Source organism: Engraulis encrasicolus, unplaced genomic scaffold, assembly GCF_034702125.1.
Source record: "Engraulis encrasicolus isolate BLACKSEA-1 unplaced genomic scaffold, IST_EnEncr_1.0 scaffold_69_np1212, whole genome shotgun sequence".
NCBI lineage: Eukaryota > Metazoa > Chordata > Actinopteri > Clupeiformes > Engraulidae > Engraulis > Engraulis encrasicolus.
The window spans coordinates 241,764-313,852 of NW_026946027.1; the positions used below are offsets into that span (position 1 = coordinate 241,764).

A 72,089-nucleotide genomic window follows, 5' to 3' on the forward strand; every position below is an offset into this window, starting at 1 on the left:
TAATTGTGACTGACATTACACTGCACTACACCAGAGACGGTTTATAGAAGGAGACGAAACACTTTAGAATGCGGCCATAGAAATGAACAGGGGCAAATTGTAACGCCAAAATGGCGCGTGCCTGCACATCTCCCGCCTATCTGGCAACAAGAACCAATTGCTTGCTAAGCTGTGCTGTGCTGTGATTGATCCAATCATCTCGCCGCATCGATGCATGCGCAAACTAAAGCTTTTACAACTGCTCATTCCTCGTCGGTTGGGGTGCCTGTGCATGCGCAGCTCAATATTAGCTGAATGAGAAACTGTGTTTTACAGTGTCACTTTCATGAATACGGCCATTCAGTCAGCCATTATAATCTGGTTTTCATTGTGATTTTAACCATATGAGTTGTCTATCGCTCAGTTGTCCCACTCCTGTTTTTTCTTCCATCCACTCTTATGTACCCATGGTCTCACTACAGTAATCTGAACTAGCAGCCCAGAGGCGTCGCCAATATGGCTGCTGATTGTTTCTTCTCCTCCTATAACACTTGTGGAAGAGGAAGAGATGTGCAATTGTTTGTTGGGAAAGGATGCTCTCTGCCAAAAGAACAGTCTCCACGACTTTCTTAAAGGACAATAGAGAGCTCTTTTCTCATATAGATCAGGCTGCTTGTTTGTTGAGGTATAACAAATGATACCTGTTTACTCAGGTTATACGTATTAAAGCATATGTTGTCAGATATATATGTTATATATTATCTTAAGGTCAAGTGTACTTTATTGTCAAAAATCTATGTCAAAGGGTTGGCACAGAAGTTTGACATTGTCAAATATTTTTCTTACTAGTAGTATTATCGTGTTAGGACCCTCCTTAAGTTTTATCAAAAGAGTGTTGTCAGGAGTGAAAAACAATGTGTATCAGGGCTTGTTTAGAAATATTTCCAAAGTCTCGTACGTGAGTATAGTGTGTGACAGCTATCATGAACACGATCAGTGAAATCTCCCTCGTGTAGTCTGACAGTCTTCCGGATTTAGCATGTTGATGGCAACATCGTATTTATGTTGCCTTTTGACACCAAACGATCAACCCCGTCATCCCTAGAGTTTATTTTTAACATCCTCCATAGAATGCGGGGGTTCGCTAATTGCGTGCTTTCACCCACACCTTATTTGAGACTGGACACCATTTGTTATGCCCTATGCTTGAGAACCATGGCCTGAAATACTAACAAGAAAGACTATTATGTTTCTGGGTGACTTGCAAACTCTGAGTACCGTATTAGCCCTAATGTAAGACAACCACATTTCAAAATGTTACTAATACACTAATGTGTGCAAAAACAAAGGCTTTTGTTTTTGACTTTTAAAGAGAACTCATTTCACAGTACACACAGTTTTCCTTGAACACTTCATAGAAGTCCATAAGACTGGGAAAGGGAGAGCACAGAGATCCTCTGCCTCACTTTACTTACTTACTTACTTACTTGTGTGTGTGTGTGTGTGTGTGTGTGTGTGTGTGTGTGTGTGTGTGTGTGTGTGTGTGTGTGTGTGTGTGTGTGTGTGTGTGTGTGTGTGTGTGGTATCCAAACAGAAGCCAATCTCTTTATTACCTCTGGCACAGATTCTCATTGAATGGCTTGTTGATTATTTGTATGAACTAAAAACCTGCCTTATATTAGTGCCTGTATGGGCACTCCTCCTCAGCGCACAATTGTCTTGTTTGTTTGTTTTTTTGTCCAAAGTATGTTCCACAAATGATTGAGGAAAATATATGATTTCCAAAGTGGTCCAATACATAATATATAACTAATGAAGCTGGGCAAAAAAACGTAAACATTTTTCTTGCAGTGCCATAATGATATTTTTATTTTATTTTATTGTCAAATTTAATACAGTTTGCCTTTTTATACTGTGCAGTGAATCTCTGATGATTGATCCTGATCCTAAGTCATTGTTCATCTCTCTCCCATAAGCCAATCAAACTCCATTCAAAACTGGACACAAAGCAGATGACTATCTGCATTGTAATTCTATGTGTAGAATGTACCAAAGCTCTGCTGTGGTTGCTTAGCCACACTAGACCCAGTTTCACTTCCTAAACTTGTGATTGCAGAACTTGTGAATGTGATTGCAGAATGCATAGGCATTTCCTGTGACTTCCTGTTGAAACCGAACGTCATTTTATCATTACCATTAGACTTTTTCAGTTGTAGGTGATTTAGGAGAATTTAGAAAAATATTTTTTAAATGCCATAAGGATTTGCAAATGCCTGAATGAGAGATGAGAGCATTTTAGACTGTGTTTCTAATATGTATTTTTAAAGGCAAAAGTTAACATGCAGTACATTGGAATTTGGAAGAAATGCCTTTAGACTGTATGAATGAATTAGAAGTTTTTAAAAGCTTTTAACTATAGTTAGCAGGAATTTGGGCCATTCTTACAAACAAATAGATGTTGTGTTTTTTTATACAGTGTACACTGTATGCAATTGTCTGGTTTACATATTGTTCACCCTGCTACCTTAGACCACCAGGCATAAACCACTAACTATGGTGAATTGGTTTGAACTGCCACAAGATATGTGCTACTATCCAAGAGTTCAGTAACATCATTCTGTGTTATTATGATGAAGATATATATATTTATCACCCAGTGAGCAGATGCAACGTCTTCTGATTGGCTGAGCAGGTGTCCTTTATTCCCCGGTAGCAGGACACCTATGATGTAATGCGGGCGTGCGGGCGTCCAAGTTGCTTCTTCTCTAACTTTCTGGCGAAGTGCCGTTACTAGTTCTATCGCATCTGGTTGTCTAGTCAAGACCGCGTCGTTAGTTCTATCGCATCTGGTTGTCTAGTCAAGACCCTGTTACTAATTCTATCGCATCTGGTTGTCAAGTCAAAAACCCAGTCGTCAATTCTATTGCATTTGGTTGTCAAGTCACCAACATTCTGCGCGCGTCCTTACATGCCTCCGATAGAGGCGCGTCTCACTAGATTAGGAAGTGGTGCCCATGGCAACGCACCAAGCGCAGTGGTGAATCTACTTTCTCACGAAGCCTTAGATCAACATATTAATAAATTAATACTTAAATGCTGGTAACCGGGTGATAAGCGGAATAGCGGACGACGAGGTGTCCCGATATCAAGGGAAAATGGACTTGGCGAAGCGAACAGCCCTTCGGCTGCGCCGTCGGGCTGTTTAGAACGCTCCGCCTCGTCCATTATTTCCCTTGATATCGGGACACCTCGTCGTCCGCTATTCCATACATATATGATACCAATTGAAGGGAATACTTTGTGTATTGTATTTGAATGTGTACAATGTATTAATACCACTGTGCTGAATCCAAATATTCATCTAAATTCTAAGTATTCAACTAAATATGAATTATGTTTTGTGCGGTGATGGTGATGGTTGAGATATTGTTATGGGTTTCACCACTCTTCATGTAAAATCAACAGTTGCACCTTGCTGTTTCTGTCAACTTCCTTTCAACTCAAGTGTCCTTATTGGGATGGGCCACACTTAACCTGTGACTCTCTGGCTTGTTGAAGCGGGATGTTCACATACACTTTATGGAAAGACACAATCGATTTCTCATTGAACCTTATTCTTTTCATTCACTGCCTGTCAAACTGAAGTGCTGTTATTAGGATGGGCCATAGTATTCCAATTGCAATTCTGTTACTTAAATGCTTTCCGTTGTAGCATTTTCAAAGAGAACAAAGTCACATGAATCTCAAAGTAAAAACGTATGTAATATTTCTGAAGTCTGTGAGTGTGTGTTCATGCATTTGTGGTATGGCAAATAAAAACCAGTTATGAGAAAAATAAGTATCTTATGTACATGTGTTTATTTGATTCAAGTGAGCATTTTTTTCCAGATACACATCACCTACTGCATATATGGTATTTTGAATGCTAAAGGAATAGTCCTTCATGTTTCCATACAGAGTGTTCTACTACTCAATTCTGAAACAAGTTTATGCATGCGTACCTTTCCGGTCTTTGTGCGCGCCTGCAGGGCCGGATTAAGATGTCCTGGGGCCACTAGGCTAAAGGTTGCTGTGGGCCCCCCTGGGAGACAAATGGCGCAACAAATGTACATAGTCAGTGTCATAATTATGAGCCAGGAATTAAGGGTACCATGTAAACCAACTGTACTCAACACGACAGATGAGGTTTTCAATATTGCATCTTGTCACAATTCTGCAATAGTTCACTTTTGTCCAATGATGGGGCCCCCTGGAAGGTGGGGGCCCTTAGGCTGCAGCCATATCTAGCCTGTGCATTAATCCGGCCCTGCACGCCTGCCATTAGTCTGAAGCGCGGCGCTACTGTTTCTGCATTTAGCTTGCTCGGCATGGCATTGGGTGGGTCTCAAACTACTTCCTCCCCTCCTTTCCTGTTGCCTGTGTCCTCTTGCCTTGGTGCGGCTCCGTCTCCGTGGAGACAGCAAAGGTTTCTGGCTGTCAAGTAGGCAGAACTAGCCTGGCCATTCCATCCCTTTTTTTTTTTAATACTTTATTGTGTGAAACAATATATTCATTTAGCATTTTCTGTTGTTACATCTCACAGATATCACACATTTTCCCCTTTTTTTAAATCTCACCCTGTGTGTAGAAATATAATAATAATAATAATAATAATAATAATAATAATAATAAAAAAAAAAATAATAAGGCATGGCTACCCAAAGATTTTGCCTCTGTACATAGTCTAGCCCAATTCTCCTAGCTCGGTTCACTCACGGTTCTGCTCATCAGCAAACAGTTGAGAGTGGTGGTGCAGAACCCACCCGCAGAGTCCATTACTGATTGCTTAAAGCAGGGGTGGGGAACCTTTTTCATTGGAAGGGCCACTTAAAATTCCTACAAGGGCCGAAAAAAACCTCCGAGGGCCGTACTATGAACACAAACCAGGATTTCCCTATGCAATTTAGGCCTACAGTCCCAGGAAAAAGTTTGTACACCCTTTGAAATTTCTTACCTTTCTGTCAAAATTGGTCATAAAACATGGTCTGATCTTCCCGGAAATCGCAAGAAGGAACAACCAGAGTCTGCTTTAATTAATTCAACCCAAACATTTACAAGTTTTCATATTTTCATTGGCCATAAGATGTAAACATTCACAGGACAGTAAGGCATAAGTAAGTACACCCTTGCATTCAATAGGTTTTAACCCTAAGTTAGTCGCAATAACCTCAACCAGATGTTTCCTGTAGTTGCCGATCAGATTAACAAAACAATCCGGATGTATCTGGTCTCCCTCTTCTTTAGAAAACTGCCTCTCGTCAGCAAGGTTTGTGGGATGTCTGGAGTGCATAGCTTTCTTGACTTCATGCCATATAATCTCAATTGTTTTTTGTCAGGGCTTTGACTGGGCTATTCCAGAATGTGTATTCCATTATTATGTAGTCGATTTGCTTCTAAAGTATGGGTTGTTGTCACATTTCAGCAACCATCCTCTTGTGTGCTTCAACTGTGTGACAGACTACCTCACTTTTTTTCTGTAAAATACCTCGATAAACTTCTGAGTTCATTGTTCCACTGATAATAGCAAACTCAAAAGGGCCCGAGGCAGCAAGGTAGCCGCATATAATGATGCTCCCGCCACCATACTCAAAGGCGGAGATGATGTTTTGGTGAAGGTGTGGTTCTCCAGTTCTCCAAACATGACATTGTGTGTTCCCCTGAACAATTCAACTTTGGTTTCAACGTTGCTCTACAGAATATTTTGCAGTAATTTTATGAAGCATATAAATGCTTTTTCGCAAACCTCAAAGGTGCAGCAATATTTTTTTTTGACAGAAACCCCATTAATTTTAGATTGGCAGAATGAATCCCATTTTTAGCTATTCTTGGTTACATCTCCTCTTCTGAGTATGGTGGCGGGAGCATCATTATATGCGGCTACCTTGCTGCCTCAGGCCCTTGAAAGTTTGCTATCATCAGTGGAGCAATGAACTCAAGTTTATTGTGATATTTTACAGAGAAAAACTTGAGGACGTCTGTCACACAGTTGAAGCACACAAGAGTATGGGTCCTGAAATGTGACAACAACCCATACTTTAGAAGCAAATCGACTTTAGAATGGCTTCATAATAATGAAATACACATTCTGAAATAGCCCAGTCAAAGCCCTGACAAAAAACAATTGAGATTAAATGGCATGAAGTCAAGAAAGCTATGCACTCCAGACATCCCACAAACCTTGCTGACGAGAGGCAGTTCTCTAAAGAAGAGGGAGACAAGATACAAACAGATTGTTTTGTTAATGTGATCTGCAACTACAGGACAAGTCTGGTTGATGATATTGCAACTAACTGAGGGTTAAAACCTACTTAATGCAAGGGTGTACTTACTTATGCACTGCTCTCCTGTGAATATTATGGCCTTATGACCAATAAAAATATGATAACATGTAAATGTTTGGGTGGAATTAATTAAAGCAGACTCTGATTGTTCCTTCTTGAGATTTCCGGGAAGATCCGACCATATTTTATGATCAATTTTGACAAAAATGTAAGAAATTTCAAAGGGTGTACAAACTTTTTCCTGGGACTGTATACTGAAGGTAGACACCTTTAAAACAGACCCCACCTTCTCTCAGTCCCCTGGATGTAACTTAATTGTATTGGAAATATAATTTCTAAGCTTCCTTTACAAAATATGTCATATTTCATGTGAAGCAGCATAACATTAAAATTATATTGGGGGCCGGATAAAATGGCCGCAAACGGCCCTCGAGACATAGGTTCCCCACCACTGGCTTAAAGTAACACTGTTCTCACTTTTGCCTTATTTGTATGCTTTGGGCAACACCGTTGTAACAGAAATTTGAAACTCCAATTAATTTCAATTGCAGAGTAAGATCATCTCCCTCCATAGAAACAGATTCCTCTTGGCTTGTTCCAGACTGTGTGACCGAGTCAACAGTCAGCTTTCACCCAGGCTAAGGCAGAGCAACTTTTGGGGGACTTAACCTAATTCAACATCCATGCATGCTAGCAGAGTGATTCTCAAAGTGTAGTCGGGGGACCACTGGTGGTCCGTGACAGAGCTCAGGAGGTAAAGTCACATTTTCACCACAATATGACAGGCTTGTAAATGTGAATTAAAAGGTAAGTGATCTGCATCGAAATTAGCAGTGTCAAATTAGCACCCATCCACTGTCAATTCAATTGACAGGTGGTCCCTGAACATTTTTGGGGAGACAAGGTGGTCCTTGGTCTGAAAAGTTTGAGAAACACTGCGCAAGCCAATGAGATAAGCATCTTTGAATTGACCCGGGTTTGATTCTGGCCCGGGTCATTTGCCGATCCTCCCCCATCTCTTTCTTCCCACTCGCTTCCTGTCTCCATCTCAGACTGGCATAAAAAGTTCCTAAGACAAAAACAAGGCCACAAGCAACAGCAATTTGGGATGGGCAGAAAGAGTTTGACTTTCCAACCACTGTTAGCAAACACCGCTGAAGCTAGAAGTGACCAAGCTCTTACACATTGTGTGCATTCCAATTTGCGACCTTTCGACCTTTGCGCAAAAGCTCAATTGGGCAGTCATGGGTGAGCGGTTAGGGCGTCAGACTTGCATCCCAAAGGTTGCCGGTTCGACTCCCGACCCGCCAGGTTGGTGGGGGGAGTAATCAACCACTGACGGCTGCCCCCTTGCACGGGTGAGGCATAAAATGCAATTTCGTTGTGTGCAGTGTTCACTGGAGTGCTGTGTCACAATGGCAATGGGAGTTGGAGTTTCCCAGTTGGGCTTTCTTCTTCTTCTTTAATTGTTGGAGGCAGAGCATCAGCAAAACGTGAAGCCACAAGCACAAGTGGAGGAGGCAAGGTCGCATATTGGAATGCACCCATTTTCATTTGACTAATTGGACAGAGCTGGCTCGCAGTATGCAGCACCAAGAGAAGATACAGCACATTAGTGGTGTCAACAATAATCGATTCGGCAATGCATCGCAATGCGGGGGCAGGGCAATTCAATTCAATGCGGCAAGTGTCATAATCGATGCAGCATATTTTTTCAAGTTTCAATTACTTCTGTGGATATTTCTGGAGCAAATGAATGTTAAATTAAATAAAAGCACTTCAAAGCATTGAAAACTGTAAAGACTGATACAGAAAACAGCCAATAAAATGTTGTTCAGTATCTGACCGCTTGTATTGCCTCATCATGACTGATGAAAAATTTCCCTTGGCCTCAGTAGATATGTAATGCATTACAATGCATCGTAGAATCGATTCGAATCAAATCAAATCGAATCGCTACCTCTCGAATCGAATCGTGAGGGCAGTGCCAATGCACACCACTACAGCACATACTCACAGACCCACCCACTTCCACTCATGTGCTTTTTCCTTGTCTGCTGTGAGGCCAATCCAGGCTTGACGGATATGTGCATACATGTGAAGTTTTTTCATACATTATACATACATTGATATTTATATGTACAGTAGTATCCCCCCCTCGTTCTTTTAAACACACACACACACACACACACACACACACACACACACACACACACACACACACACACACACACACACACACACACACACACACAGAGACTCCCTGCCCCCAGTGTGTTTAATGGTTGATGAGTAGATAACCCCTCTCTTTCTGCAATCATCCTGGGCCTCCTCCCAGTTTTTCCCATGACAGGAAATCTTGTTTGCACTCACCAGGCGGTTCTGACCAGGCGGTGTGTGGCTGTGCGTTCCAATATGCGACCTTGTGTCCTCCACTTGTGCTTGTGGCCTCGTATCAGAAAGTAATATGTTGTAATGACATCACTGACAACAGTATTATATTTCAATATCTCGCAAAAGCTCAATTGTAAAGTCATTTTCTCATATGAAAATTGGTGAATGAAGAATAGTCCCCCAAACATTGTTGTGGCTAGGCTCACAGCGGGGAAATTGTTTTCTCCACAGAGGAGGGGCATCAGCAAAACGTGAGCCCACAAGCAAGTGAAGGACACAAGGTTGCATATTGGAATGTACCCTGTGTGTTTGTGTAGCTCCGGAACCCCAGCTCATCTCCTCCAGGGGGCTCCAGAGCCACACACACACAAGCACACGCACACGCACACACACACACACACACACACACACACACACACACACACACACACACACACACACACACACACACACACACACACACACCGTCTGGTGAGAACCAGCCAGGCTAAGACTGCCCTGACCTGTCCATACTACCTAGGACGCTGCACAATTTAGTTTCATTTCTGAAATTCTCAAAGAGAGATGCTTTTGTGATAGGACTCTGTAGGACTCCTAGCCCTTCATGCACATGGCATCACTGAAATGTCTTTTTTTGGTGAAAAAGCAAAAGTACATCATAACAAGATTACATTTGGGCGTTCAAGTTCATGCGCACACAAGCACTCATGCGAGCATGCACCAGAGACGGTCTATTATGAATTACAGAATTAAAAGAATCTTTGCACACACACACAAACACATACACCACAACACAACACAACACAACACAACACAACACAACACAACACAACACAACACAACACAACGCATGCACCACGCACACACACAAATGCACGCACGCACGCACGCACCCCCCCCCCCCAACACACACACCTGTTAGATTGCTTTCTCTGAAGAGGAATTACACGTCACCCCACCCACCATCCCTATGGCACAAGCTCCAGCACTAGAGGTGCTTAACTCGAATCTTTGAGGCGTCCGGGTTGATTGGATCATTCCAAGGAGAGTACCCGGATTAGACGGATCACACGGATCACTTATTTAAAATAAATAAAAATAAATAATAAGAATGTATTTTTTAAAACGTTTCTGCCGTTAAATAGCTATGCGTCTCGCCTTTGTTGTTCCATTTATCAATTCACGTTGATAAATCAAAGAGTAAGACAGTTTGATCAACAAAACTCACTTTATGAATGTCACAGTTCCTAAACTCATGCTGCGATCCGATCCACCTGGGTCTCCTCACTAAACATGCAACCACAACTCGAACAGCCTTTGGCAGCAGTGAAACGGCATGTTCCTGATTTTGCAATAAATAATGTGTGTGTTTGTATTTAAGAAGACTAAAAGTCAAATATTTGGGAGCAGAAGTCTAGTTGAGCAGGGACAGTCAGGAGGCGAGCAGCAGATGACCACTCGCTTCCGCTGCCGAGTTGCCTTGCGACTCGCACACTCGTGGCAAAAACGAAACTTAAGCGTTGACCCGATCCGTAGGGGATTCGCTGCTACCAACAACTCAGTCAGGATTCGTCTCACAGAGTCGCCGAGGGCGCCGCTGCTGAGTGACTCGGACGAGGGGAGTGACAGCAGTGGCTTTAAAGACTGTACGCTGTAACGCAGTGAGTGATAGTAGAGTCACGTCTAGACTATAATTTCCCTAAGAGTAGCCTACAGAGTGAGATGTTAAAGCGTTGGCAGAGCACTGTTAACATTTAGAAATGTAGAGCTCAACAGAGTCAGAAGCACACACATAGGGAGCGGGGATCCGCGACTCAATTGGGCACAACAGGCTGGACGGATCAAACAGGCTCGATGAATGACGAGGCGGGAGTTGGTTCAGTTTTACTCGAGTGTTCGTGACTGAACAGCATACTAGGGAGATTAGAGAATGGCTGTTGTAGTCAACTAAAGAGGATATATTCCGGTTTCACAATTTCTCGCGCTGTAACTGCCATTTTGTTGACATATTAATGAAATGCCGTCTGACCCGCCTTTGGCGGGTCAATGCACGACAGCCATCCGGTCTGTTCGGATGAGGTCTTGACCCGGCTCTCCAACCGGATCCTCCGGGTTTTATATCATCTCTATCCAGCACTACCTTGTACTACCTTAGACCAGGGATTCGTAACCCTTTTGACGCCGAGGCCCATTTTCTCCAGTGTAGTGTCCTGGGGTCCACGCCATATTACCCATGTTTACCCAATAGTATTATATGACATTATATTAGACTATATTATATTAGGCTATATTAGCCTAGACAATATGATGTGATGTGATGTGATGTGATGTGATATATGATATGATATGATATGATATGATATGATATGATATGATATGATATGCACTATATATTATATAATATTATCAGTGGTGTAGTCTACGTAGAACGCGGGTATACGGAGTATAGGCCTACCCACTTCTAAATTTCAGGGATTTCAGTATACCCACTTAAAATTGATTGATCCATTGTTTTGAATAGCACAAATATATAGCCTACAGTATACCCACTTCAGAAAATGCTCAAATATACAGTAGGCCTATACCCACTTAAAAAAAAGTAGACTACACCACTGAATATTATATTATATTACTCTCACTCTCTCTGGTAGTCTAGCCTAGGCTACTCACTTCGAAATTTCAGGGATTTCAGTAGGTAGGCTACCCACCTAAAATTGATTGATCCATTAGGCCTACTTAGAATAGCACAAATATAGGGCCTACCGGGCACCCACCTCAAAAACAGTAGACTAGGCCTACACCACTGGTTGTGAGCGCTGCCCAACTTAGGTCCGCGGCCCTAGACGTGTCGCTCAACTTCGTTCGGAATGCTGACGTTGTGATTATTTAATTTTCAGTAGATTGTGCATTCTTTATCACTGCGTTATCCCCGTTATCCCGGTCAGGCGTCAAGCGTGCCTGTTCATAACGTGCTCTGGGTGGCAGGGCAGGACCAGGCAAACCGAGGCAGATTCACACGGGGATAGCCTACGCCGTATTGGAAGTTGGACCGAGGCCCCGGTATAGGCACCTGTTAACAACATGTTAGGGGAAACGTTCAAAAACTTTTCTGTACATTTCGTCACGCCTAATCCCACAGGCGTTTTCCACAGAGGTGAGATGGTCTCGGGTGAAATGCGCTTTGAGCTTTCCGATGAAGTCAAGATTCAGAAAATAACAATGACTGTCAAGGGCAAAGTGAAGGTTCATTGGACCACGGAGAGCAGATCCGAAGAACACCGGCGTACGCATTATCACACAGGAAAAGTGGTTCTCTTTGAAATGGAAAGGGTTGTTCTGCAACCACACGTTGGTAATAGGCCTATATCCTAATCATTCACTATACAAATGTGGTAACCGAAACGAATCCGTGTAGAACTAGGCCTATGGTTTCACAGCCTCTGTTTTCACTATTGATATCATGTTAACAACACTTTTCAGGTGCAGATGAACTCGTTCTACAACCGGGGCTTCACGTGTACCCCTTCTGCTGCCCACTTCCCCAAGGGTGAGTAGCGTCATAATCATTCGTTCAGCCTAATCTACTTTTCTCATGTCATGCCTTTACCTACAGGCAGTGTTTCCCACAGAAATTTTGGAAACTATGGGGGCAGCCGTAGTTTATTTTGTCCGGGTGGGGGGGGGGGGGGGGGGGGGGGGGGGGGGGGGGGGGGGGGGGGGGGGGGGGGGGGGGTGGTCTTCTCACACGGGCCTTTTGGGGGGGGGGGGGGGGGGGGGGTATTCTTGCAGCGTAAATGCAAAACGGCAAAACAATGAGGCGCATGGAGAAACTGTAGGCCTGGGCCTATATTTCAGCCATTTATATTTTGAGAAATAAGGCTACATAAGATTTTACCCATGACTTGTATAATAGTAGTACATTGTCATTGTCAAAAAATGCAGTACAGTGAATAATTTCTGTTTACAACACAGTTTCATTCGTCCCTCATGCAGGGGTCTGGGAAACAATAATAAAACAAAATAGGAGCAGAGATAATAATTTAAGAGCACTGTGAAATTGTTAACGCATAGACAAAAAGGCTATGCCTTTTCCCCCACACACATCTGTAGGCGTACACATTCTACATGAGGGGTGCTGGTCACAGGGCCAGTTTTTTTTCCAAATTCCTCCCATTAAAAGGGCTGAACAACATATTACACATTTATGTCTATATTCACATTCATTACACATTAATTTCTATATGCAGCCCGATGTCTCCTCTGTCAATGAAGGTCTGTTACCAAACTCATTACAACTGTAAAACAAAGCCTAGGGAGTGTTAGTAAACTCATCCCAACTGTCTCTTCTCTGAAGGTTTTTTATATTGCTCCCAAACCCAAGTAAACTACAACAACTTGACTAGGCTTTTGATCCCTGTCTTTCAAGCACTTGTGGTTCTCTCTATAGCAGGGGTGCCCAACCTTTTTTTTAACCAAGATCTACTTTTGAAGTTGATGGTCTGCCGTGATCTACCAAGTCAAATTCAAGGATGCCAGTATGAAAATTTAAGACCACCATTTATTAATCACCATTATTATGAACAAAATGTTTTCAGTAGGCTACTATGGCCGTATCTTTTCAGTGTGTTTTTAAAGTGTGTTGATTAGCCTATCTTTACAAAGCAATGCAGCACTGATAGTATGCAGAGATAATTTCAGTCATACACAAGTCATAAACAACTGAAACAATTTCAAAATGATAAACATTTGGTATATAAAAGGCACATAGGCCCTATTTCTAAAATATGATGAAGCATTATCATGCCTTCAGTGGTATAGGCTACACATTAAAAATGGCTCAGAAATGCACCATTTGTTATGGGTAAATAGGCTACTGAGAGAGAGAGAGAGAGAGAGAGAGACAGAGAGAGAGAGAGAGAGAGAGAGAGAGAGAGAGAGAGAGAGAGAGAGAGAGAGAGAACTCATTGGATTGGTTAACACCCCTGTTAAGTGTGACTTCTTCTATGAAGGTTTTTTTTTCAGCTCTCTGGGACAGTAGCACAGCAAAGGCTTTCTATTGTGAGTTTGGCCAATCGTTTTGTCCACAACTGAAGCAAGAAACAGCACAAATTGAAGTGAATTCCATACATGTCAATAACTAACATTTCCCTTACACGCGGCACGCGATGTAAACGCAGTTAGCGATGATGCATGCGACTAGCGATTTGGACGAAGCTCCTCGCATATCGGCGTGTCATAACGCATCGTTGCGCACATGTTCTGTTACTCACCCGATGTTACAAGTGTGCACACATGAATCAACTGTAATACCCTTACGGTCACTTCCTAATGCTTTCCCCTCATTCTGTGTTACCGTGGGACTACTTATCTAACCAATACAGAGTCTATAGGATGTATTTACTCCAGGAGGAAAATGCGAAGGAAATTCAAAATCGTAATTCAAATCGTTTTTAACAAAAACGGATATCGTTAAAAAAAAAAAAAAAAAAGTAAAACTTTTTTTTTTTTTTTTTTTTTTTTTTTTTACATTTTCGTAAACTATGGCGGCCAAATTTAAACTATGGCGGGCCGCCATAGTTTCCTCAATGTATGGGAAACACTGCCTACAGGCCTATCCATAAGACCACAGCAATAGCCAACATTAGGAACAGCCAACATTAGGAACAGTTTTTTTTATTATTAGGTGTGAAAAAAGTGCTCAGGGACCTATAGTAGGCCTATTTAAACCCCCCCCCCCCACTTTCCTTGAAGATTAAGTGCTAGAGTAGGCTACTTGAAAAATTAATCGTTTGACTAATCAACTATTTGGAGAAAAAAAATTGTAACCTAGGCCCAATGATATTCTACTCAAGGTGATATAGTGCAGGGGTTCCCAAACATTACAGCCAGGCCTCCCCCATATAGGCCTACCGGTAGCCTATATTTCAGCCAAGACCCCCGTTACATGGGTCATGACCAAAGAGGCTTGAGACAAGAGGGCTTACTCACGTCTTATTATATGGTGTGACGTCATCGGTCGAATGCTCCATTCATTTCAACGGGGCTCCCCAACGTTCGCACGTCTGTTATTTTTCGATAACGGACGGGTTGGTCTATAACAGACCGCTGTCAATGGCAACAAGACTTTTCACTGCTAAAGCGACTTTTCAACAAGACTCTAATCAGCTGCTGTGATAGACAACACCTGTTGTCCTGGCTACCTAGTAGGCCTAGCTGTTGCCTAGCGGTGTTCCACAACGGCATTGTTTTGTTTTGCGCAGCAACAATCTTTTGACATTAAAAACTATAATAGACTTAACATTAAATAGGCCTAAAGAAATGTCCCCGCCATGTGTGAATCATTTAAGTATATCCATATAATAAGCGGGTTAACTTTCGGCGAGTCGGTCGCTTTGTGGAATAGCAGCACTTCAGAGAGAACAAGACCCCTCTGCTCCGCGTCGGGGTCTAAAGATTCTCTCTGTCGTGCTGCTATTCCACGATAGCGACCTTCTCGCCGAACGTTAACCCTTACATAACAGCGTAGTAGGAAATTATGGCGAGGGGAGTACGGAAATGTTATTCACTGTGGAACAGGTCATAGGACAGCGTGAATGTCTGTCAGCTGTCCTTAATTACCCCCAGCAATTACTGCTGACCAACAGCTGCCGTTAATTGGCCACAAATTATCCATCATGGTGTCGCCCCCACTGACCATGTGCAAGGGAGTACGAAAATTGTATCCATCGCACCCACTGACCAATGACCATGCTCAAGGGAGTTAATTTTCCATCCACTCGTGTCCTCAGGCAACGCCCCCGTACTACACCGTGGCCAATGCATTTCCCCCCTAGAGATTGTTCTTCTCTGTTGAATTTCTTTGGTCATGACTCATGCCACACTATTTTGTCTGTGCACCCCCTTTGAAAGCCATCATCTATGTCTGTGTGTCAGAGCCCCGTTCGAATGGTAACTTAGGCCTAATGATAGTACAGCAGTAATGTCAGAGATGCAATAGATTATTATAATACAGGTCTTAATTAACAGGAATAGTGTTAAGTGTTAGTTAATGTATTTATTTATTTTTGTTTTGTTTTACAATGCTTTTTCTGTCAACCTGCCGCAGCCCCGCCAATCACCCCCTCGCAGCCCCCCAGGGGTCCCCGGCCCCCACTTTGAAAACCACTGATCTAGTGAATAATGCACTTTAACGGATCAATACAAATGTAATAGTATAGCCTACAGTACATGAAACATGGTCTTTTTCTATCACAGAGATTTCCCATCCACCTTTGAGGGGTTTTATGGCAAGATCTCCTATGCAGTAATCACAGGGATTCACAGAGCATGGCACATGGAAAAAACATTTACCTCAGAATTCAAGTTTGAACGCTGGGTCAATATCGGTATCCCTGAACTTTTGGTAAGACACCACAAACTGTCTGACTGTGCTTCTAACTATACGTTTAGCTTTAATAACTTCCACTTAAAAATGTCACTTTATACAGTAGGTTGCGATTTCTTAGGTAGGCTATCTGTATAGAAGTGATCTTCTGACTTGATTTATCTTTTGTCTTTTTGCACTACAAAATATTTACACTATCAATCTATAATATATATTATCTTTAATATGTAGCCTATTTTATGGGCTTTTTGGGCCTTTATTTACAATGAAGATCAACAGGAAATTAGTGGTCAGAGAGAGACGTAGGGTTAGGAAATGACCCCAGCCCAAATGTGGGGGACTTAATGGCGTACTATTCACTGCAGATGTCAATGATCCATCTGTTCTGTACCGTCTTTGATTTGTGTTCACTTGGCACTCACTTTGCTTCACTCTTATTTGATCTTTTCTTCTGAACTTGCATCTCCCATTAATTTTTCTGGAAAGACACATGTTGTCAATGTTACATGTAGTCACTTTGAAGAAAAAACAATCCTGTGATTAACATGACCTGACATGCAGGTGTGGTCTACGTAGAACGCAGGTATACGGAGTATACCCACTTCTAAATTTCAGCCACTTCAGTATACCCACTTAAAATTGATTGATCCATTATTATGAATAGCAGAAACATATACAGTACACCCACTTCAAAAAATGCTCAAATATACAGTATACGTACCCACCATAAAAAGTAGACTACACCACTACCTGACATGCAGGTGTTAGCAAGTATAGGGCCTGTGCTTATCTTCTAGACAGTTTGCTGAACCAGCCACTTCCCACAGTAGGTAGAGCATCTTCCCTTTTCCATCAGACAGGCTTACCATCAACTTACCATGAACACAGCGTTTAATGAAACGTTCTCTATTCAATAGGGCTGTAACGATATTGTATCGAACCGAGAAATCGTGATACACAGAGTCACGATACTGTATCGTGATACAAGGAGGCAGTATCGTGATACGCCCTTTCAAAGTTTTATTACCCATTACTCCAGAAAAACAACCTTATGATTTGATGTGATAGTGTTTCCAAACTTCAGTGGAGATACATTTCAGAAATCGTGGGGTGTATCGAACCATAGGTCAAAAATCGTGATACGAACCGAATTGTGAGTTGAGTGTATCGTTACAGCCCTACTATTCAACTTGTCAACCGCTTGTGTTCTATCGCTTTGTTTTCAATGGGGTCTTATTTCTGGTGCGTTAGAATGTCCGTACCACTAAAGCACCAAAACGTGGCATGGAAATCTACTGGGTATATTGAGGAGTGAAGTCTGGGTCACCAGGTCAGCAAACAAGATCGGCTGACAGCAAAGCATCAAAGATATCTGGGCTTCCATAACTCCCATGCACTGTTTCTGCCATTGACTTCAATGTTAAATGCATCATGGCAGTGATTAAGACGGAGAGAGTCCTATTGAACATTGCATGTTATGTAGAAAGTACCAAATTTCAACTGATTTAATGTAACCTGAATTTTGCTGAAGAAAATGGTGATTTTATTACAATATATAATGCAAATTCCCCAATTCATGTTTTTTTTAAGCTGGAAGGCCAAAATATGTAAACACAAACAAATGAATGATTGGAATAGTTCAAAATCTGGGCCATGAATCTATAATTGATGGTATTATGGAAATAAATCAACTTTTTCCTGCTATTCTAATTACGTGGCCTGGAGCTGCAGACGCCACTGTAATCTGCCAAGAGTAGGGTCCTCTTCTGCTTCTGTTCTCTCTCTCTATCTCTTTTTTCATGTATCTTCAGATTTTCACACACGGAAAGATTTAATAGGGCATCTACACAAGTCTTAGGTGCTGTTTCCACGTAGCAGGATATTTTTTATATGTGGGCATTTTTTTCTCCTGTTTAGGTGGAAATGCAACATGGTGATAAATATAAAAACTCCATTGTAACAGGTGCATTTTAGCCACCTAACTGGGATATTTTCAAAACGGGATTTTTGATATGGGGGTTTTAAAAATCTGCTTAGGCCTACTTGGAAATAGAAGGCCAAAACCAATGAAACCAGGAGAAAAAAATATACACATTTAAAAATATCCTGCTACGTGGAGACAGCTCACACGAGGCCCCTCGTAGCCTCTTACTGCAGATGGGGTCGCCAGCGGGCCTATTCACTATGTGCTGAAAATACTCAACTACATCATAACAACATTACTATGATAGTGCCGAGAGCCTTAAGTAACAGATTAAGACATAGCCATTACAATTTTGGTGACAGTAAAGTTATAACATAGGCTCTGCGTTAAGGGGTTAATGTACTTCCAGCCTGTTCACTTGGAACCAGCTAATGCCAACAGTAGGTAGATCATCCAATCAATGAAATCACCTGTGGTGAGAGCTCAGGCAGGAGGAATACGTGGCAGGACTTTTTCCTCCACCACTGCTGACATGTTTTCTGCACTTGTGTTGTTCTTCCTCCATAGCTGCCCCTATCGGCCAGCAACCGTAAGAACCTTGTCTGTTTCTGCTGTGTCTCAGGAGAGGTGTCTATAGATGCACATATGGATAGAAAAGGCTACATTCCTGGTAAGCAGCAAGCACACTCGCACAGTGTCAGTCAGTTCTTATCAGCTTGGCTTGGCCTTGACCTTTTTTATGCTCATCAGATACCAGTGTGGCTACTGGTGTTCCCGAGTCTTAAAGCGATACTGTCCCATTTTTGGGAATAAGCTCATATTACACCTCCCCTTGAGTTAAATAATTGAGTTTTACCTTTCTCCTGTACTTTCAACCGTTCTCTGAGTATGGCAGTGCAATTTTTAACTCTATGCTAGCAGCTAACATTGAGTCCTATGAGACCAGTCAGCCGCCAGCTAGGGACACAGACAAGATCAAAAACTGGAAAAGTGTCCGAAGTGTCAAGGTGCCAAAGTCACTATGCATAGTCCAAGGAAAGATCCAGGCTTCAATTCAGTTCAATCCAGGCTTCAGTATCTGCAATAGCTAAATTTATACATCAATTACACAGTACAGGCTCAGATTGTGTAGAACTAAAGGCAGTATGGGAGTTTCCAGGCTACTGTAGACGCACATGCCCCAATCTTCTTTATGTGTGCATATGTAGGCATTATTTATATGTCCATACCATCTGTAGGCCTACTATACTGTGTACATTTTATTGCTCTTCATATTGCATGTGTATGTGTATGTTTTTGTAACATACTATTTATTATTTATTATTTATTAATATTTATTATGATGTATTATTTGCTGTGAAAAAGTCAGTGCAATAAAAGGCCTGGCTAAAGCAGTGTTTGTAGTCCTGGTTGTTTGGATGACAGAAGTCAAAAAGAGTTCATGGGTGTTGAGGGGTGGCAGCAACCTCCACATCGGACAAATGGAGTCTGAACGTAAATAGAAACAGTTGACGCACATGTGGCAAATAAAAGAACATAGTCGACTGTCCTGTCATACCTAAGAATGCGTTTTACATCAAAGTTGCGACTGAGAGTAAAATTGCTACCAGCTCCAACCAAGTGTTGCAGGTTTTTGGCCAGTTGGCAGGTGCCAATGTCATGCCCTGCATATCGTTATTATACAGTATAAGGTGCTGTTTCCACGTAGCTGGATAATTTTATATATGGATATTTTTTTCTCCTGGTTGCATTGGTTTTGCATTGGTTTTGGCCTTCCGTTTCCAAGTAGCAGATATTTGAAACCCAGGTATAAAAAGCAGGAGAAAAAAATATCCTATTTATGGGGCTGAAACGCATTTGTTACAATGGAGGATTTATTTTTATCCACGTTGCGTTTACACTTAAACAGGAGAAAAAAATACCCTGCTAAAAAAATATCCTGCTAAGTGGAAACGGCACCTAAAAGTGTAGGTAGTGTCAGTCAGTCAGTCCAAATGGTGTGTATGTAAAGGTGTAAGTAGGTGTAGGTGTTGGTGTTGTCCTCTTGTGGTTTTTAGATGCGTCCCAGCATCTCTATAAGAGGGTCTGTCTGTCCGTCCGTCCGTCCGTCCGTCTGAAACGCATTCGTCTGAAACGCATTCCTTCAATTGTTCCTTACTGTGGCCACAAGGCGGCAGAGTTGCCATTTTGGACCGGAGCGAATGCGTGCAAGCCAATTGTTCCTTACTGTGGCCACAAGGCGGCAGAGTTGCCATTTTGGACCGGAGCGAATGCGTGCAAGCCAGAACATATTACCTAACAGGCAAGACGGCTGATGGCATTGTGAGACAACTGAGGGGGGCATTCAATTTTCGCCATTGTTTTGCGTTTGGACAATGGGAGGCAACTTTATTTTGGTTCGTCAGAAACTCGCGGAAATGAACGATTTAGAAGTCGGCAGGCAGTTTTTGACACAGATGTTTGTGCTCGGATAGAGAGGCGTTTGCATTGCATAACGCTCCACGGCATGGAACCGTAGTTAGTTGACAGGCGACCAGCAGCGCATACAGCTCTTCTTCTAAACGTTGACCTGTAACATTTGGTTATAGCTTTTCTCCTTTCAAAACATTTACATTTTCCTTTGTGCGTGGATAGAGGGGCGTTTGCATTGCATAACGCTCCACGACATGCAACTGTAGTTGACAGGCGACCCGCAGCGCAGCTCTTCCTCTAAACGTGGACCTGTAACATACATTTGGTTAGCTTTTTTTTCTTTCATAACATTCACATTTTCCTCCGCTTTTCTCCAGTCCACAAACTCGGGTTCAGAGGTCTGTGTGTAGCCTACGAGCCTCCCTTTTAATATTCCCAGCGAGTTTACTTCTGCCTTTTCAGTAGTCAGTTTGCGCTGCGCATTGGAGCATGGTGCTCGAACTACAAGTAGACATCTGGGCCATTTGACATACGGTGTGTTAGCCTACTCGTAACCTACAGGGAGGTTCTTTCGTTGGCGGGCTCGTACCCCACAGGTGCTTTTCGCTGCGCTCAGAGAGAGCACAGGACATAACGCGTCTTTCGTAATTGCTTTGTAGTCGTTTGAATTTGGTAAACTCTGGCACGGGAGCTCACTGCTTTGTGCCTTGACGGTGAAGCTGGTTTTGAAAAATAAGCGCATAATTCACCTAAAGGGTGAACCCATAAGCACATGATTCACCCAAACGATTTTATTTATTTATTATTTGTCGATGTTTAGATTCTTTCCCACATGCACATGATGCTGAAATGGCGTGATACTAAAGGTTGATACTAATACATGTCTGGTCATTTGTAATGTAGCCTACTTCATCTATGTGAAATTTGAAATCATATGGTTCTTTTCCAAATCCAAGAATAAGCTTACTATAGCCTAAACTGCAAAAAATAAAGCCATGTCTTGCCATTTTGCTGCCTGCCACATTATTTGGAGTGTCCATGATGACCAATAAACAAAAAGTACATCCTCAGGGGGGCGTTGACAGCAGTGTTAATTTCGTCAACCACGACGATGACGAAAATATTTCGTCAACGCCCCTTTTTCCCTTGACGATGACGAGACGATGACGCACTAAAAATTGCCTCCAGCAAATAAAAATATGACGAAAATAACAAAATATTTTCGTCAAGGAGACTAAGACGAGACGAAATTTACAAGACATGGACGAATGGACATTAAAAAATATAATTATTTATAATTAATTTGTAATCTGTAATTGTAAGGCGTGTCTTGAACTTCATAGGTGATTGCGGGCTCATACTGTGTTGCCTCGCTTGTCTCTGCTGGCAGCCAATGCATGGCGCCGCTCAGTCAGTAGATCTGTAGCCTAGTAGTTCAGTGAGTCCATTTAAGTTGAGTTTAGGTCCCAAAACATTCCCAGAGAAAGAGAAAAAATAGCCGACGTTGAGGGAAGTGTTAATTTTGAAACATGTTCAACAACCCTCTTGTCCATGACGAAGACATGTGTTTCTGCAGTAATGACAGTCGCGCCAATCCTCCTCTGATACTGTCATTCTAAACCTCCTGGAGCTTCCACTATTCTCCTTTTCACTTAGGCTGTCTTAGCCCGGCGTTCGTTGTCTGTTCTTTTTGTGTAATGTTTGCTATATTTGTTGTTTAACCATATGAGTAGGCAGTTCGCAAGCAAATCATGAAGGTCGGATTTGTGACTTTATTTAAATCAGTCACCGCGGGAGCGCGCGCCAGCAGGGGGAAAGTTGGTCTGTCTGAGGCACGGCTACTGTAGCCTATTTTTGAAAATAATCAATGGATAGGCGATCGCTGAGGAGTTTAAAACGGTTGAGATTTGAAACTTGTTCTCGTCGAGAGCAACGCTAAAAGACCCAAGGAAGTCGACAGCATTTCCATGCGTCTGCAGCGTCTTCCCAAGTTCCAAAAACTCTTTTCAGGGTCATGCTTATCGAGCCTCGACACCCCCGACAAACAAAACAGCATTAGTGTTTAACTATTTGTATGTGCATGTCCTTTCTATCGTCCAGTCTACACACCCCTGCCTAACTATTTTTTCCTGGGACTTTTGCATGGCATACGAAGTGTGCTCGCACAATCTATTTAAGCCTATTACATTCCACGCATGCCGCACGAGTCATTATCGTTCTCTGCTCGCATTGCAAATTGAAAACAAAAACCGCTAACTTGCATAGTCTAACATCAGCAATATTTTATCTGACTCGTGGTCATCGGGAAGCCACTATCAGGGAGACTTCTTGAACTTCATGCAGACTTGGGATGTCTGGTCTTCCCACTGCCAGGAATCTGCAGGCTTTAAGTCACGCGGTCAGGTGAAGAAGAGCATGTAGCTTCCTCCGTGATCAAACTCAAAATCAAATAATATGCAGCAGCTTCTAATGCACGAGAGAGAGAGAGAGAGAGAGAGAGAGAGAGAGAGAGAGAGAGAGAGAGAGAGAGAGAGAGAGAGAGAAGCCTGCACCTGGAAGTGTGTGTGTGTGTGTGTGTGTGTGTGTGTGTGTGTGTGATGCTCTTTTGCTCTATGATGTTGAAATGACTGATTTGGGTTTTGGTGGAAAAGTAGGTGAATATTTGCTGCAATAGGCTATATTAGTAATGCTTTGTGAAATAACAATAGCCATTGTAGGTTATTTATTTTACACCACAATATTGACTAAAATGACTAAAATTTGAAATGTTGACTAAAATGACTAAAATTTGAAATGTTGACTAAAATGACTAAAATGACTAAAATTTGACTATGACTAAAATAGATTTTCGTCATTTTGACTAAGACTAAGACTAAATTGGGAAGGCAATGACTAAAATATGACTAAGACTAAAATTGATTTTCGTCATTGTGACTAAGACTAAGACTAAATCAAAAAAAGCTGACGAAATTAACACTGGTTGACAGGTTAGGAGGAGGCCAGGGGGGTGTTTGGGGGAAAAAAATTGCATTGTTGGAACTGGCATAGAAGGACGCATCTGTTGTCCGCCTGTCGGCCTTGTTTTGTGGTACTGCAACCTCCTCGTCTCTAAGACATCTTTCTCCCTGGTGGAGACTGATAAAGAAACCTAAGCTAAGCTATATTGCATGCCTCTTGTTTGCCAATGTGCTGAATGTGACTGAATGAGGTCAAAATGAAGAGGTTAGGACATATATTGTGCCACATTATTGCAGTGCTCTCTTGATTTCAAGGGTATGTTTTGTAAAGTGTAGCGAAGGGGAGTAGAGTTGCCCAGCTGGGACTTGAACCCAGACCTTCTGGGGTAGTAAACCGGGGCTCTGACCGCTACACCAAAGAGCCAGGCTCGTTGGCATGTTAGTCAGAACACACCCACAACCCTAGTGATGGTCACTCCATCACACTGCCTTCCCCTTCGGGAAGCGCACCCGTGCGCTTCACACACTCATGGTGTACCTCACGCAACTGCCCATCATGCTTCTCCCATCCAGTGTGCCCCGTCATCAATGCTTCACCCATCACTGGGGTACCTCACACCGGGGTCACCAATCCTGGGGGTCCCTCACATGGAATTACGGCTCACACACCATGGGTACGCTTCCGATGGCCTCACGGTACCATCCCACTTCTGACACCATTTGTAGCGAAGGGGAGTAGAGTTGCCCAGCTGGGACTTGAACCCAGACCTTCTGGGGTAGTAAACCGGGGCTCTGACCGCTACACCAAAGAGCCTGGCTCTTTGGTGTAGCGGTCAGAGCCCCAGTTTACTACCCCAGAAGGTCTGGGTTCAAGTCCCAGCTGGGCAACTCTACTCCCCTTCGCTACATAAAGGCAGACAGATTTTTAAAAAAGGAGCAATGTTTCAGCTGCAATTACACTGCTTAACAAGATGTAAAAACAAAGTGCACATGCACCTGGTCCACATGCTGTGGGAATTGCAATAGCTAAATGTATACATCAATGACACAGAACAGTCTCCTTAAGACGCGTAATGATACGTCTGCCATATTTGTATCTGCATAAAGCATTCTTTTGTGTGTGTGTGTGTGTGTGTGTGTGTGTGTGTGTGTGTGTGTGGGGGGGGTCTTCAGGCCTTTATTCCTTTGTTTATATGAGATAGGACAGGAGGGTGGTGACAGGAAGCGAGTTGGGAGAGGGAAGACAGGGAAGGCTCGGCAAAGGGCCTGGGTCGGCAGTATAGTAGACGAGTGCCCTACCGTTAGTGCCACGGTACGACCGCACAAAGCATTCTAATTACTGTGCTCTAGCTACGTGTATATCTTAACAACTTCACAAGACGGTTTGGTCCTCATTTAGGCTAACTGCTATGTAGACGTTATCTGGTTACCACCAGACCTAATCACAAGATCTGTCAGATCGAAATGATTGTGTAAAACTAAAGGCAGTATGGGAGTTCCCAGGCTAATGTAGACGCACATGCCCCAATCTTCTTTATGTGTGCATACGTAGGCATTATTTATATGTCCGTACCATCTGTAGGCCTACTATACTGTGTACATTTTATTGCTCTTCATATTGCATGTGTATGTGTATGTTTTTGTAATATCTTGCATGAAGGGACAACAACCTCTCTTTTGAACTGCCAAACCAGTTTACCTACGGGTACCAATCAAAGTACCCCGAACCTGAACCTGCTTCTTTTTTTATTATTATTCACAGGTGAAACTATAAAAATAACAGCTGAATTTACAAACGGTACGTCCAGGAGTTTTGAACCCAAAGCAGAGCTTAATCAGACAGTGACTTATTACACCAATGGAAGAGGCCATCATAAGAGAGAGTACAGGACCCTGTACAGCACCAGGGGGCAGACTTTGGGGCCCCACACCTCAGACGCTCGCCATGATCTGACGCTTACCATCCCCAGCGATGCTGACATGACCCTGGAAGACTGCGATATCCTGACTATCGAGTACAAAGTCCAGGTAAGTCACAGCCATGCCATTTCACCATTCAATATCTTAATAGCATATAAAAGAGATGAACCTCTGAGTTGTCATTCAATGTGAAATTAGATGCTTTGGGGCCTGACTGGTAAAGATTTTATAGATTAGGGGCCAAACACCACATTTTCAGGAGATGTTAATGGTGTTATAGCTTATGTTCAAATGTCTTATTTTAAGTATGGCTTTTTTGATATTCAATTTCATATTCCATAATTTATATTTCTGACTGTTGGGCATCGTTGCCATGGTGAGCCTCGAGCACCACCCTCTGTTAACATATGTTTTTCACACTGTCAGCAAACATGTTGATTTATCTCCACCTACAGGATGATATATTCCCGAAACGCAGAGCGTCTTGGATATAATGGTTTTGCGTGTGCGGCAGTGTCCGCCGTGTTAGGTCTTTCGTGTTAACGTGATAACTTTTGAACGGATGGGTGGATTTTTCCCAGATTCAGTGTGTCAATGCTCTTAGACAGGTCATCAGCTGGGAAAATTAAGGCCTTTCGTCCTACCGCACTTTTCTCTGTGGATTACTGAGCAGAAGGCCAGTATGGCCACCATTTTCCAAAATGCATTATTACATTGTACTATAAGGTGATATTCATGAATGATTAATTACTTTCAGCACTATTCTGTCCTATTTCCTTACATACATGTTTACAAAGGTTGACTAAGCTAAAACAAATGAAAATAAAGTTGGCCACCTTGTAATATCCAAAGGAAAGTGCTGAAAATAATGATTGAAATGCACATAGAGAGTCTATGGCTGGGAAAATTAGGCCTATTGTCCTGTCAGGGTTTTCACAGTGGTTTACAGACCAGAAGGCCAATTGAAACCTGCTGGTTGCCATCTCAAATGTGCTCCATAATTCAAAATCTTTCATACATTTTTCTCAATACTGTAAGGCCATAATTATCAATGAAGATTAACTATCTTTCAGTTAAATTGCCCTATGTCCCTACAGACGTGAGTATAAAGGTTGTCTAGAAAAAGGCATGAATATATCTTGCCACTTTTAAATATCCAAAGGAATGTTGTCAAATGACTGAATTTCACAAACACAGTGGACTGCTGGGGCAGACTAGTGTGTGTGTGTTGGGGGGGGGGGGTTGGCCTGCCAAACTTAGCGTGGGGGGCAGAATAGTGGGGGGGTGGGTGAGGGGTGGGCGGGTAGAGTAGCATGGGGGGGATGAGTGAGGGGGTTGGGGGGCAGAATAGTGTGTGGGGAGGTGGGTGGGGCAGAATAGTGTGTGGGAGGCAGAATAGTGTGTGGGGGAAAGACACTGTAGAGCAGGGGAAAGATGAGTGGGGGATACGCGCGGGCACACACACGCACGCACACTCACCCTTGCTTTATGCAAAAAAATGTAGGCTTGAAAAACTTGGTCAGTAATGTAATGTGAAAAGTTTGTCAGGTCAATAGCCTTTTTTCAGCAGTCAAAAGGTGTATGTGTAATTCAATCATTTTCTGACAACAATCCTTAGGATATTTCAAAGGGGCAAGATATATATTTACATCATTCTGTTGCCAACCTTTGTACTCACGTCTGTAGATAGGAGATAGGACAGAATTTAACTGAAAATAGGTTGTCTTTATTGATAATGATGGCCTTACAGTATTGAGAAAAATTTATGAAAGTCTGCCATTCTGAAAAAACAGAGAACATTTTGAAATTTGGAGCACATTTGAGATGGCCATATTGAATTCTGAGCAAAAATTGACGTGGCCCCATGATTTAATTTCTTCCAATAGGGCTTCTGGTCAGTAATCCACAGAGAAAAGTGCGGTAGGACGAAAGGCCTAATTTTCCCAGCTGATGACCTGTCTATCTAGGGTACGTACATGACAGGGCTTCACTCACCGGGCACTGTGGCTAGTGTTTTTCCAGAGTCACTAGCCATTCAACTATTCTATTAGCCACAAATTTGTAATTATTATTTTTTTCTTTATCATGATACTGTACATCTAACTTCAGAAGATAAGTTGCTAAAGCAAGAAGATGAGCATAGCTTTCTATACATGGAAATAAATCAAACAAACAGAAACAGAGCTTTTTCTTTAACTTAAATACAAACAATTGATACACAAGGGGCAAAATAGATGAGCCAATTTGCTAGTGACACTGAAATCGTTACTAACAACAGGCAAGTTTTACCAGCATTTGGCCGGTTTGCGGGTGCCAGTGTCAAGCCCTGGTACATGAACTGATTAGATTTTGGAGGCCAACACTTTCAAGATGGCGGAATTCAAAATGGACGAATTTTTGTTTTTGCCCATAACTTCTGACCGGATGGATGGATTTGTCCAAGATCCGGTGTGATAAGGCCCGAGGGTAGGTGTATGACGTGAATCGATTTTGGAGGCCAAAACTTTCAAGATGGCTGAATTCAAGATGGCTGAATTTTTGTTTTTGCCCATAACTTCTGACCGGATGGATGGATTTGTCCCAGATTCGGTGTGGCGATGCTCTAGCCTAGGTTCATGAACTGATTAGATTTTGGAAGCCAACAGTTTCAAGATGGCCAATTTTTTTGTTTGGCCCATTAACTTCTGACTGGGTGTATGGATTTGTCCCAGACTTGGTGTGTTAATGCTCTAGGGTAGGTTCATGAACTGACCACTGATAACTGATTCCTTTATTGTTTTCAGGTGAGTCTGAAGGTGGGAGTATGCCCAGCACTGAAGGTGTTGTTTCCCATCGTGATTGGTAACTACCGTCCGCCGCCTCTAGAAGTCTTCCAGCCTCCTTCTTACAATGCAGTGTTCTGAATGTAATGTGCAAAAAAAAACCATAAAGGGCATGAATAGTTTGAATTATGTAGAATCTTCTATGAAGAGAAACTATATGAAGAGTAACTTATTGACATTGTGTTTTTTTTTTGTTTTTTTTGTTTTTTTATTTGACCAAAAACACAATAGTGAACATTAGGTTTTTTCATATTTACATGACCTGAGAATATAAGGTATGCAATTCTGCAATTCAACTTACCGACAGCTGAGTTCAAGTCAAGTCAAGTCAGCTTTTATGGTCAGTTTCTTCATATGCACAGGTCTTACAAGGAAAGCAATCCTCAGGGATTTTTGACATTGGACCCTATTTCCTAGTTAACCAGAGCTAGACATGTAGACATGTGACATGTGGGGAAAAAAAACTTAAATTCTAAGCAGTCTGTGTAATTCCAGAGGTCGCTAATGCTAGGCTTACGCAAGTGTACCACTGTTTGGCAGCCTCTCACTAAAACCAGAGAGAGTAGAGAGAGAGAGGCTTCTGGGTTCTATTATTGCAAGGGGGAGGGGGGGGATCCCCCTTTAGGCAGACCTAAGGACTGTTCTATTCAATGCTAGGAGTATTATGACACACCCTTTTAGGCAGACCGGAACCTGGTCATGTTAGGTGCCCATAGCAACCTATTACATTGGCATATCTCTATATACTTAAAGAATCTCTGCTAAAACGGTACCATACTCACAGACGTGAAGGTCAATAGAGAGAACTGTTCTCACCTAGAGATCTGGCTGCTTTTTGGTCTTTTACAACTTTATTGATGATAGGACAGGTTGAGAGGTGGACAGGAAACGAATAGGGAGAGAGATGGGGAGGGGTCGGCAAAGGACCCGGGCCAGGAATCGCACCTGGGTCTACCGCATGGTTGGCCAGGGTAGGGCCAGTACTCTTACCTTTTGTGGAGATGGAGAATGCATTTGTTTGGCATTTGTGTCTTAAAGAGAATACAAGTATATGTTGTATCAGATACAATTGTGCTCAAAATAATAAGTGCCTTTACAAAGTTGAGTACGAAATTCGGACAATGCACATTCTATTTCAAAGCAAGAAAATTTGGGAAAGTAATTCAATTTTATAATATTTCACAGAGAGCGAAGAAATGTGATATTTAAAAAAATAGTAGTATTGACATCAGTCTTTGGAAACATTCAACTTTTCTGAGCATCCTAAACTAATATTTTGTTGCATAATCATGATTTCTGATAACTGCTTTACATCTATGGTGTCGACCAAAATCTGTCAATTCTCAGCATTTCTTGGTTTTGTCTCATGAACAGCATTTTTTACGTCAGCCCACAACTTTTTTATGGGATTAGGGTCCGGGAATTGTGCTGGCCACTCTGTTAGTTGGATGCTGTTTGTCTTTTTTTTTTCAATTTAGTGTACGGTAAATGCCTTTTACTCTATAAATTGAGTCAAACGTTTTGGGCATAGGTTGTCCACAAGATTGAGGAGTGTGTTCTTGTTATCCCCAGTAACATCATTCTTGTTCCTGCTTGTAGCAAAAGCATCTCCGATGTTTAACTCACCTGTAGCACATACAGTATATAGCATTTACAGTATGCAAACGTCTGGGTTGTGTGCACCTTGCTACCGTAAGGGCTCTGCATACTTAACGTGCGCACTTTGGCGCATTTGGCGCGAGAACCATTAAAATGTGGCAGACCATTCATAGTCAAAAGCGCCATTAACAGGCTTTCGCTTGCATTTTCGGAAGTGTGCCCTCTGCTGTTCATGAGAGAAACGGCAGCATCTTTCGCAACTCGCAGCGTGAGTTCTACAGATGTATAAAAATAGAAAGCCAAACACGGCTGCTGTAGGGCTACTGAACGTCTGACTTATGACTTACCACAATGAAACATAGATTTTTGTTGTAGCCTACATTGCCAGATCATTCCAAGACCATGTGAGAGCATTGTTCTGGCTGCAGAATTTATAAATAGATCGCCAAACACAACGTGCTTCTGAACAAAGTAAACAATTGTTTCACTGAACAAAATTTAAGGGAGAAGATGAAATAACTCTCAAGGACATTTTATTATTGTCAAAATGATGCAGGGCCCATTCTGTAGTAGCCTGCAGTAGCTGTAGCCTCTCTTTGCAACTTCTGCTTTGTCTGCCTACCTGCATGGTCGCTTGTGGCGCACCCCAAGTTACAAAAGATGTAGGGTGCACGACCTTGCGCCACGGCAGCTTGCGGAGGGGCGTGTGACGTCATTTTGAGCGCACGCCATCGTCGCGAGGGAGGTATGAATGAGGTTAGCGCCAGTAACGCTAAGTATGAATCCGCCTTTACACCGCCACAAATGAACCACTAACTTTGGTTAACTGGTTTGAACTGCCTTAATATATGTGCCACTATCCAAGCCATTCTGTGTTATTGTAATGATGCTATTGTGATGACAGTTGCAAGAAATACAGTACGCTCAATGTGCACAGTGTATTGGTGTAGTGGATCATATTTTTACCCCTGTGTTTTTCATGAACTAACCTGTAGATTCTCAACTAAGTATGTACATGTTTAATGGAGTTACGTGGTGATGAGGACGAGGTATTGCTATGGGTTTCACCACTTTTGTTTTTGGTCTTTAATCATTTATTTATTTATTTATGATGTAACAATGAGAGATTTCAGAGGAAACAAGTGGGGAGAGAGATGAGGAAGGTTTGGCAACGGACCTAGGCCGGAATCTATCCCGGGTCGCCAGCGTAGCAGCCCTACTGTTATTGCCACGGTAGGGCCGTGTTTCCGTGCTATTGGGCTGGGCCATATGGTCAGTCTGAGACTTAACTTCTTTCCACCGTGGCATTTTCAAAGACAACAAAGTCACGTGAATCTCAGCTACGGTAGATAATTCTGTAAAAGTGTATGTAGTATTTCTCAAGTGTGTGTGTGTTCATGGCGTGGCAAATAAAAACCAGTAAATAAATACCTTATGTGCGTGTGTTATTTTATTGAAGTTGCCATTTTTTCAGGTGCATCACATTTTGGATGCTACGGTAAAATAACAATCCTTCATGTTTCCATGCAGAACTAGCGTATGTTCTACTCGCATCTGAGACAAGTCCATGCTTGCATACCTTTCTGTTTTTTGTGCGCACTTGTCATCAGTCTGAAATGTGGCATTTAGCTTGCTCAGCATGGCATTGGGCTCAGTCGTGACGACGCAGTAAGATTTTTGCTAGGCAGTGGGCATGCACAGTTTGCCAGTTTGATGCATTGTGGTTAGAAAATTCTTACTGCTTCGTCACGAACGAGCCTATTGGGTGGATCTAAAATTAGTTCCTCCTTTCTGTTGCCCCCATTAGAATAGCTCATATCTCGGAAAGGGCTGGGCCAAAAACTGATTAGATTAGATTAGATTATCCTTTATTGTCTCTTCAGGAGAGAAATTCAGAATGGACATGAGAAAGTGTTAACATCAAATTACCACAATAGACAGACTTAGGACCACAAAGCACAAACAAACATATACACAGGTAACAGACGACCATTGTTAGTGTCACCCAACGTTACAGTTTTGGCCCTGAGTCATCCAAAGGCATATACAAACCTAGATATTGCACATACTCTGAACTAGAGCTATTGCTCAGAAAAATAAAAACAAATAAAAATAAAAATAATAATTAAATAAAATACAGGAGATAAAAAGTATAATGCTACATGTACAAAAGTATAATGCTACATAAAAGTACCCCCCCCCCCACCCCCTTAAAAACTGCGGCGTCACTGGGTACTGACAAGTCAAGGGTAGTGTGAGCAATACAACAGCACATTGAAATTGGCAGGAGTTGCCCTTTAAGTTAGAAGTGACCAAGCTCTTCCACATTTTCATTGTACTAATTGGGCCTTTAGCAATTAGACCACAGCTGTCTGGCAGTATTCAGCACCAACAGAAGACCCACCCTCTTTTTCTTTTTCCTTGGCTGTAAGGCCGGTCCAGTGTACTTGACGCACATGTGACGCACACACAAACCCATATCCATTACTCTCACTAACGCTGCTGAAGAGCTGTTTACATTCAGCCAATTGATGATTGATGTTCAGTACCCTCCCTCCCTCCTCCACCATCCCCCCCCCCCCCACACACACACACATACACAAACTCCCTGTCCCCAGTGTTTTTAACTGTTGATGATGATGGCCAGATCAGATAATAATAAGCCCCTCTCTGTCTGCAATCCTCCCGAGCCTCATCCCAGTTATTCCCATGTGAGGAAATCCCATGTGCCCTGAGCCACTAGATCAGGGCTCTTCAAGCAAAAGTCACAGAGGTCCAGTTTTTCCAGATCCTCCCAGCAAAAGGTCCGGAGGGATATAAATAATGCGCACACACACACACACACACACACACACACACGCTGTAAATCTCATTTTGGTTCAATATGCAGCAGGTCCCTATGTCATCATTACACATAACAAGGCTGCTGCATTGTAGGCCTGCATTTGTTATTATCACCCAGTGAGCAGACGGAACGTCTTCTGATTGGCTGAGCAGGTGTCCTTTATTCCCCAGTAGCAGGACACCTATGATGTCATGCGGGCGTGCGGACGTCTAAGATGCTTCTTTTCTAACTTTCTGGCGAAGTGCTGTTGCTAATTCTATCGCATTTGGTTGTCAAGTCAAAAACCCAGTCGTCAGTTCTATCGCATCTGGTTGTCTAGTCAAGACCCCGTTACTAATTCTATCGCATCTGGTTGTCAAGTCAAAAACCCAGTCGTCAATTCTATCGCATTTGGTTGTCAAGTCACCCCAACATTCTGCGCGCATCCTAACATGCCTCCGATAGAGGCGCGTCTCACTAGATTAGGAAATGGTGCCCATAGCAACGTACCAAGCGCAGTGGTGAATCTACTTTCTCACGAAGCCTTAGATCAACATATTAATAAATTAATACTTAAATGCTGGTAACCGGGTGATAAGCGGAATAGCGGCCTTCGAGGTGTCCCGATATCAAGGGAAAATGGACTTGGCGAAGCGAACAGCCCTTCGGCTGCGCCGTCGGGCTGTTTAGAACGCTCCGCCTCGTCCATTATTTCCCTTGATATCGGGACACCTCGTCGTCCGCTATTCCATACTTATTATATGGTTGTGACGTCATCGGTCGAATGCTCCATTCATTTCAACGGGGCTCCCCAACGTTCGCACGTCTGTTATTTTTCGATAACGGACGGGTTGGTCTATAACAGACCGCTGTCAATGGCAACAAGACTTTTCACTGCTAAAGCGACTTTTCAACAAGACTCTAATCAGCTGCTGTGATAGACAACACCTGTTGTCCTGGCTACCTAGTTGCCTAGCGGTGTTCCACAACGGCACTGTTTTGTTTTGCGCAGCAACAATCTTAACATTAAATAGGCCTAAAGAAATGTCCCCGCCATGTGTGAGTCATTTAAGTATATCCATATAATAAGCGGGTTAACTTTCGGCGAGTCGGTCGCTTTGTAAAGATTCTCTCTGTCGTGCTGCTATTCCACGGTAGCGACCTTCTCGCCGAACGTTAACCCTTACATATGTAGCGGGTGGAATTGCATTCCATCACCCATCTCCCGAAATTTGCATTGATTGGAGGAGCGGGGTTTGCTTGATTACGGGGCGGACTCCAACTTCCCATAATTAGACTGCAGTGAGACACGGAAGCCCTTTCGCTTCCTTCCGTTCCACCACTGACCGGGGGTTGTGTTGTTGATGTCGGGGAGGACACTCTAGCTGGTGCTTCTCGCTGTAAGCGAGTGCGTTGACTCGTACAGGTAAGGAGCATTCTTTTCGCTATAGGGCCTTGCATTCGGGGAGGGTTCTTCGATTTGCCTCTAATGTGCGCTCTCCTGTCGTGCAGTCTCTCTCCTGCTGTAATTGCTCGTGGCTCGGCTTGTGGCTGGAGCACTGAAGTCCTCCGAGTAGTGCGCGAAGCGTGTGCAAGGTAGGATAAGTGATCTTTTTATTACGCTGACAGTAGGCCGCTTTGTTACCTGTAAATATGGGTCAAACTCTGTCTTAATTATTTTTAGCTTCTGCTACGGAGATCTTTGCGCCATCACGATTCAGATTGAGGCTACGTGCGCAGTATAACCACTCGGTATGTAGCCTATACATGATGCTGGTAATCCCTATTGTTAAAATTGCTGTATCCGTCGGCCTAATTGTTATACCCCATGTTTACAGGGCGGGGAGTGACCAGCAACTAGGGTGACTCCGCGGCATCACAGGCTGCTGCTCTGTTTGGGAACATAGTCCCCTTTTGGGTTACTTAACATTGGTCTACTTTATCCCTTCAACCAGGGTGGCTGCACTCCTTCGGCGCAGTGCCTCCTCGAGCAGCATTGCCATAGCAAAGTTAAGTAGAGTGGAATGCATTAGTCTGTACTGAATTGACATAGCCTATACACTGTACTCGATCCTGTGTCTCAAGCCCCTTTTCTCTCTTCTATATTTTGGACAGGTGTGGTCGGAGCGAGGCAACCGGCAGGCAGACCTTGGTGGTGGACCCCTCTTCACTTTCTTTGCTGTGCCGCACGACGGGTGTTTATCTTATTATTTTTGTGTGTTTTGTGTTTTTTTATTATTCCTTCACGAGTGGTGTATGTTCTGGGACTTCCTCTTCTCTCGCTCTACTGCCCGGTAAGCCTATGCCCCACCCCCAGTTAGTTTCATAACAATTGCACAGGTTTCTCTCTAGTGTGGCTATCAGGTTAGCATATTAGTGGAGTTGCAGCCGCCCTGAGTAGTTCTTTACAATAATAGTGGAGCAATTGTAATTCTTGTTATCCATTTGTATTGAGCTCAAGCAACTGTAACCCTTCCTGTTGAGGAGTACCCTCACAGTGTGCAAAGTGACTACTTGTGTTGGATTATTGAAAATATAAGAAAAAGAAGAGTGAATGAAAAATTGACCTTACAGAATTAATAAAAATTGGTCTTGTTTGAACCCATGTCTCCTCCTTGAAGTGTGCACGAACCTGGGGATCTGTGAATATCTGTTGGGTAACAGGGGGTTAGTGGGTGTCCCGAGGTGACCCCCCCTCGGGTGGCGTAGTCGCAATTAGTAAAATTTCCTGGCCAATACTACAATTGGCGTAGTCGGCAGGAGCACACTTCTTGTAGGAAGAGACGTGAGTTTTTTTGTGTTTTTCATCAAGTTGATTTTGTTTCTTTTCATGTGTGGGCTATTGAGAGTGCGGTTGTTGTAGTGGAGGTGCAGTGTTGATTTTTTTGTTTGTTTGTTTTTCTTTTGTGCAACAGAGCAGCAGCCTGAAGGCCAACCCCTGGGTCCTGGTCGCTAGACGTTTAGCTATCTTCTAAATTGTAGGCCCCTTTGCGTCGTTAGAATGGAGGACGACATGCAACAGCTCAGAGAGGAGTTGGAGCGCCTAAGGGCGGACAACGAGCAATTGCGGCAGGAGCGGGCTCCCCGGCAGGTAAGTGACTCTGGTTCATCCACAGGCACAGGGGATAATCCTCAGTCTAACTCGGGAGCTGAAAGTGGCGCAGCGGCTGCGGAACGACTGGTGGTGATCCCTCGAGATCGTAAGTGCCCTAAGTTCAATGGTAAAACCGGTTTAACTGTTGTAGAGTGGATCGAGGAAGCCCGTGCCTGCATGCGTGCTCGCCATCTAGACGCTAGTGAGAAGGCATTGTTCATTTGCGATCATTTGGAGGGAGACGCGAAGGAAGAAATCAAATATCGTCCTAGAGCAGAGAAAACCGACTCAGAAAAGATCTTCAGTGTCTTGAGGGATTTGTATGGCTGTACCGAGTCATATATGACCCTCCAGCAATCCTTCTTTTCAAGGCAGCAGCAGGAAGGGGAAACTTTACATGAGTTTTCTTTAGCCTTAATGGCTTTAATGGAAAAGGTCAAGCAGAGGGCGCCTGATAGTATGACGAATGCTGACATCCTTCTCCGCGATCAGTTCGTGGAACATGTCTTGGACAGTGCGCTCCGACGAGAGTTGAAGCAGTTTATACGCCGGCAGCCACAAGCTACTTTACTTGAGGTACGCGGTGAGGCTATTACATGGGAGCGAGAGGGTCTTCCTGGGGGTGCTAGGGGGCGTAGCTTTTCTCTTCCTTCTGCCTACGGTATACAGTATAGGGTCCAAGGCCACCCACATGCTGCTTCACCGGGCCCCGTACAACCAGAGGCCCCAGCGATGTCTCAAAGTAATGAACTGAGTGAGATGATGAAGTTATTGAAACAGCAACAGGAGCAACTATCTCGACTCAGTCAAACTGTGGATAACTTGCAGAACCCCCCGGTGCCTAGCCGACCACAACGCCGGGGCTCATTGGTCTGCCATCGATGCCAGCAGCACGGTCATTTTGCCAGAGATTGCGATGGGCCGCGAGTGCCCTCCCGTCCAAGGGCCAATTCATTCTCTGGTGAGTCCTCCGGTGTTGCTAGGTCTTCTCAGCAGCCTCACCAACAGGGAAACTGAAGCCCACTGAGCCGTCGAGCCAAAGCTCAGTTGGGGTGTTTTCAGGCTCCACCGGTCATAACTTGGCAAGGCTCATGTCATCTTGCCCCCATATCGACGTTTCTATAGGAGGAGTCAATGTTTCATGTCTTTTAGACACTGGATCAATGGTTTCTACGGTAACTGAAAGTTTCTTTTTACAACAGTTCGAGCCATGGGGCCAGGAACGCTTGCTCTCTTGCCAGTGGCTGCAATTGAAGGCTGCCAATGGCCTTGCTATTCCCTATGTCGGGTATTTGGAATTGGATGTGGCTTTGTGTGGCAAACTTATGCCCCGCTGTGGTATCTTGGTCGTGAAGGACCCACCTGGCGGCCCAGTTACCACTCCGGGGGTCCTGGGAATGAATGTCATTAGCAGATGCTATCATGAACTTTTTGGCACACACGGCCCCTCCCTGTTCGATTCCCCTCCGGTTTCCCAAGCCCCAGGCCCCGTCATTGAGGCCTTACAGCGTTACCATCAGGCGGAAGTACGGAACCCCTTGAGATCCAAGGGGCTGGCCCGAGCTCGGGGCATGCGGGCTGTACGCATTGCAGGTGGTACCATGAAGTTTGTTCCCAGTACTTGCTCGGAGCAATTGGCTGGTCCGACTGCTCTCTTTGAACCTCCAGAGTCAGGGTTGCCCGCAGGTCTGTTGGCGTCGCCCTGTCTGGTCCCGGTGACGGGGGGCACCGCTTATGTTCCAGTGGTCAATGTCGGAGTGTCCGATGTTCTTCTTTACCCACGAACTAGTTTGGGCTTGCTCAGCAGTGCACAGATCGTCAGCTTGCCAACTGGAGTCTCGGAAGTGAGGCCGACCATCGCCACAATGTCATCGCAGACCGTGACGCCCATGCAAGACAGAATTGAGTCCGTGGACTTGTCAACCCTGTCTGTTGCGGAACAGGGCAACGTTAAGAGCTTGCTGCAGAAGTATGCGTCCGTGTTCTCGTCCCATGAGGGCGACTTGGGCTGTACCAACTTGATCTCCCATGACATCCCCCTATTGGATGACGTGCCTGTTCGACAGAGGTATCGACGAATCCCACCTGCGGAATATGATGTGGTGAAAGCCCACATCAATCAACTCCTCGAGTCCCAGGTAGTAAGAGAGAGTAGTAGCCCGTACGCCTCCCCGATCGTCCTTGTGAAGAAGAAAGACGGAAGCCTCCGTATGTGTGTCGATTACCGTCTGCTGAACAGGAAGACGCGCAAAGATGCGTTCCCCTTACCTCGTATTGAGGAGAGCTTAGATGCGCTTGCGGGTGCTCGTTGGTTTTCGACACTTGATCTTGCTAGCGGGTACAACCAAGTCCCAGTCTCTGAAGCAGACAAGCCCAAAACCGCATTCTGTACGCCATTTGGACTTTTTGAATGGAACAGAATGCCATTCGGCTTGTGCAATGCTCCAAGCACGTTTCAGAGGCTGATGCAGAGAATGTTTGGGGATCAACAGCACCAGTCGTTACTACTATATCTGGACGACATTGTGGTCTATTCCTCTTCCTTTGCTCAACACCTCGAACGACTTGAAGTTGTCCTCCGTCGGCTCCACACCGAAGGCCTGAAAGCCAAATTGGAAAAATGTTTCTTCTTCCGGGAAGAGGTGGGCTATCTAGGACACGTCATCTCCAGCAAAGGAGTATCCACGGATCCCGCTAAGGTGGAAGCTGTGGCTAACTGGCAACGCCCCCGGTGTGTTACCGAGCTACGTTCCTTTCTGGGCTTTGCCAGTTATTATAGGAGATTCGTCGCGGGCTTTGCCAAACTGGCAAGCCCCCTGCACAAACTGGTGGCAGATCTCTCGGGTACGAAAACCAGGAGGGCACCGAACAAGAATCTGGAGGACGCTTGGACATCTCAGTGCGAGGAGAGCTTTGAGGCGTTGAAGTTGCGGTTGGTCTCTTCGCCGGTGTTGGCCTACGCGGACTTCTCCTTACCGTTTATCCTCGAGGTAGATGCTAGTTTCAGCGGCCTTGGGGCTGTTCTTTCTCAGGAACAGGAGGGTAGGGTGCGGCCCGTAGCTTATGCCAGCAGAGGTTTACGGCCCACTGAGCGCAACATGACAAATTATAGTTCAATGAAACTGGAATTTCTTGCGCTCAAGTGGGCCATGACGGAGAAATTTCGAGAATACCTCTTGGGGCATAAGTGTGTTGTCTTTACTGATAACAACCCCCTTAGCTATATCCATTCTGCTAAGCTAGGGGCCACGGAGCACCGCTGGGTAGCACAGCTTGCGGTATTTGACTTTGAGGTCAAATACCGTTCTGGTAGGAGCAACCGAAATGCTGACGCTCTCTCTCGCCAATACATGTCCAGTGCTGGTTTAAGAGAGTACACCCTTCCTGGCACCTTAGTCCCCCAATGCATTCAGCCGGCCCCCGCTCAGGATGCTGAGGTACAGGCTACTCTGTCAGCAGTCTCTGTCCTCCCACGTCAATCTCCCTCCGATCTTAAATCTTTGCAAGAGGCGGATCCACTTCTGAGGGACTTGCTGGTATTCTGGAGGAGGCGCGCTCGGCCTAATCGGGAAGAGCGACAGAGTCTCTCCAAGCGAATGCTGTTGCTCCTGCGAGAGTGGAAGCGCTTCCGGGAGAAAGACGGAGTTTTGTACCGCAGAGTCCGTCGTCCTGACGGGGGAGAGGAAATCTTGCAGCTTCTCCTGCCTGAGGTTTTATGGTCAGAGGTCATGAATAATCTACACCAGGATCATGGCCACCAAGGTGTGGAGCGGACTACGGAACTGATGCGTCTGCGCTGCTATTGGCCGGGCATGGCAGCGGATGTTCAGAAGTGGTGTCAGGATTGTACCCGCTGCCAAGTGGCCAAGGACTCTGGATCAGTTCCGCGCAGTTTCATGGGCCATCTGCTCGCCTCTAGGCCCAACGAGATCGTAGCCATAGATTTCACCCTGTTGGAACCAGCTCAGAACGGGATGGAAAATGCTCTGGTTATGACTGATGTTTTCAGTAAGTACACTCAGGTCGTGCCCACAAGGGATCAGCGTGCTTGCACTGTGGCCCAGGTACTACTGAATGAATGGTTCTATCGCTTCGGGGTTCCTGGCCGCATTCATTCGGACCAGGGCCGCTGCTTTGAAAGCAGCCTGATCCAACAACTATGTTCCTTGTATGGGATCTCCAAGTCCCGCACTACCCCATACCACCCGGCTGGTAACGGGCAGTGTGAGCGCTTTAACAGAACTCTTCACAACCTGCTGCGCACCCTGCCCGTGACACGGAAACGCGATTGGACTGCTTGTCTTCCCCAGGTCCTTTATTGTTATAACACCACGCCTCATCAGGCCACCGGGGAGTCCCCGTTTCTTTTGATGTTTGGCCGTGAGCCCACCCTGCCAGTGGACTTTCTGTTGGGCAGGGTCCAGGATCCTGTACCTGGGACCGTACACGATTGGATGATCGAGCATCAGACAAGACTCAGGCTCGCTTTTGAAGGGGCAAAAGAGCGCTTGACCATGGCTGCTAATCGCCGGAAAGAGCAGCATGATCAACGAGTTCGTGAGGCCCCGTTGCAAGTTGGACAATTGGTTTATCTCCGAGACCATAGTGCCCGTGGGCGGCATAAGATTCAGGACATTTGGAGCTCTGTGGTGTACCAAGTGCTTAAAGCACCAGACCAGGGTGGGGCTGTCTACACCATTGCCCCACAAGACAACTTGCAGAAGGTGCGGACTGTTCATAGGGACTCATTGAAGGCACAAATTCCTTGCGCTTTTTCTGCACCCCTGGATAGGCCTCTGATGGCTTCAGCTGCTGGTACACCCGAGGAGGATCCCCCGAGTGAGGAAGACTTCTTGTTGTTGTCTTCCAAGGCAGCTCCACTTCACCCTATGCCGAACCCCTGTACTCCTCCCGACAGGGCCCCTGTGGTCTCAGGTGGGGCTACCCCCCAGGAGGATATCTTGTCGCTCTCTCCAGGTGAAGCTTCAGGTTCCCCGGAGCCGTGCTCTGATGACCGCTCTGTGGTGCCGCAGGGACCTCCTGCCTTGGCAGCGGCCCCTCGTTTAAACTCTCCTGTGGCAGGGGAGAGTACTGTGGTGCCGCTTTCTCCAGTGCTGCGCCGGACAACTCGGTGCACCGCGGGTCATCATTCCAACCCCCACCATCTTCCCAAGACTGTAGTGACCCAGGTGGATGAGCAAGCACCCCAGCCGTCAACAAGTAACGCCCCTGTGTGAAAATTGCCCCATTGGTCGGTCGGGGCGACGACTTAAAAAGTGGGGGTAGAATGTAGCGGGTGGAATTGCATTCCATCACCCATCTCCCGAAATTTGCATTGATTGGAGGAGCGGGGTTTGCTTGATTACGGGGCGGACTCCAACTTCCCATAATTAGACTGCAGTGAGACACGGAAGCCCTTTCGCTTCCTTCCGTTCCACCACTGACCGGGGGTTGTGTTGTTGATGTCGGGGAGGACACTCTAGCTGGTGCTTCTCGCTGTAAGCGAGTGCGTTGACTCGTACAGGTAAGGAGCATTCTTTTCGCTATAGGGCCTTGCATTCGGGGAGGGTTCTTCGATTTGCCTCTAATGTGCGCTCTCCTGTCGTGCAGTCTCTCTCCTGCTGTAATTGCTCGTGGCTCGGCTTGTGGCTGGAGCACTGAAGTCCTCCGAGTAGTGCGCGAAGCGTGTGCAAGGTAGGATAAGTGATCTTTTTATTACGCTGACAGTAGGCCGCTTTGTTACCTGTAAATATGGGTCAAACTCTGTCTTAATTATTTTTAGCTTCTGCTACGGAGATCTTTGCGCCATCACGATTCAGATTGAGGCTACGTGCGCAGTATAACCACTCGGTATGTAGCCTATACATGATGCTGGTAATCCCTATTGTTAAAATTGCTGTATCCGTCGGCCTAATTGTTATACCCCATGTTTACAGGGCGGGGAGTGACCAGCAACTAGGGTGACTCCGCGGCATCACAGGCTGCTGCTCTGTTTGGGAACATAGTCCCCTTTTGGGTTACTTAACATTGGTCTACTTTCTCCTTTCAACCAGGGTGGCTGCACTCCTTCTGCGCAGTGTCTCCTCGAGCAGCATTGCCATAGCAAAGTTAAGTAGAGTGGAATGCATTACTCTGTACTGAATTGACATAGCCTATACACTGTACTCGATCCTGTGTCTCAAGCCCCTTTTTCTCTCTTCTATATTTTGGACAGGTGTGGTCGGAGCAAGGCAACCGGCAGGCAGACCTTGGTGGCGGACCCTTCTTCACTTTCTTTGCTGTGCCGCACGACGGGTGTTTATCTTATTATTTTTGTGTGTTTTGTGTTTTTTTTTATTATTATTCCTCCTTCACGAGTGGTGTATATTCTGGGACTTCTTCTTCTCTTGCTCTACTGCCCGGTAAGCCTATGCCCCACCCCCAGTTAGTTCTATAACATTTGCACAGGCTTCTCTAGTGTGGCTATTAGGTTAGCATATTAGTGGATTTGCAGCCGCCCTGAGTAGTTCGTTACAGTATATAGTGGAGCAATTGTGATTATTGTTATCCATTTGTATGGTGCTCAAGCAACTGTAACCCTGTTTGAGGAGTACCCTCACAGATTGTAAAGTGACTACTTGTGTTGGATTATTGAAAATATAAGAAAAAGAAGAGTGAATGAAAAATTGACCTTACAGAATTAATAAAAATTGGTCTTGTTTGAACCCATGTCTCCTCCTTGAAGTGTGCACGAACCTGGGGATCTGTGAACATCTGTTGGGTAACAGGGGGTTAGTGGGTGTCCCGAGGTGACCCCCCCTCGGGTGGCGTAGTCGCAATTGGTAAAATTTCCTGGCCAATACTACACATATCCCACAATGCACTCTCCTGTGTCTGGCTCACGGACAACATATCATGTTTTGGAGTATAGGTATCATCAAGTTCCTAATGAAGTCTCTCTCAGTCTCTGGCTAAACACCCAACCAACAATTTAGTGAATGAGACACATTAACAGGTCTTACTTCAGACATTGAGCCTTTGCATCGGCTCAGAATGGATATCATAAAAGTATTACACATACATTTGCATATCATTTTCTTCTCAGTGTGGTCAGTAATTGTCATTATTAGCATAGCTTGGCACAGTCACTGAAAGTAGGCTAACTGGTAGGCTACATATTAGCATCAAGCCACAAGTGGTCACTGTGCAGATTTAAATAGCCATTTTGCACATTGCTGAATTTTACACTTTAACCCATTGACGCCTAAGGCACCTGCAAAAAAAGGTGCTGAATGCCTAGCCCTTTTTGGAAAAGCTGCCCTCAGCATATAAAAACCTAAATATCTCAGCTTCTGAAGCACATACAAATATGCACTAAGTTGCATTTAAACGCTAAGACCCTCATCTTTCATTAGAATGTGTTCATTCATCTCAAACAAACAGAGATTTTTAATAAAGTTGTCTCAAATCTCATGAGCCTGAATGTTGCGCAACATTGGCCATGGCACCTGGAGCTGCATTACGCAACGCAACATCAGGCATCAATGGGTTAAAGTGCTTTATAAGTACATTTGATGACTTTTGTTTGGTACCACAGCAGGAGCGTAGCCAGGAATCATGAAAAATGTGGGCCCAGAAAAAAAGCAGATGGGGCAAACCTTCAATTCACCTTTGGCTAAGCCCCGCCCCCTTCAGTTACAGTTGCTAGGTCGGACAGATAAACATTTTATGCGGTGATTTAAGCAGTGACTGTAAACAGTGTTGCCAAGTAAGCTTATTATAAGCGACCTTGGGCTTCTTTTTTTGAGCAGTCGCTTTTAAATTTGTTAAGTCGCGGGTTGCGTTTTTTTTGGGCTTGTTCTTTTCAGGGTTGGGCTTGCTGTTTTCTCCTGCTCTGCCGGTGATTTGAATGTGTTTGGACGTGTTTCTCAATGGCAACTCGTTTTTTCTCACTCATCATCCTTACAAGTGACCCTACTACAGAATTGGTAACTCTCACTTTCTGTGGTCACTTGTGGGGATTTTAGCTGCCACGCAGACCCCCGCAAAGAGCAAGGTCTTCCCTGACTAGGCACGCGACTGACGACCCACCCCTCCGGTCGCTTCTTTTGGGCTTGTTTTCACGACGCCCGTCAGTCGCTTCTTTTGGGCTTTGTTTTTGGGACGTCAGTCGCTTATTTGTCGTAGAAAATCTGGCAACACTGACTGCAAATCGCAGCAGTTGTTCACTCGTAATAAATAAACACTCCATTTATAATACTGTCGATGCAAATGTTTATTTCCTGAACCGTCATCACAGCTCTTAAGCTGATGGGCTCTCAGATTCTTAGGCATGTTGTGACCAGCACCATGGTAAGCTAACTCGGGGGGCAACCGCTATTCCGACATACCGCTATTCTGACATACTGCTATTCCGACATACCGCTATTCCGACACTTTTTATCCTCACGCGAGCGGTGTGCCATTGAAATTGGGTTAGGGTTAAGGTTAAGGTTAGGGTTAGGGTTAGGGTTAGGCCTATAGGCTACTTAAAAAAATGTCGGAATAGCGGCATGTAGGAATAGCGGCGGACGGTGGAAAACGTGTCGGTATTCCGACAATAGACATTAACATCGGAATAGCGACATGTCGGAATAGCGCCACGTAACCAGCTAACTCGCATGATCTTTGAGCCCTGACTCAAACTGTAGGCTAGTTGCTAGACGAAATCACCCAACATGATGGTTGTGGTCATCTTCAAAGCTACCACATCAATGTGTAACATTAACGTTTGGCGTTTATATCTTCAGTAGCCTAACACAATAACGTCCATCAGTTGCTAGTCAAAACAATCCTGACGTGACTGATAGTTAACTTTGCTAGCGCTGTTTCTTCATTAATTAGGACAGAAAACCATCATCCTACCCTGAAACAGGTTCGTGTTTTGCTTACAACCTTACTTAAAAGTTACACGAGTGAGATGGTGGCATGATTGGAGCACAAAAAGTATGTTTGCTGATCCGTGTGCTTTCTAGTCGAGTCAAGCAAATAGACATACATACATACATACATACTGTACATACATACATAGCCTACATGCATACATACATACATACATACATACATACATACATACATACATAAGATTATAAGTACTGAGCTTATTTTAAGGGGCACGTTAGGCCTACATATTTGCAAATAAGACAATTTCACCTCACAAGCACCACTCGTGACTGCACGACACATAGCCCACTATATGGCAGACACAAGACATACAAATTATACGAATTCCCAAACTAAGCGTCTGCTTAGACGATTACTCTACAAAATAACATGAGATGTTCTAGGGTAAAGGCTTTGCACCTAGCAGCAGAGGCGCATCTTGTCACCAGGCTAGGCAGGCGGCCGTGTGAGGCCCCCAAACCCCTATATGGTGAATAACGGCTCGCACTTTACTACAGCAGTGGCCTTTGCATTGCATCGCTTGGGGCCCTACCTGACCCTAGAATCGCCTCTGCCTAGCAGAGATAGACGAGATGAAACCACAATGATTTTGCTTCAAGCAAATGGAGAACTGGAATTGAGGATGTGAAAATCACAATACAGGGACAGCTTGTTTTGAGACAATGGGTAATAAGTTACAATGAATTACATGTTAACGTAATTGATTTCTACAATGAAGTTCTAACTATACAAGTAAACGGTTATATCTATATATGCAGTAAAGTAATAATACTAATGGTTATGGGAACTGTTTTAAATGGATAACTAACTTAAGGGGGAGATGTTATGTAATGGAATGTTCATGATGTATGTTGCACAGACCCATATCAAAGTTACTACTTCCGTACTAGGCTTCTAGTAAACAGTTGACTAGATACGGGTGTCTGTCGTTATTACAGTTGTCAAGTTGGTATAAAGTACCCACTAAGTTATATACAGGGCTATAACTTAACACACCTCTTAATTGCCTCTGCCTAGCAGATATAGACGAGATAAAACCACAATGATTTTTCTTCAAGCAAATGGAGAACTGGAATTGAGGATTTGAAAATCACAATACAGGGACAGCTTGTTTTGAGACAAGGTGGGCGAGAGTTTTGGAGAAGAGGTCACATATACTTTTATTTGATTTTATTTGACAAGGAATGTATGACACATATAGCCTACAATTGAGCAAAATTATTGCGGTAAGGGTATTTTTCATCTGTAGTCTTTGGACCAGAATTGTCATTAAAAAGGAGGATGATTAGAATTAATAATATTAGGGTATATCATTATAACAGATGCTAAGACACAACACAAACCACAACACAAGATCAATGACTGAAATGCACACAGTGTTGCCCTGTATTTAACCATTTCTTAAGAGCTGATTTTAAGAGTACTGTGTGTGCATGAGTGTGTGATTGAATAGAGAATTGCAACCAGCAGTACGTGTGCTATTGGGTCAGTGTACTTTTTCTAACCAAGTGTGCTGGGTAATACTAGGGTGCTATCATCTGGTGTGTTATTAAATTATAGAATGACTGTACATTATTCATTAGGCATTGGGGGTGTTGTTTTCCTTATTCCAAACATTTACTTTGGCTATTTTTGTTGTTGCGCTGGGTTTTAGCATATACGTATATAGTGGGTGATTATCATTCAAAGATCAGATCATTTGCCGATGATACAACTACGAATCTGAAGCAACTTGCTCTCTGGTCGGCCGACTCTTCACTCCTTGGTACTGCGGTGGCTGTTAGCAAGTTCTTTGCTGATTCCTGTTTTGCTGATGTTTGGCATAACCTAGACCTGCCGGGTGAGCAAATAAACTCTCAACAACATCTATTTCAATTCTGACTGGGCTGAATTCTTCCAAAACGTGGCGACAAGACTTAGGCTCGAGCATCCTCACTCAGGGCACCTGAGGAGCTCAGGTAACGAAGAAAATCTTCTTCACTATCCAGCTGCTTAGACCGGTTTTAGAGAAAACGACCATTGGAAAGCGAATACCACCTGCTACCTCGCTAGGAAACTTGCACCTTTGTCACAAATACCCCAGGCACAATTTCCAATCATATTTTAATAATAATATGACCGTAATATCTTGCTAAAACCGACTTGAAAACATGCGATTTCTGCATTGAGTTCAATGGAGCGCTGTCAAACTGTTCGAGTTTTGTCCGAGTTTTGTCCAACCTTGTCCGTTTCCTGCGCTGTGATTGGCCAAAAAGCATTTTAGGGCGGGCCTTAGCCAAAGCTGAATTGTTTAGGTATTACAATGGGTATTATAATGCACCAGTTGAAAAATTAGGCCTTGTTGGGCTGGGTCTGACTGACAAGTGGGTGGGCCTATGCCCACCCTCGCCCACCCCTAGCTATGCCTATGTACCATAGGCGGCGCTACAGCAAGACTCTTGGGGAAGCTTAATAATAATAATTAAAAAAAAATAATAATAAAAAACGGGGGGGTTGGGGGGTGCAAACGTCATCGGAGAAACTGTGGTGGTAGGAGGGTCTGGGGCACTGTATCAGTCGCCACGCGAGGCCCTAACCGCGACTTTTGAACATTTCCATGCGCAACTGTTGTAATGATGTATAAGGGCAATATTCAGTTACTACCAATAGGTGGCGCTTGATGACCATGGAATGTTTGGAGGTGCAGTATTACCCAGTGCAGTCTGTGTTGTATCTCAGAGTGGAAGACTACGTTCCCATGACAAGCTGTGTTAGTTATCTCCGAGGCCGCTAACGTGTATGTTTTACTATTGACCTTCTTATATAAAAGTACAAACTCGGCATCAGTGTTTTCGTGGTTTATTTATTACAAGTTACCACATATTTTTGGCGACGAGGTGAAACTGGAGTTTGTTTTCCCGTTTGTTTTGTTGTTAGCGTTATCTAGTCAAGTGTCAGCTAGTTTAGGCGGCAAGACTGGCTATGAGTGAAACCGGTGGAGACCAACGACAAGAACCAGCTATCGCAGAGGAACGAGGGGTTATCGAGAGGAACAGAGCTGAGGACAACGACCTGTGCAGATCATGGCAACGTTCGGGACAGTCGGTGAATATGTGGAGGGAGACGAGGATTGGACTGAGTATGAGGAAAGGTTGGGACACTTTTTCAATGCTAATGGAATTACTGAAGAGGCTAGGAAGCGCTCGATTCTCCTGAGTGTGTGTGGGGCGAGGACGTACAAGCTGATACGGAACTTGGCTACACCACGGAAACCAGGTGAAATTCCATATGCAGACTTAGTCAAACTTGTTAGCGACCACCACAATCCGAAACCGTCTATAATTGTCCAGCGTTTCAAGTTCCACAGTCACTTCAGAAAGTCGGGTCAGTCAGTGGCTAACTTCGTAGCAGAGCTTCGACAGCTGTCTCAACACTGTGAATTCGGAGCGGTGCTAGATGATATGTTACGTGACCGGCTTGTATGCGGCATAAATGATGATGCAATTCAGCGCCGTTTGCTGAGTGAGACAACACCAAAATTGGATTTCAAAAAGGCGCTAGAGATTTCTCAGGGAATGGAAACGGCTGCTAGCACGCGCGTAACTATAGGCGGTGCAGCCGGTGCAGTCGCACCGGGGCCCGCGACCATTGAGGGGCCCGCGAACGGGCCCTCCGAAGTGGATCGCGGGCCCCCCCATATAAACCTATACCCGTTGGATACGAGTCGGGAATTGGATAGACATATTACTCTTTTGTCCAGACACTATTTATAGACCGTGTCAGACTCCCACAAGACGGTGGGAATTTAGAGCATTAAATAAATTGCAAATTGACACTTTTAGTTACTATATTGCTACAGGTCATTACATGGGCAGTGAAATTGTTCAGACAAATGTTTCAAATGGCAATAAAGGTAACACATGAACGCTATATTTGTGCATTTTATTTTTTACATTGCGGCCAGGGATTGTGGGATATATTTTCATACACTATCATTGGCTGTAGGCTATGTAAACAGGGAGCGCGAGTCGCCAGTGGTAACGTTCTGTTTGGAATTACCACATGATTGATTCCCTTACCAAATTAAATGCATGCTGGTCAGTCGAACGTGGACTCTTTTGTTCTCATCTTATCTATGTTGTAGTAGTAGGCTATGCGTTGTTGGCTTGAAGGCGGAATATAAAATGAGTTTAGTCACTTCATTCGCCAAGAATAGAGATGGCTACTGGCTAGCAAGAACATCCTATGGATATTAGACCTCCTTGGATATTATCTGAGAAGATTTCAAAGACGCTACGAAGAAGGTAATGTAGCAGAGTGGAGGCTGGTAGGATTACTAACTTTTAAGCAATTAGGTTTTAGAAGGTGACTACGCCAGTCTCGTTAAGGGTGAGACAACCCAGATGTTAAAAATACAATTTTCCCCGACAGGTTCTAGATGACAAGGATGACACAGCTGTTGCACATACAATAGTTTTTATTTTCTTCAGCTTTCAGTCTTATTCGTTTTCAAAATGAGCAGGCAGTTCACTTGAGTCCATATACACAAACAGAGTCTTAACTCTACTGAAGTCAATACAGGTACACATCGTGAAACGGTGACGGCTTAAGTGCGAGAGCACTGAGTAGGCCTAGTACAGGTAATTTACTGAGTGTGTTAACTACACACTGCACTGCGAATGCAAAATAACACTGCAATCAATCAAAACTACACACACAAAACATAATCAAAATAAACAAAATAAGTCACAGCACACTGAAATGATTCACAGTGAAGAGGTAGCCTATGTTTATCAAATCAGGCCTCTTGGCAGAGAGTTTACCATACCACTCAGGGGATCTACACCTCACCAATAAGTTTACACGATACTGCTACAAATCTCAACCGGCCAGTCCCCAATCACTCATCCCTTGTCTAAGGGGTGGGTGACTGGAGCTGACCGTGTCAGACCGTATGGCTGAAAGACGAAAGCGTCGCGCACCTGCGCAAAGGAACAACAACCTGCCACTACTAAAAGAGCTCGTGGTGGTAAAAGGCAAAATAACAAACACAAACACCAGGAAAAGACGGCGGCGTCCCCCCACCCCAGCCAATTGACAATAATGTGCTCAACCTAGAAAGCACAAGACAGACTGGGTTAATGCCAGGGAAATGCCATTATCAATGAGCAAGGTGTGGCATGAAAGCCACAGGCACAGAGTGACGGTTAATTAGAAATTACCTTCAGTTGCAATTGGGAAGCACTGGACCGAGCTTGGAAGTCTACGGTTGACCCTTGCTTCACCATGCAATGCTGCAGTGAAACAACATCTCGTTAGCCACAGTACAAACATAATTGGCTATCGCCAGGTGCACACAGAAGGGCTTACCTTCGAGCCGGTTAGGCTACATGCGGCAACCTGGCGTCCGCATTTCAGCTGCGCTCTACGCGCTCCAGTGTGGGTCCAACACCCAACACGCCAACATCACCTACTTCACCCAGCGTACAGGGCTTCCCCAAGCGCCAACCGGTACTGAGGTTAGCCACACCTGGCTAACAGACAACATAGTAGGCAATTTATACTAACCGGAAGGGCTCCACCCTCGCCCACACGGGCAGCTGTTTTCAATTACAACATGCACACTAACAGGGGACCTAGTCCAACCTGTTACATTCGCCCCAGCTTTGAATCGGTACCGTCCCGGTGCCGCACTGTAGCTCACCCTATGATGGGGATAGACACACACACACGCGCGCACACACACACGCACACACACATATGCACACACACGCACACACCTGCGCGCACACCTAACACATACCCAACACATTTATCAACAACAACATAACCACCACGGCACATATACACACACAAAACAATAAAACGCCGGATGGCGATGGAGTGGCCATGGTCGAGTCCCCAGAGAGCGGCCGGCCTCCGCCCGAGGTGTGGCTATCCAGCCCAGTCCTGGCTGGTCCTCTGGTCGGCTGCTGGGGGGTGCCCCGGCGCTGCTCACTCTCCGATTGGACTGTCGGCGGGGTTCGCACACGACGAGAGACCCGTGGCCCATCACACTCCCGTGCCAGGTGCCCTGGCTGGTGGCACCTCCAGCACTTGATTGGTGGCCGTGGAGACCGGGGCCGCGCAACAACCCGTGGCCAGTCGCACTCTCGTTCCAGGTGCCCTGGCTGATGGCACCTCCAGCACGTGAGCGGCGACCGTGGAGACTCTGGCTGCGCGTCGACCCATTGGCTCAGCAGGTCCAGCTGCCGCTGGTTCCGCGATGCCATCTCCTGTAGCTCCGCCAGTTCAATCATTTTGGGCCCTGGGTGCCCGCCGCGGTGTCGCCCGCCGAGGGGGCAGCCGCCGTCTTTCCCCAGTAAAACAACAAAAAGAAAAAAAGAAAACCACGAGCTCTAACCAACAGCTGTGCCTCACAGGTCATCCATAGCCGACATACGCCAAAATGTAGCAGAGTGGAGGTTGGTAGGATTACTAACTTTTAAGCAATTAGGTTTTAGAAGGTGACTACGCCAGTCTCGTTAAGGGTGAGACAACCCAGATGTTAAAAATACAATTTTCCCCGACAGGTTCTAGATGACAAGGATGACACAGCTGTTGCACATACAATGGTTTTTATTTTCTTCTGCTTTCAGTCTTATTCGTTTTCAAAATGAGCAGGCAGTTCACTTGAGTCCATATACACAAACAGAGTCTTAACTCTACTGAAGTCAATACAGGTACATATCGTGAAACGGTGACGGCTTAAGTGCGAGAGCACTGAGTAGGCCTAGTACAGGTAATTTACTGAGTGTGTTAACTACACACTGCACTGCGAATGCAAAATAACACTGCAATCAATCAAAACTACACACACAAAACATAATCAAAATAAACAAAATAAGTCACAGCACACTGAAATGATTCACAGTGAAGAGGTAGCCTATGTTTATCAAATCAGGCCTCTTGGCAGAGAGTTTACTATACCACTCAGGGGATCTACACCTCACCAATAAGTTTACACGATACTGCTACAAATCTCAACCGGCCAGTCCCCAATCACTCATCCCTTGTCTAAGGGGTGGGTGACTGGAGCTGACCGTGTCAGACCGTATGGCTGAAAGACGAAAGCGTCGCGCACCTGCGCAAAGGAACAACAACCTGCCACTACTAAAAGAGCTCGTGGTGGTAAAAGGCAAAATAACAAACACAAACACCAGGAAAAGACGGCGGCGTCCCCCCACCCCAGCCAATTGACAATAATGTGCTCAACCTAGAAAGCACAAGACAGACTGGGTTAATGCCAGGGAAATGCCATTATCAATGAGCAAGGTGTGGCATGAAAGCCACAGGCACAGAGTGACGGTTAATTAGAAATTACCTTCAGTTGCAATTGGGAAGCACTGGACCGAGCTTGGAAGTCTACGGTTGACCCTTGCTTCACCATGCAATGCTGCAGTGAAACAACATCTCGTTAGCCACAGTACAAACATAATTGGCTATCGCCAGGTGCACACAGAAGGGCTTACCTTCGAGCCGGTTAGGCTACATGCGGCAACCTGGCGTCCGCATTTCAGCTGCGCTCTACGCGCTCCAGTGTGGGTCCAACACCCAACACGCCAACATCACCTACTTCACCCAGCGTACAGGGCTTCCCCAAGCGCCAACCGGTACTGAGGTTAGCCACACCTGGCTAACAGACAACATAGTAGGCAATTTATACTAACCGGAAGGGCTCCACCCTCGCCCACACGGGCAGCTGTTTTCAATTACAACATGCACACTAACAGGGGACCTAGTCCAACCTGTTACAGTAAGGACAGGTTTCCCTATAATAATGTCCGCCGCGGCAATATTGAATTCATATCACTCATCTCCTTCAGGGATTTTCCAATTGTTGTCACTTTCTAGTCCAGTAGTCTGGGTTCGGCAGGGTCTGGCTAAACGAAAGAGACGAGGCACATTTTTAACGGTGTCCATTCTAGTTTGTAATCTGTGACAGCGGTATTGCTGTAGTTATTCCCAGCGTTGTAACTTAGTTGTGTGTTCTCCAATTGACAACTAGTTGTGCTGACTTGCTAACAGCACCTCCACTCCATGTTGATTGTATCATCTAGCGTTTCTCCTGTTAGCATTATATAAGTTAAGTTCTTCTGTTAGCTTGGCTATGTTACGAAGTGGACTCTGGAGTTGTCAGCTAGGGGAGGGGAGAAAGAAATCTAAATAAGTGGACGATTCTGTGTGCGTGTGTAGAGCTCTATCTGTGTATGTTTTACTGGTGGGCTGTCACCAATGTGTTGTCATGGTTGTCTTGGATGTATCCACTCCTTGGTATCCACCCATGCACCGTCTCCATCTTTTCCCATGTTTTTGGTAGCCGGGACCGTCTTCCATAACCAGCGTTGCATATTGTGCCGTTATTTGATGATGCCAAAGGACGCAAAACTACTTTGCAATGGCACCTTGTGTATGTGGGGTAGTGGAATATTGAAATCATTATGAAGGCATATTCTGTTGATTGTGCCATCTATCTTTTAAGTCCTTAGTGTTATTTTTTTATGAAGTTTAAACTGGGGTGCTTAAGATCAGCATGGTTGTCTCCCTCGTCTGTGTAGCCTGCTGTCAGCAGGCACCGTGCGCTCGCAAGCACACACGCAGCCCCCTGTCCCTGTCTCAACCGGTCTCTAGACACATATTCCGAAAGCCTTTCTTTGCGTTTGTCCTGTTGTTGTTTTTTTGGGACAGATAACTTAAATACTCTATGATGTAAATGTGCACATCGTTGCAGCACTCACAATGCTGTTGCAATTGCAAAGAAAATAGCCCACCCTTTCACCCGTAATGACTAGATAAAATATCCTAAAATTAACACAACCTCCGGGGGCCCGTGCTGGATACTCGCACCGGGGCCCGTGACCGAGTTGTTACGCCGCTGGCTGCTAGCAATGCCAAAGACATTCAGAAAGGGCAAGCTGGAGCACAACCTGTGACAGTGCATCATGTAAAGAAAGACAGTTCGCGATCTGGCAAGCCAGTTGAATGCTTTCGGTGTGGAGGGGCACACTATGCAAACGAATGCAAATTCAAGGATGCTGTCTGCCATGGGTGCAAGAAAAAAGGACACTTAGAAAAGAAGTGCAGGGGGGTTAAAAACAAAAACACTGAAAAATGGAAAGGAAAGCAAAATCAGGCCCACACACACCATGTTGAGGAAACAAGCGAGGAGGCTATGTGTTCTTTTGACACGTTTGCAATGGACACTGATAAGGAACCGCCTATGCCATACTATGCCACAGTCACTGTACACGGAAAGGATGTCAAGTTTGAGATCGATTCAGGAGCGACAGCGTCGGTCATCAGTGAGGAGACCTACAGGAGGACATGGAGGTCCAACCCACCGTCCCTGACTTCATCCAAGCTCCAACTGAGGACGTACACCGGTCAGCCCATACCCCACCTGGGAGTGCTACAGGTGAGCATAGCAGTGGGAGATCAGGAGGCTGAGGGAAGACTAGTGGTGGCCAAAGGTAGTGGGCCCAGTCTTTTGGGCCGGGACTGGCTCAGAAAAATAAAATTGAACTGGCATGAGGTGAAGTACACGGGCACAACAGAGGACGTGCTGCAGCGATACAGTGACGTGTTCAGAGATGAGCTGGGCACACTCAAGGGAATGACAGTCAAACTGCACATTGACCCCAATGCCAAACCACGTTTCTACAAGCCCAGAGTGGTACCCTACGCCATGAAACAGAAAGTGGATGAGGAGCTAGAGCGCTTACAGGCGCTGGGCGTCATTGAGCCAGTGCAGTTCTCCAAGTGGGCAGCTCCCATTGGTCCTGTTATGAAGCCTGATAAAACAGTTAGGATATGCGGGACTATAAACTTACCGTGAACCAGGTCTCAAAGCTGGAGGAGTATCCGCTGCCAAGGGTGGATGACCTGTTTGCAACTCTGGCTGGGGGCAAGTCATTCACAAAACTGGACATGAGCCACGCCTATCAGCAGCTGCTGCTGGACGATGAGTCCAAGGAGTTTGTCACAATAAACACACACAAGGGATTGTTCAAATTCAACCGCCTGGTGTTTGGAGTGGCGTCCAGCCCCGCCATTTTCCAAAGGACAATGGACAGTCTGTTGCAGGGCATCCCACACGTAGCATGCTACCTGGATGATTTGCTCATTACGGGTGCTACAGAGGCAGAGCATCTTGGCAACTTGGAGCAGGTGCTACAGAGACTCTCAGATGCAGGGCTGAGACTAAAAAGGGACAAATGTGTGTTCATGTCACCAAGTGTCACTTACCTAGGACACAAGATCACAGCGGAGGGTATCTCCCCAGTGGAGGACAAAGTGCGCGCTGTCAAGGAAGCCCCAAGTCCCAAGAACGTCACCGAACTCAGATCTTTTCTTGGGATGGTAAATTACTATGGGAAATTCCTGCAGGACCTCTCAAAGGTCTTGGCGCCGCTGTACAAACTACTGCACAATGACACAAAGTGGCAGTGGTGTGAGGAGCAAGAAAAAGCGTTCATGGAGGTGAAAGAACGACTCCAGTCAGCGAAATTGCTTGTGCACTTTGATCCAGACAAAGAGGTGACCCTCGCATGTGATGCCTCACCGTATGGGGTAGGGGCAGTGCTGTCCCACGTGATGGAAGATGGATCAGAGAAGCCTATTGGCTTTGCTTCACGCACTTTGACGGCTGCGGAAAAGGGGTACTCGCAGCTAGACAAGGAGGGCCTGGCAGTTGTGTTTGCTGTTAAGCGCTTCCATCAGTAAATTTAAGGCCGTCCTTTCAAAATCCACACAGACCATAAGCCACTCATGAGTCTGTTTGGTGAGACACACTGCATTCCACCACTGGCCTCCGCCCGAATCCAACGTTGGGCACTAACATTGTCAGCCTACCAATACACCATTGTGTTCAGAGCAGGAAAGGACAATGCAAATGCCGACGCATTCAGTCGCCTGCCATTGCCGGATACACCTGTCACCACTTATGTGCCTCCAGAGACTGTCTTTTCATTAGAGAAGTTGTCGGAAACACCAGTGACAGCATCCCAGGTCAAGCAATGGACTGAGCGAGACCCTGTTCTGTCTAAGGTAAAGACTTACCTGTTATAAGGCTGGCCAGCGGTTATTGAGGATGAGGAGTTAAGGCCTTATGTGAAAAGAAAGACTGAGCTGAGTTTACAAGATGGGTGCATCTTCTGGGGGTCGAGGGTCGTCGTGCCTGCCCCAGGCAACTCACAGATCGTGGAAGAATTGCATGAGACACATCCAGGGGTGTCTAGGATGAAAAGTCTAGCAAGATCCTACATCTGGTGGCCAAGCATGGACTTAGACCTGGAAAACAGGGTAAAAGGGTGCAAACAGTGTGGGGTCAATCAGAAAAGTCCACCACCAGCTCCCTTGCATCCATGGGAGTGGCCAGACCGTCCCTGGTCTAGATTACATCTGGACTTTGCAGGGCCCTTCATGGGTCAGATGTTCATGGTCATGGTCGACGCCCACTCTAAGTGGATAGAGTGCCACATCATGGGCAACATAACAGCTCCCTCAACCATTGAGAAACTCCGACAAGTGTTTGCAGTTCATGGTTTACCTGACTCCCTGGTCAGTGACAATGGCCCAACCTTCACAAGCGAGCTGTTCAGTGACTTCATGCAGCAGAATGGAATCCGTCACATTCGCACGGCTCCTTTTCACCCAGCATCTAATGGACTGGCTGAACGTGCTGTACAGACCGTGAAGGAGGGGTTGAAGCGCATGACAGGTGATTCACTGAGTTCTAGACTCTCACGTTTCCTGTTCAAGTATCGCCTCACTCCACAGACCACCACTGCACGTACACCAGCAGAGATGTTGATGGGCCGTAGGCCTAAGTCAAGGCTAGATCTGCTTCGCCCTGACCTAAAAGCAAAGGTGGAGAGAAAACAAGAAAAGCAGAAGGAGAGACACGATCTTCATGCGAGAGACAGACTGCTGAAACCAGGTGACAATGTCTATGTCAAGAATTTCTGCAGTAACTTCAAGCAGCAATGGCTTCCGGGGGTTATCCTGTCACAGAAAGGTCCCGTCTCCTACGTCATCAAGCTGACAGATGGACGAGAGTTCCGCAGGCATCAGGACCATGTGCGGCTGCGTCACGACACCGACCCAGAGACTGTCAGCACTGCAGAGTTGCCACTGGTGACTCCTGGAGGAGCGTCTCCGGCAGAGGAATCGCCACCGGAGGTGTCTGTGCCACCGGCAGAGACTGGACAGTCAAGCACCGGCACACCGACACCACCGACCCCTGGGGTGACCGCAGCACAGGAGTCTCCCAAAGCTCCAACGCCTGTGGTGACTGCTGTTCCACAGGAGACAGTGCGCAGATCACAGCGTGCTCGAAGGGCTCCTGATAGACTGGACTTTTGATAAGTATCACTGCTTTTCTTAATGCATACTATGTTTTCTTTTCAGGTGTATGCTAAAAATAATTTGTTGGCTGTGTTAAGGTCAGTATGGGTTTATGGAAGTACTCAACTCCAGATTGATTTTCAGTTGTTACATTTAATAGTTAAGGGAGGAATTTCTGAACTTAATTGGGGTTGAATGTTGTAATGAGGTATAAGGGCAATATTCAGTTACTACCAATAGGTGGCGCTTGATGACCATGGAATGTTTGGAGGTGCAGTATTACCCAGTGCAGTCTGTGTTGTATCTCAGAGTGGAAGACTACGTTCCCATGACAAGCTGTGTTAGTTATCTCCGAGGCCGCTAACGTGTATGTTTTATTATTGACCTTCTTATATAAAAGTACAAACTCGGCATCAGTGTTTTCGTGGTTTATTTATTACAAGTTACCACAGCAACTATGGGTCTTCATGCTCGTGCGCCAATGGAACTCTCAAAGGCGACAGGCACACACGCACGCACACACACACACACACACACACACACACTGGAGGCAGGAGAGGAAGACGGCTATTTGCCAGACCATGGACTATTATCTCCCAAATATGTCTCGAGCAATCAAATCATACACCTGACTGTCCACACCTTTCTATTGACATTTTCATGCGCTAAGTCACTCTACCTCAGACCGGTATCAAAACTCGCAATCAAACTCGCAAAACTAATGACGAGGCAAAATGCGCACACACGGGGGGAAGACAGGAAAGCCAGCTGATTGACCATACCATGCCCAAAAATATCATATGGGGCTCTCATATCCAACAGGCTGTCTTCAGATGTCAGTTTTGCAGCCCAAATAATGCAAATATGCTATAATTTTGAATTTCTAGTTGAAGTAGCTTGTAATGTAGTTCGCTACATTTCCAGATGGTTGTAACTAGCTTAATAATTCTATTGGATGTAGCTTGTCTAGTGGAGCTAAATGTTAGCTTACTAGGTTCTACAAATAAGTAGCTTGCGCAGCCAGACACTGTTCTCGCTGCCTCGCACTGTACACTGTCCACTCCAGTCACACGCAGATGCCCAACAAACACAAGCGAATATACACACATCACATTACATATGGTAACTAAACCACCCTGGCAGGCCACCATGAATTCAGGAAAGGTGTGCATTTTTGAAAGTGGTGTTCGCTTGGTGACAGGATAGCACAGGTGTTTTGCTTTGTGATGGCTAGTTAAACGGAAGACAGACAACTACATCGATAACAACATTGACAACAACATTGCCACCAAATAGTAAACTTAGCGCTTCGGCGAGCACATCAAGGGGAAAAACAGATTTCCTACCTTATTCTGTCCTGTCAATTCCTGTTACTGAAGATAGAGGCAAAATATCCATTTAGATTCGCCAAATAGGCTATCCATTTGATAGATGTAGTGTGGTTGAATAACGAATGCTAAAGAGGAAAATGTCAACATTGTGACCTATGGCTGGTGGAAAAAAAACGAATGATCTATAAATGAAATGTAGTGGAATCCCAATTTATTCTAGAGGTCATTGCTTTATCAAGATATTAAACATTCCAGATTTCATTTCATATCATAAGCCACGAGCCCGCCTCACCGCCTGGCTCTGTTGAAGCCAGTAGAACTGACACCTGATTGGTTGACCGCAGCATGACATCGCCGCAACGAGGCTAGATCTACTGACAAGGTGGATAGGCACTTCAGCAGGAAACCCTCGTTCTGTTTCCTTGTGTGTGCCTGCGACACTCCATCACTGGATATAAAAAAAAACGTGATTTTAATTTTTCATTTTATTTATTTCTCATGACAAATTTGGGGAAGCTAAGCTTCCCCTAGCCTCTTAATAGCGCCGCCCATGCTATGTACCATAGACTTCCATTGCTATGTAATACGACTATACTGTCAAACTAGAAAAATCCTATGTATTCTCATATTTTACCAGCTTTCCTGAAATAAGGTGGACTGTTCCTTTAATCTAGACATCCGGGTTTGAGTCTGACACAAAGCAATTTATTATACTCTAGCCTACATGTACATTTAGAACTCACATAACATTGTTTGTGAAGTCACTTGTCACTTGCAGGACAGTCAGAAGACCAAACAGTACCATCTAAAACAGCAGTGGGGAACCTTTTTATCCGTTGAGCCGTTTTATCCGGCCCCCGAAACAATATTAATGTTATGCAGCATCACATGAAATATGACATATTTTGTAAAGGAATCTTAGAAATCACATTTGCAATACAATTAAGTTATATTCAGGGGACCTAGAGAAGGTGGGGTCTGTTTTAAAGGTGACTTCCTTCAATATAGGCCTTAAGTGCCGGGGGAAATCCTGATTTGTGTTCATAGTACGACCCTCGGAGGACTGTTACGGCCCTCGGAGTAATTTGAAGTGGCCCCTCGAATGAAAAAGGTTCCCCACCCCTGATCTAAAAGAACAGTGAGCACAGAAACTACTGGAGTTGTTGTATATTTGGCAGGAGTCTAGAGATGGAATTTATGGCTCTTTGATGGGATCCGGATCATAATGGCTCGTTCCTTTCAAAGAGCCGCTAAAAAAACTGGCTATTTTGGCTCTTTTTGAAATTATTAATTCAGTGTTAATAAGGTAATATTTTGACTCCGCCTCGCGGTAATTTTGTCCAAACAACAACTGATTATCCTCCGGCTTCTTAAGACCATTTCTGCCACTCTTTAAGGCAGACAATTGTGTGCGCCCCCCCCAAATTAAGAAATCGCGCCGAGGTCACGGGCTTGAAATTAATGAAAAATGAACAAAATAACGGCAGAGTGGCTCCCCCAGCTGTGATCCGGTTCCCATCGTTCACTTATGGGAGCCGTTCGCGAACATCACACCACTATAGGAGTCCCAGTGCAGTTATGCATTGGCAGAAACCCAAACAGAGCATGAATTAACAGCTTCTGTGTAAACAGCCTCTTAACATTGACGTCAGTGAGTAGAGCCAGAGCCAGGAGGTACGTACATGGGAAGGACAGCACTCCTGGGGTGTGCTTCTCGAAAGCATAGTTATTGGCCGCTTAGCAACTTTGGGTAGTTGTCAATGGGAAATTGCATTGCAAACAACAAAGCAACTAACGCAATTATCAACTATGGTTTTGAGAAATGCACCCCTGACTCGGATATTACGATACTGCCAGAGATGATTGATGAAGTAGAGATACAGCAGCTCATGAGGAGTTTCTTCCAGAATCCATCTGACATATAGCCTGGTCCAGACCATCCCATAATACTACCATTTCCATTTCGTCCGGACTTTCCTGGACTTTGTTTGATCTGACGCGATTGCAAGAAGCAGGAAGGACATTTTCGGAAAAATCAGGATTTAACTCATAAGTTGTTGAACAAACATGTCTGCCGTCTATCTTTGGTGATGTAGGACCGTTTAACAGACATGCATGACAGAACATCCTTCCGTAGGATAAAATTACAATGTGGGACTGTTTGTCAGAACACCGGCGCAAATCCTACCGGTCAACATCGCTCCACAGAAGACAGGTACCAGACGTAGTGCGGAGCCAAGTGTCTTGGCGGAAGTACGTATGATGGCGCGCCGCGCGAGGCTATGTGACATAAGGTTGTAAGCTGCAATCCTATATGGCAGCCATGCCCCTCTAGGGAACTTGAAGACCAGGACAATGAATGGAGTTCAATGGAAAGTTGAGAGAGAGAGAGAGAGAGAGAGAGAGAGAGAGAGAGAGAGAGAGAGCGAGAGAGAGAGAGAGAGAGAGTGAGGGACAGCCGTGGCAGAGGAGGTGACCCCGGAGAAGAGACATCTTAATACCTTGTATGGGCATGGAGAAATCTGCTCTGTGACCGTCATGGTATTTTTGCTCCCTTTCCGTCTGTTTCTTTCTCTTTCTCTTTCTCTTTTTCACCCTCACCCTCACCCCCTCACTCTTTCTCTTTCTCACGTTCACCCCTCCCATGGCAGTGTATGAAAATGTTTTCCCTCCCCTCACAGTTTGAATGTTTATCAATGTTTATTCAATTATTTATGTATCATCAACAGTTGATACAAATGTGAATAACGGTAGGTCAACTGCAGTAGGTTAAGTCAGAGTGTGTCTCTCTGTCATTGGTGTGTGTGTGTGTGTGTGTGTGTGTGTGTGTGTGTGTGTGTGTGTGTGTGTGTGTGTTTGTGTGTGTTTGTGTGTGTGTGTGGCTGGGTCCTTGGTGGTATCACCATGTGAATAACAAGATCATTTTTCCGGATTTGTTTTGTGATGTCTTGCAATGAACAAAGTTTGCCGTTTATAATCTTGTAGTGCAACTGACCCTCTACTACTGCCCCTGTTGAAGGTCGGAAAGGTCACAACAAAATGTCACATAAAGAATAGGCGCTTAACTCCATGATATGCTTGTGCTCCTTGTGCTTGTCTAAGACAAGAGATAAGAATCACACCAGGTAAAGAGGCGGACTGGGACAAGTCTACACTGAAAAAAGAGGGAATGGCGGGTCTTTAAATTAACCTATATAAAGTAAATAGATGCAAAACAATTCATTAACATTCCTTGAGTAAACATGATTTCATCAAATAAGGATAATGTGTTCTTGGAGACTGCTGAATTGGCATGTTTCTAATGCTTTGAATGAACATGATTAAGTTGTGTCTGGGGTGGCCTCCAGTCCTGAGGTGGCGCTAGTGCACCACTTTCGAAGACAAGAAGAAGCCGGAAAGTTTCAAGGCAGAGAGCCGTTCGCCTCAGTCAGCCCTGTCCTACTCTTCAGTCTCATCTCGCTGGAATAGTGTTGTCATGTGTGAAGATATACACGAAATTGAGTAAGTAACTGAAGTACTTTCATTTATGGTGGGCGATGTACTACTGCTCTTGTGTCTTTTGTGTGTGGAAGCTGAGCTTAGACTCTACTACATTTACCCCCGCAGTGCTCTTTGCTTAGTAACAGGTGCACTGCAAACACATGCAGTTGGCTTACTGTCAATGGCTATGCCCCATGTCATTTTAGAAAAGAATGGAAAATATGTACATTTAGGATATTCAAAGGATGTAGTAAAAACTGCTACTGTACAACAATCTAGCTGGTTATCTTCAGTTAATAGCTATATTTGCGCGGGAGGGTCTGATCCGTTAATGGGGGAGGGGTGGTGAGGGGTATGCACAGAACTAGAACTTGATCAACACGTTGCATGCTCACGAGAACAGAGGGCTGGCGTCGTTTCGGTGTGTTCATTTTAAGCCAAGTATTCTATTTTTAAAGTTTTCTTTTCTTATCCAACCCAGGTGTTTAATGCACACATGCACTTGTGGTCTTAACCGAAGATTAATCAAATGTAAGCTTTCCTGCACACGAAGTCAAAGAACAACCGACCTAGATAGAGTGCATATAACCTGAATTTAAACTTTGCACAGGGAATTGGATGAAACATGTGGGAATAGTATCCTATTTATTGAAGTGCATATCACTTTTTTTTACTTGCACTTATGGTGCAATGCAAAGCATGCACTGCCTTGTTATCTCGTTTTACTTTACCTATATCTTCCTCTTTTAAGTGGAGCATTGTTTACAAGTAGCCTAGTTTACAGAATGCATGCTCCTCATTCACGAATCCTGTGCTGTTTATTAAATGCTTAACCTCACCAATTCCTTCTTTCTTTCTTTTTTTTCTTTCTTTCTTTTCTTTCTTTCTTTCTTTCTTTCTTTCTTTCTTTCTTTCTTTCTTTCTTTCTTTCTTTAAGGACTTCTGCTGCACTGTTCGAAGTCTGTAAGGTAAGACATTAAATGCTGATTGTCTTTAAGGTTTTTATATTGTTTTTATATTGTTTTTATATTGTGTGTGTGTGTGTGTGTGTGTGTGTGTGTGTGTGTGTGTGTGTGTGTGTGTGGCTTTTCCCTAATGTTTATGATTTGTCAATCCTTTGGGCTCTTTATGCCTTTTCAGATCAGTGCTGAATTCAAAAGAATAACCACAGTTCCCCTGCAATCCAAGCAACTGTTGCTGAATTGGCTGATGTAAGTTTCTGTATTTTTTGCCTGTCTACTTGATGGTTCCTGAGCAGAAAGCCTTTTTTACTATTGAGTTACACCCATGCATGTTAAAACCCCATAGAGAGGATCATGATATGCCTTAGTAGTCATGGTACCAGTACATTCATATGCATGTTTCTTTTGGTGGCAGTCAGCTTCCCAATGTTGATGCCATTCATAGAATCCCAAAACAAATCAGTCCCACCACCATTTTTGACCGTAAACATGGGACTATTTTCTTTATACTTCTCCCTTGGCTACTATCACACATGCTTGAAACAATATAAAGCAAATGTGTTCATCATGGTTTCATCAGAGACAAACAGACTATAGATATGGATTGCTGGAACCATGTCCTGTGGTCTGATGACACCAACATGAACACATTTTTTCGGATGGTGTCAAGCATGTGTGATCTTAACCAAGTGAGTAGTACAAAGTAAACTGTCCCATGCTCATGGTCAAGTAGTGGTAGTGGGACAGACATGGTTTTAGGCTGGATGCATGGCGTCAATATTGGAAATCTGAATTTCACCAACATGTACCATGACAATTGAAGCAGATCATGATACAGTCTGTGATTTTAAAGGCACAGAGAGTGATTTTTTTTAAGTAGTTTATTTTCAGAACTCATGCTGCACAGGTTACAAATGTTCTTTCTTTCTTTCTTTCTTTCTTTCTTTCTTTCTTTCTTTCTTTCTTTCTTTCTTTCTTTCTTTCTTTCTTCATTTCATTAAGTTGTACAAGATGCACCATTTCTGAGGACTTCTGGCACAGTGGCCTGCACTGTTCAAAGTTTGCAAGGTAAGACATTCAATTCGGATTGTCTTAAATGTTTTGATTTGTGAATTACAGCATTTTATCTCCTTTCTTGAATGTGTGTGTGGCTTTCTCCTGATGTTAATGATTTGATCGTTAAATCCTTTGGGCTCTTTATGTCTTTTCAGATCAGTGCTGAATTGAAAAGAATCACCACAGTCCCACTGCAATGCCCTGCACTGTTCCAAGTCCACAAGGTAAAGCATTCACTTTGGCCACAACCCTACCCAGTGCACCTTAACAACTTGACTCCTGCTTTAAATTAGCTGTTACCTGAAAGGGGGTGACTAAATATTCCAGTGGTATAAGGAGCTGCTTCTCGAATTTTTATATTTAAATTTTGTCGTACTCTGACCAGTAAATATTAGATTATTGCTTAGTACTAGAATTGGAGTTATCTGAGACAAGATGATCTGATCTGAGAAGTGTTGATGACTACCTCCCTGGTGTTCCCACGCTCAGTGTGGAGTGTGACACTAGTTAGTTTGTATGCGTTGTGCTATGCTCAACATGACATTGAGAGGCTTCAGTTGAAAGTGAGCAAGCTATCGGTTTCCTTATTCCAATACACTTACTACACAATGCATGTGCAGCTAAACAAAAAGAAATATTAATATCTTCTATGTAGAAACAAAATGAGCACTACTTGAAGTGCATAATATCTCAGAGCACTTTGTTGACACATGTTTTTCTCTCTGATGGGTGGTGGGGGGGAGGGGGGTAGAAATCAGAGTCCACAGAGTGCACCAGCTGTGTTACGCTTTTCATTATATTGCCCATTGTATGTCTGCCTAGAATATTGCATGTTTTATTTGTAATCACTTAAGTTATCAGGGAAACTTATTGAGATGGGGAAAACTGTAATAACTTCTTATTTCAGCCCCTTGACGGATAAGCCCTGCATGCCATATTACTGCACGCATGCACAAACGCCAGAGAGGTTCTCAATTCATCTCAGATCAGAGAATATCAGAGAGCAGTGAAATGCAGTAGACTTTTCCTTCAAAGTCTCCTCGCAATGAACAGTATATATCGTACCTGTATATGCATAATGAAACTTGTTCTCTTAATTGAGACGAACTGATCCTTACATCTCTGTGCTCTGAAACACCTTAAATAGAGGATTGGCATCACTGGTTGTCTACCAGTCTACATTGTAGGTCCCAGCCAAGGACACAGTAGACCTGGGGTGTTGTTCCATATGAGAGTGAACTTTTTTCATTGGCCTCGGCCCACTGGTATTCCTGTGACACACCAAGTTTCATGTCAGTCTTGTCATGCTATGCAATGATCTTGCAGGCCATATAAAATTACTTCATGGGTCACAATTGGCCCTGGGTTTGAGTTTGACATCCCTGCAGAATGAAGGCAACTACACAGCTTTGGCTCTGGTATTTGACAACCTCAGGCCAATTCACACCAGCGTTAAATCATCATCCAGGTCCCACATCAGAATTACAACTGAGAATCTTGACAGTGGAACAGAGGACATGCTTTGGACTTTGCACTAACCTACTGCCCAGCTTAATGTTTTTAGATTTATTTGTTAATTCAAATGGCTTGGTTAATTTGTGTTTATTTACTTTTGTCTGTGTTGAATAGGTCATGGATGAAGTTGCCGTAGACGAAGCAATTGAAGACATCACTATTGGAATCTGCTCTGACAGAAGATTGGGCATCCCACCCTTAGGACATTGTCAGTTTTAGTGTATGTCTGTCACACACGTGACACCCAATCGGAAAGGACTCTTTTTTTTCAGCAACTAAAAAACAGCAGTTATTTTTGTTTCTTTAAGTGAAATGTACCTTTTTTCTAGAGATCAATTTGCTTGTATGCACTTCCAGCTCCTTGCTGGTTTAAGAATAGTACTTGAGTGTGCATATGTTTTGTACATACTGTGTTGATTTTGACCCAAACTAAAGACAAACAAAATACCAAGACTAGACTTAAATAAGACTGGGTAATAACACAAATGTGGTCCACAAAGAGGACAACCAAATGAATGGTGGACTGCCAGATGCACGCGCACATGCATACAGTATACGCGCATGAACGCATACACGCACACCTACAAGTGTGGACTAATGCACTTAGTCAATGAGCTAAAAGAACTGTATGTAGAGTGAATTTTATTTGTGTCCGATGTGTGCACATGGATGCTAATCCAGCCAGAGAGCACTTTTTCACAGCAACCAAACAAATTATTTTCTTAAAGGTGCACTGTGTAGGATTGTGACCAGAGTAGGCAACTATGCTGCACATTGAAACGGTGCTGCCTATTACCAACTGTGTCCTTTTCATGAATATTTACTTAGTAATAAACGAAAATGTGTTAGTATGACCAAAGTTCAGTAAGTTTACTAAAAATCTGTATTTCTAGAAATTCAAAATGACAGCCAGTGGAGAAGATTCCTCTCTTTCCTCCTCCCCCTTTCATGTATGGAAAGAGCAATTTCCCCAGTCATAACGACAACTTAAAGTTTGGTGGTGGTAAATATTCATGAAAAATGCAACATTTGTGCATGGGCAGCATGAAATCTCAAAATAAACTACTGAAAATAATACACAGTGCACCTTTAAAGCGAATTGGACTTTCTTTTTGTTCACAGACTCTGCTCGTTGTATTTCCTGCTCGTTGATTGGTCTAAGAGTAGCAGTTATTTGTGACTGTCCTTATGTTTTGTATATCTGTGTGCATTTTACATGCGTACAGTGAAAGTCAATACATTTAATCACAGAATTCTTACTCCTTTTTTTGTTTTTGTTTGCACATGCCTGTACATCAAATTGTGATCTGCAATGCATTTGTATAGCCTAGACCTAATATTTTTACCATATTTTTTATTTTATTTATTTTTTTTTGGGGGGGGGGGGTGGATTGAGACTAAAGAATCATGTTACTGAAATGTAGCTGTATGCATGATTCCATCACCTTCAATAAACATGAAAAAAATACTTTCAAACTATGTCAAAGTTTTGTGTTCTTCCAACATATTTTCTGGTTAATGGAATACCAATTAATTGTTTAGGATTAAAGAGATTTCATCACCTCTGATTTAGGTGAAAAAAACATTTTGTGACAATTTAAAAAAATCACATTGTTCCAACACATTTTTATGAGGCTGGAACATGAATAAGTTGTGTTAGGTTGAGGTGATCCAATCACCTCCGTTTAAGGTGATAAAATCACTTAAACCTTACACAATAAATATAGGGGAAGAAATCATGTTGACCTTACACAATTGGATTGTGTGGGACCGATGTACACATTAAAATCATGTAGATCCAACGAATATTTTCTTTCAGTGTAGCAGACACACACCCACCCACCCATGCACACACGCGCGCGCACACACACACACACATACACACATGAACTCTGTTTAAAGGAGGGGCATGAGGGAAAAGCACAGTTCTAATCTGTTGACTATGAAGATAACATGAAAACTCCAGACCTCGCTGGCTTATTTTTTAAAAACTTTCTCACAGATTTTGAATAGAATCTTGGAATCCAAGAGTAGCCACGATTTTCAAGACGGATTTTTTGGACTATTGAGGAAGTGGACCATTAAGGAATTCAGGAAGTCGCAGTTGTTTTGCTTAAGAAGCGCCCCAGAGTCTGCTCCAAGCAACATGTTTTGGGACACGTTTAAGAACTTTAAAATAGATTTGGTCTCACCTAATCCCACAGGCACTTTCCATAGGGGTGAGATTCTGTCGGGCGTAATACGATTTGAGCTTTCCAAAAAAGTCAAGATTCAGAAAATATCAATGACTGTCAAAGGCCAAGGGAAGGTTCAATGGACTACGTATGGTCTGTTTTTTAACAGCATAATCCGGACCACACACAGAGGAAAGATGGCGTTCTTTCAGCTGGAAGGTCCTCTTCTCCGAGCGGAAACTGGTAATGCACTCAGACATGACTCTAGGTAGCCTAACAGTAGGACAGTAATGGACAGTATGTATGATCGTCTTTGTTTTCACTATTGATATTTGTAATTAATTTACACTTTCAGATGAACTCGTTCTGCAACCGGGGGCCCACTTGTACCCCTTCAGCTTTCAGATCCCGGAAGGGCAAGTACAGCGTTCTTTGTTGCGACTATAGCCTCTACTTTTTTCTGCCTTTTCATTTATTAGTTGAAGGGGATTTCGCATCGTCTTCTTACTGGTAGGCCTATCCATAAGATTGTGCCACTTTTTACACAGGGTATAAAGAAATCCTACAAATACATTCTGAAAACCATTTCAAAGTATGAGCTAAAAGAATTTATTTCGTTTTCATAGTGAAATAGAATGTAGGCTACAGACATACTTAACTATTCTGCGACCTCCTATCTGTAAATTGTCTACAGTAATGTCTACACTATGAGACCTGTAACAGTCACTAAAAGTGAAAGCAGCCATTGCAAGTGAATGCTTAAAATTTCCAATAGAAATGTGTGTCATCGGCCATTTCATTAGGAACACCTCTCTAATGCTGGGTTGGACCCCCTTTTGTCTTCAGAACTGCCTGTAACAATACTCAGGTATGCTGTGGCATGCAAACAATGATAAATTGGTACTAATTGGCCCAAATTGTGCTAAGAAAATATGAAGGGTTTATTTGCAAAACGGTTTATCTCCATTTTGTAGAATGTTGGGAAATTGACATTTTGTATTGGGCATTCCATTGCATTGCATTGCAAAAATCATTTTCTATAGGTTTAAAAAGTATGCTCCCAAAATATTTGAAAGGCAAAAATTCACACAAAGATGATAGGCCCTCTGAACAGTCATTTCCGATAACAACATGCAAAAGTCAAAAATGCTGGATACACCGTTTTGCAACAAAACCCTTCATATCCTTATGCCATTATATCCCCAGCCTGAAACGTTGATGTAAGGCAGGTTTGACCCATGTTTTCATGTTGTTTTAATAACCTTTCTTCCTCATTATGATGCTCGGTTTGAACTGCATCAGATCATCTCGACCATATCTACATACAAATGCATTGAGTTGCCACCATGTGATTGGCTGATCAGACTTTTCCGTCAATGTGCAGTTGTAACAGGTGTTCCTAATGCAGTGGCCGGTGAGTGTACGTTTCCAGCAGTGCCTGGACCACAGCGGATGCCAGTTTGAGAATAGATGGTGACAAAACAATAACATGATGTCTGTATATTGTATAACACTTTCCAAATTGCATATTAGATGAAAACCTACTTTACAACTATTTAAAGTGCGCATACATGTTTTCGAGATATCCTGTAGATTATATAGCTGTAGGCCTGGATGATAGCGACTTGACAAAATGGATACACTGTTATGTTGTGTACAACAAGTAGGCCTAATGTTATTCAGTGGGATATGCAGTACATAGTGTACAGTGTGTCACGAAAGTACACCACCACTTGCTTTTCAGTAGTTTTGTAAACAGAGGCGATTTTAGCTTCTGATCTTTAGGGGTGCCTGGCCCCCAGTGATAGGCTGACGTGAGCGGCAAGCGTTCCATTTCTATTTCAGATCTGAGAATTTGTTTTAAAAAGGCTTTTTCAATTTTAAATAACAGCTCACTCAATGAAGGACTACCAACAAGACATCACGTTTTTCCCCACTAAATCTAACTACCGGTAATCTCATGGGTGAGCGGTTAGGGCGTCAGACTTGCATCCCAGAGGTTGTCGGTTCGACTCCCGACCCGCCAGGTTGGTGGGGGGAGTAATCAACCAGTGCTCTCCCCCATCCTCCTCCATGACTGAGGTACCCTGAGCATGGTACCGTCCCACCGCACTGCTCCCCATGGGGCACCACTGAGGGCTGCCCCCTTGCACGGGTGAGGCATAAATGCAATTTCGTTGTGTGCAGTCAGTTTGCAGAGTTCACTTATGTGCTGTGGAGTGCTGTGTCACAATGACAATGGGAGTTGGAGTTTCCCACTGGGCTTTCACTTTCACTTTCACTTTCTAATCCTTGTGATTGGTACTAGGCCTACACCCTACTACACCTGGTATTACACCCTATTGGTTGTCATAGTTATTTCTATATGATTGAGAGGAAAGAAAGTGAAAGGGTTAACTCAATTTCGAAACCAAAATAATCTACCCAGCAACATAACGTTGATGTGTTGCAAACTGCTTGCTGTCTTGCAAGCTTCAAGGCGCTAACATGAACATCCTGTTCTTGTGGTGACAGCTAGATGTCTAACCACAGAGAGCAGAACATCCTGCTCTGTTCGCTAACCCATAGTCTCTACCTCATCCTGTTTTGCTGGCGTATGCAACTATATAGACTATAATGTGTTAGCTTAGCTATCGAGGTCGCACCTGTTGCTTGCATGCACAGGGCAGGTCTGTGTCTATATCTATAAATAAGAGGCGCTCCCTCTTATCTGTGTGCATAATGGAATAAACCCTTTTGTTGCTACAACTCTTGTGTTTCTTCCTCTGTGCACCGAGCGCTCTGACTTGCAGGACTTCTCAGGGTAGTACAGGGAACGGACAGTCTCTTTGGTTTCTCAATGAGGAATTGTTGAAGACACTCCTCAAGATTAAGCTATGGTTTAGAGAAAGAAAGAGAGAGGAAAATATTATAGGAAGTCGAAAGTAGGCTATATGAAGTATTAGGCCTATGGAGAGCAGAAACAAAGCCAGATGAAATTGAAGCTTTTTTTAAAAAGTCTATTGAAAAAATGATAGTGTTGGGACAGTTCTAATTTGAACAGGAAGCTTGTTCCATCATTTGGCAGTATAATGGCTAAATGCCATCACATTGTCTAGATTTTACCCTAGGCACAACCAGTAGAGAAGAAGACTATGCATACCTAAGACTAGTTGGATGGTATTACTGTAGCCTATCTGCAATATATTTAGGGCTAGGCCATTGAGTGACTTAAAGATTATGAGAAGAATTTTCCCTCTCATGCACGCTCCTTACACTGGGAATCACAGTTGCAAACAGTAGCTCAACAGATAAATGTTCATCATGGGTTCATCATAAAATCTCAAGCAAACATGAAAATAACAATTAAAACATTCCCCTACCCAAAGTCATACCAATGGGAATCTCGCAACAAGGTGCGTATTCCATGTCACACTTGTAAATGGACAGTAGCCTATCCGCGCGGGCACCAAAGTCGCTCCTGCTCATTCCGAGCCAGTGTGTTCCAATAACAATAGCAAAGTAACGTCCAACCAGTTCCCAATCATTAACATCAGTAAATGAGAAGTTGGAGGGCCTGCATTCTCACATCACAATTACAGCATCACCAAAATATGGACAAACCTCTCCTGCATATGGGCGAGACTATCAATGCAATGGCACACCTTGCACGAAGTGGTCAACAAAGCATAACACCAGCGAAAGTGAAAGTAATGTGCGTCGCGGCACCACCCACCTCACAAAATCTTAGCCACCGTTTATTACCTGTGTTAAACATTTTGGATATCCACAACCTAATAGTGGACGATTTTAATCGTCTTTCATTGTAACACTTTTACCAACGTTCACCAGCTTACAAAATTATGTCAGTTATGCTGACAAAATGTTATCATTGTCCGCACAAGCAAGAGAGCACTACAGTACACCATTGTAGTTGTGTCTAGTGTGTTCCATACCTTCTCATCACATGAATATGCGCGGATTTGGATTCTGCCTCGGCTGCATGATAAATCCAGATATTATTAAACTAGAGACCTTTCGCAAAAATCACAAGACTGTACTCAACTTAGGCGGCAATCAGTTGCATGGACATGCCAACCAATCAGAGGAGTTGTAGCAGACTCGTCACTTTGTTGAAGCTCATACTCCGGGTTGCCAGACGGGGCAGTCAGCAGAATATTGCGAAGGGGGAAATTCATTTCCAATATAATTCACAAATAGCAATATTTTAAAAGGGTCCTGAGCTGGTGGGGCCGAGCCAAGTCACGGTGGGGCCGTGGCCCCACTAAAAATAGCCTAAACTCGCCCCTGTTTGTAAATATACCTATACATAACGATTATGTAAGTTGTCTGCTGGCTACATTTCATTATGTCAAAGTGAAATTTCTTTAATGTTGTCCAATGAAAAGATATACTTACAAATCTGCAGAAATGTGAGGGGCCTACTCACTTCTGTGACACACTGTAGGCTAGTGCAATGCCTAATGCACGTGAACAAAGGAGCAGGAAGTTAAAATGTAAGTAGCCAACGGAAAATAAGCATGCCCTTTTTCAATCACAGAGATTTCCCATCCACTTTTCGAGGGGCTCATGGACGGATTTCGTATGTCTTAATCTTCGGAATTCACCGACGATGGCGCTTTGAAAAGAACTTTTCTTCGGAATTAAAGTTTGAACG

General features: G+C 44.2%; 2 protein-coding genes, 3 long non-coding RNA genes and 1 pseudogene across 7 annotated transcripts in view; all 6 read left to right on the plus strand.

Annotated features, from left to right (window-relative positions):
• Positions 1–11,604: 11,604 nt before the first annotated feature.
• Positions 11,605–28,238, plus strand: LOC134444750 (arrestin domain-containing protein 3-like). Of its 2 annotated transcripts, none has more exons than XM_063193966.1 (6): positions 11,605–12,045; positions 12,174–12,240; positions 15,948–16,095; positions 18,569–18,671; positions 25,133–25,398; positions 28,074–28,238. In XM_063193966.1, exons 1-6 carry the CDS (start codon positions 11,775–11,777, stop codon positions 28,191–28,193), a joined length of 975 nt encoding a protein of 324 aa, XP_063050036.1. In that variant the 5' UTR covers positions 11,605–11,774; the 3' UTR covers positions 28,194–28,238. The 2 variants fall into 2 exon arrangements, with proteins under 2 accessions (XP_063050036.1, XP_063050037.1); XM_063193967.1 differs by having other exon boundaries at positions 11,605–11,847.
• A 5,496-nt stretch (positions 28,239–33,734) lies between these two features.
• Positions 33,735–34,445, plus strand: LOC134444747 (uncharacterized). Its single transcript, XR_010034083.1, has 4 exons — positions 33,735–33,961; positions 34,048–34,131; positions 34,220–34,287; positions 34,374–34,445. It is a non-coding gene; the product is annotated as an uncharacterized LOC134444747 (long non-coding RNA).
• Positions 34,446–40,665: 6,220 nt separating this feature from the next.
• On the plus strand, positions 40,666–41,637 carry LOC134444744 (uncharacterized). The gene is made up of 4 exons (XR_010034082.1): positions 40,666–41,153; positions 41,240–41,323; positions 41,412–41,479; positions 41,566–41,637. It is a non-coding gene; the product is annotated as an uncharacterized LOC134444744 (long non-coding RNA).
• An 11,177-nt stretch (positions 41,638–52,814) lies between these two features.
• LOC134444741 (uncharacterized protein K02A2.6-like) lies at positions 52,815–57,078 on the plus strand (annotated as a pseudogene).
• Positions 57,079–61,422: 4,344 nt separating this feature from the next.
• On the plus strand, positions 61,423–66,623 carry LOC134444749 (uncharacterized). The gene is made up of 6 exons (XR_010034084.1): positions 61,423–61,746; positions 62,663–62,693; positions 62,866–62,936; positions 63,690–63,755; positions 63,899–63,967; positions 65,373–66,623. It is a non-coding gene; the product is annotated as an uncharacterized LOC134444749 (long non-coding RNA).
• Positions 66,624–67,163: 540 nt separating this feature from the next.
• LOC134444733 (arrestin domain-containing protein 2-like) overlaps positions 67,164–72,089 on the plus strand; it is a 7,382-nt gene continuing 2,456 nt past the window's right edge. Inside the window, exons 1-3 of one of the 2 annotated variants that reach the window (XM_063193952.1) lie at positions 67,164–67,675; positions 67,788–67,848; positions 71,973–72,089. The exon at positions 71,973–72,089 is cut by the window's right edge and continues 31 nt beyond it. In XM_063193952.1, the coding sequence (XP_063050022.1) occupies positions 67,405–67,675; positions 67,788–67,848; positions 71,973–72,089 (449 nt within the window). In that variant the 5' untranslated portion in view covers positions 67,164–67,404. Of the gene's footprint in view, positions 67,676–67,787; positions 67,849–69,660 lie in introns of those variants that run through there. The other variant, XM_063193953.1, reaches the window with a different exon arrangement.

Bases quoted from the DNA above. Each gene is read 5' to 3' on its own strand.
- LOC134444750 (XM_063193966.1), top strand. From the start codon at position 11,775: ATGTTAGGGGAAACGTTCAAAAACTTTTCTGTACATTTCGTCACGCCT. The intron at 16,096-18,568 runs GTAAGACACCAC...CTTCCTCCATAG, and splicing joins TCGGTATCCCTGAACTTTTG to CTGCCCCTATCGGCCAGCAA. The intron at 18,672-25,132 runs GTAAGCAGCAAG...TATTATTCACAG, and splicing joins TAGAAAAGGCTACATTCCTG to GTGAAACTATAAAAATAACA.